Raw genomic sequence first — 72089 nt, forward strand, 5'->3', positions numbered from 1 at the left:
AATATTTTTTAACACAGGGTTTTGCAGCTTTCTGCTGCTAACTTGTGTTCCTGGTGAATAAAGTGTGTTTAAATGCAAAGTGTGTTTAAGACTGCAGTACCGCCTCCTGTCTACAGGGGCAGAGCTGAGCAAAAATATAAACACACTTTATGAAACACAGGTCCCCACAAGGCAATTTTTTAAAAAGTTGTAAAAATTGACACAGATGTTCCTGAAGCCATTATTTATCATTTAGAGGACATTGCCTTGTGGGGACTTGGGTTCAGGTCCCCACAGTGCAATCAAGTCCCCACAGCGTGAGTGTGTTATCACACCCAAGTCCCCACAAGGATAGTAACACAAACCCAGGTGTGTGTGTGCGTGTGTGTGTGTGTGTGTGTGTGTGTGGGTGGGTGTGCGTGTGTGTGTGTGTGTGTGCAAATGCCAGCGTACATATGTGTGTTCTTATGTGTCTTATGAAAGGATTAGTATGGTGTCCTGGAGTGCTTGAGAACGGTGCTCTGAAAGGGTTTTTCGTGACATTTTATTCAAGTTAAGTATGGGGTGTTGCAAGACAGAACTAAATTTCATTCACAAAGTTCTGTGTGAGCCACACAATTGGAATATCAGAGGATGCTTCACATGAAATTAATATGCTTTGAGAGAGTTGTACATGTAAGTTCCATTAACGGTATAGACAGAAATCTACAGGGCAGGCCTCTCAATATATATCAGTACAAGCCCTTTTCTAATTATGGGTCATAATACTGGGTAAGCAGGTGTATTTCAGGTCAAAGGTGAGGTAGTCTTGAATGACTATGCCAAAGTCCTTATGCTGAAACCTAAGCACTGCTACAGAGCTGGACTGAGGTGTACTATCAGCGCTATGTGTGAGACCCTGATACTAGAAAAGCATAGATGTTTGTGGGATATGATCTGGTTGCACTGACAAAGTAGTGTGTGGATGTCAGTCCTGGAATAACAGAAGGTGCCTAATTTGTGGCTGTGATCGCTGTTGCAGTTCTCCGACAATCATTTTTGGGTACCAGGATATATTTTTAAGCAGTACCAAGACCAAGAGCAAGAGAGAAAAGGGCAGTATAGAGATAAAAAAATAGAAGCGAAAGATAGGAAAACAGTGACAAAGTAAGAAATGGAAAAATGACTTACAAGAGTGGGAGATAATGTAACAGGAAATGTAAAGTGGTGAAAGAAACAGACTTAAGTTTTAATGGAGACTAGAAACCTTGACATTCTGAAACCCTGTTGGAGGCAGGGTCCTAAGAAAAACTTTGGACCCCTGATACTAGATTTGTTTATATTTTGCCTACTGACTGAATGGCAGGGTAGAAGTGCCATGACAGAGCTCTGTGTATGTGTGTTGGTCTGTTTGCTGGTTTTTAATTTGAGCCGGTGGTTGCAGATGGGGTCAATTAGCCCTCTATTGATGGGGACCTGAATTTATTTTTAATAATTAGACTTTGACCTAGAACTAGGGAGAGAAATACAGCAAGGGGCGAAAGGAAGAGGAAGAGAAAGATGGAAAAACTGTGGCAAAGCGTGAAAGCAGTGATGAAAGAGAACATGAAGACTGAGATAAAATGCCAAGGAGAGTAGGTTGGTGAAAAAAGAGGCAATGAGGTGAAAACAAGACTAAACAGCCTTGGTATTCAGCAGAGACAATTGAACTGGGCAATTTCCTGACTGTGCTGTTCCAAGACCGCCTAGCACTGCACAGCCCTGATCACAGTGAGTGGTTGTAGGAGGCAGGCTCAGTATATGATGTACACCTATTGGTGAGGCACCCAGCACTGAGTGCAGGCAACCCTTAGTGATAGTTGTGATGGTCCCTGATAACCAAAGCTCTCGAGGAGTAGCTGTGCAGAGTGTGAAGTGGGCACATTACCACTCAGTCAGTGAAACTTACATACAAGAAAGAACCACTCCAGTGTTAGAAAAATACCTCGTATTTACTATACACTAACACTAAAATTACTTTGGTATATCTCCTATCCTGAGATATCAATAAACAATAAGATATACTTCAAAACTGGTAAGTAAAACACATAAAACACACAAGCCTCTATGGGGTGGCCAAAAACGAAGTAAATGGAATGCGAAGTGAGTACCAAACCAAAACTAACACCCAAGAAACTAGGGAACACGGGGAGCACAAAACCACCACAGGTAAGTAACTAAGAGTTGCTAGGCGCCCGTGTGCAGATGTTATACCACGGGTCAGTGTCCATAGCATAACGTGTGGAAGTCGCAGTTGGAGCTTTGCTGTTTCAGGATCCTCCCCAGAGGACCCTGAGGAAACTTTCTGGATCAAGGAATCACAGAGTCATGGAGTCAGTGGATGGAGGACCGCCAAAGTCAGCCTCCTTCAGTAGAATCATTAAGGGCGCTCTTAGTGATTCTACTGAAGGAGGCTGACTTTGGCTACCCGCTGCATCACCTATATTGGCACCACCTCAACACACTGACTTCAGCTTTTTTCTTTCTGTGCCAGTCAGCACAAATTCGTGCAGCAAGCTACCCGGTGTCACTTTTTGGCAGGTTTTTTTCAATGTTTAGTCAATCCCTTTTTTAGTTTGTAGGTTTTTTCCTTATGTCGAAGAAGACTTTTGGGTTCAAACCATGCAGCACCTGTCACCGCACTGTGTCGGTCACTGACCCACACCTGGTTTGCCTCTGGTGCCGGGAGCACGACCATGACTCTAAGTTGTGCTCCGACTGCCGGGCCATGGCTCCGAAAGCTTTGAGGGAGTGGTGCCTAAAGCTACTTGCGGCCTGGTGCTCAGCACCACATCGATCTCCTCGGAGATCTAGTTCACAGTCCCGGTCGGGAGGAACCTCCGGGCACCGTTCTGGGAGTCCTAAGTTTTCGTCTTCCCGCTCGAAGTCATCGAGTCGGTCAGGTAAGAAGCACAAAACACATAGGATGCGACGGAGGAGTCTTGAAGTTCTAGACCTCGTTCCTCTGAACCTGCACCTGTGTCAGCTCCATGCTACCCCACCTTCCCGGGAGCTGGAGTGATCATATTTAGGTGGCCTGATCCTACAAGCGTGCTTTTAGGCCAGGAGATTCAGAGGGGCTACATCGGGTTCCATACCGGCGGCTCCGAACCCGATGACCGCCCATGAATCCAGCGATGGATCCGGACCGACGCCATTGCAACCTTCCCCTGCCTGGCTCTGAGACTCTTGATGCCACTAACGCCCCCTGCAGCAACAGCCCCATTCTTATCCCTGACGATCCAGAGCTGGATCGGCGCCTCTCAACGCCAATAGTGGCCCAGGTAGAAACTTTAGGTCCAAGGTTAGTTCCTCAGCCTTATTCTGCAGAGCTAAGAATGGAAGAAGATTGGGAGGGGTCGCTGGACCATTTACAAGACGAGCCTTATCAAGGCATGGACTGGTACGATGAATTAAGGGACACCAGTGGACTGCATACCTCTTCAGGTTCTGGCCTCCTTTTTCCCCCCTACCGTGGTTATGGAGGAGGGAGCATCATACTCTATGGTGGAGCAAAGGGCAGCTGAGGTCCTTGATCTTCAGCTCCCTTCCGTGGCAGTCAAGACAAATATCTTGACAAAGGTCCTGCTGCTGGGTGTCTCAACCTCAGAACCCTTGTTGCCCTTGATGGAGCAGGGTTTCGCAAAAATGAAACCTGTTCGGATCATGTATCCCCATAATTCGTACTAACAGTAAGTAGACGTAGTAAGTCTAATGTGCAAACACATAAACACAGGGGAATTGCTTTGTGCATGCTTTAAAACTAACCCATAATCACATTGTATTGTAATAATTGTTGTGTTTGCATGAGTAGGCCGCAAGTGCTTCAGTATTTGCATGTCTCATTTTGCTTCTAAAGTAATGATTCATGCCGCTTGTTCGCATATTGCTAATGCTGGGTAACATTAACGAGAACTAGTGGATGGTGGGAGGTAAACAGTGATGGCTATATTACCACATAATTAATAAATGTTCATTTCTATCCACTTTAGTGTACTGAGTGAAGAATCCATTTTATTTTAACTTTGCAATGGTGGGAGGAGGGATTGCTAGGAGCGAGTTTGTTCTCCCATGAGGACAGAAGGCTGTGCTGTGCGATGAAAATTACATAAGGGAGTGAAGGCCAGTGCATGCATCGCCTGCCAACTACTGTACATGAGCGTGGGACCAGAGGTGTCTTCAACAAAAGAACTGTATTTTACTAATCAAGAAATATACATTTGTATCTAATGTGTGAACATGTGAATAAACCCTGGGAAAAATTGTGCAAAAGGAAGTGATGTAGGAAATGTAAAATCATGGTGGTGTGACAGTACCACCTACCCTGCCCACCAATCACAGTGCAAGTTAGAGCGTAAATGCAACATTTTGGGGAATGAACATGTCAATTTAGACTATATGTTTGGGACTTTAGGGGCGGGGTTAGAGTAGTAGGGGAATACTGCTAGGAGAGAGAAGAGGGAGATACGCCGCTGTCCGTCGGTTTTCCTAAGAGGCCTAGCTCTCGCATCTTGTCCTGTACCTGTCCAGATTCTCTGCGATTTTCCTGATTATCCCTTGGGAATCTTGGTCATCCCTTGGGACCAGGGGCGGTCTTCCCATTACCCTTCAGACCGTTAGGTTCGTATGTAGCTTAGGTGTCCTTTAATGTTTCTTAGCATTAATATATCTGTTTTTGAACTTTTGTCTTTCCACCTATCCACTCCATCAACAATGAAATTATATATTTATTTCCCGATGAATCTATTGTCTCTTCATCTATCCTTCCGTTAGGTATTATATCTGTTTGCATAGCCATTTCTATGTGAAAAATGGAGAGTAGCTATGTATAGGCTCAAGGGGATAAAGAAAATAAGGCAAGGATTAAAAATTTGGGATCCAGTTATCAAATGGATATAAGAAATTCCACCGATTTTTTTGTACCTCTGTTGTCTGTATTTTATTAATATTACGTTGGCTTTCTTTTACATTGCTCAATGTATGACTGTTTGTTGAAGTAAAATTCTAAATAAATAAAAAATAATAAAAAAAAAAGGTATTATATCTGTTTGGCTTAATCATTTTTGCTGGACCCTTATGTCTCTTACTCTATCTACTCCTTCATCGCTTATTGTCATTGAATATTGAGTCTGTAATCAATGTATGTGAACACCTTTACATGAGATTTGGTGTTTATCTAATTGTGACCCAAAGCATTATGAGCAATTTTACTTTGAATTAGAGATAAACATATATATTAACCTCACCAAGAGTCTGAAGTTTATTAAACTAATGTTTGGTAAAACTAGTCTTTATCATTGCCATCAACTATTCAACTAATTGATCCATCGATCAAGTAGAAGAAGAGTTGATAAATAAAATTAATTAGTTAAGTAATTATTTAAATGACATAAACGAACATTCAAAACAAATTGACCCCCGGCACAATCAGAGATTTCTGGGTTGAATGTGTATGGGCCATTGAAGTGATTTGTGGTATATTGATCCCTGATTAATGGATATTATTGGCGCCGGATCACCCTTCAATGAGACCTTAACTGATGTCCTACTGGGAACCTGGTCCAAGCCCAGCACAGGGATTCCTGTGAAAAGGAAATCACCCACCATCATCGCCCTGCACCGGGTAACCTGAAATTCCTCACCAACCACCCTACGCTTGAGAGCTTGGTGGTCAAAGCATCTATCTGCTGCAGCATGTTCCCTTCCACACACCCAGACAGGGAATTCAAGAAGCTGGACAGTTGGAGTAAGAAAATGTTTTTTTCGGCCTGCCTTGTATTGCAGTCTGTGAACATCGCATGCCTATTTGGCCATTACTCCCACTCCCTATGGGAATCGGTTGTGCAAGTGCTGCCAGAGGAGGCCCGTGCCATCCTCTCCCAAGAAGTATCAGAAGGGAGAGATGTGGCAAAGTTGGCCATTCATTGTGGTCTCGACACGACTAACTCACGGTGTAGAGCGATTACATCAATGGTAGCGGTTCGAAGCCACGCCTGGTTGATATCTTTTGGCTTTTCAGTGGATGTCCAGGCTTCTCTCATGGAAATGTCCTTTGATGTCACCCTTCACTTCAGAAACAAGGAAGACATGGTGCTGGAGCACTTTAAGGACTAACAGGCTACAGCCAAGTCCTTGGTCTTCTCAGTGGCCACACGTTTCGGATGACCCTAGCACTTAACGGAGCTGCCCACCCCCAGCACCTTGAAGCCCTCAGTAGTTGTTCTTTACCAACACTGATTGATCGTTTGACCATCTGGACCCAAAAAGAGGATTGTCATTCTACTTTGACCGCAATAAAGAGTTCTGGGTGAATGAACAACTCTTTGTGGGTTAAGTTGGCACTGAAAGGCCGGGCGATGTAGAAGCGCACGATGTTTCGATGGATCCTACTCTGCATCAAGTTCTCCTCAAACTGGCAAAGAAGCTGCCTCCTGAAGGTTCTCGAGCTCACTCACCAGAGCTAAAGCTGTGAGCACTGCATTAGCACACAAAGTTCCGATCCTGGATATCTGTCAGTTAGCAACGTGGGCATCCCTGCACATGTTCACTAAATATTATTGCCTGGACAATCAGGCCTGCAGGGGTGGGCACTTCGCCCGCTCGGTCCTGCAGGACTTCCTAGTTTAAATTTGTCCACAGACCCCAGGGGATGGCATTGTATGGGTATCTATTTAAAGGTAAGGAATCTGTGCCTAGAAGTCTCTACTGGATTACCCAGTTACTTACCTTCGGTAGCGCCTTATCTGGTAGAGACAATATCTAGCCTTAGATTCCTTACCAATACACCCATCCTCCCTGCTATGCTAACAGATTTTTAGGGTCTGGGTTGATCCCTTTCAGGGCCTTAGTTTGGACACAAGTGTCATTGCACGTCATGGCTCCGTGCTTCTGGCATGGAAAGTTGTGAAAAAGTAGCTGGAGTCAGCTCGCGTGGGAGGCGCCTATATAGGTACCGTGATGCCACTCCAGTGCAGAAAATGCTGACTACAGACGTGGAGCCGAACAATGCCACCTACTGGTGCGCAGAGGTACTTTCTGGAACGTCTGGATCCAGTCTGACGCCTGGGAAATTTAAATGTAAAGAATCTGTAGCAAGATATAGTCTCTACCAGATAAAGTATTGCCGAAGGTAAGTAACTTGTTCATATGGCCACCCTTCGGTATAGATGCAGGACCTACTTAGTGTAGGAAAGTAGGATCTGCTTCTTATGATTACCCCCACTGTTTGCTTGATGTTAACCTGTTTTTGACTAGTCTGACTGAGATCCTGCTAATCAGGACCCCAGTCAATCTTATTTCTCCTTAAAATGTTATGATTGTACTTAGGTACACTCCAGATTGGATACTGGGGTACCCTTATAAGCCCCTAGTATATAGTACCCATGTACCCAGGGCATAGGTACCCCAGAGGCCTCTCATGGGCTGGAGCATGTATTATGCAACCCATGAGAGGCCATGTAAAATGGAACTACAGGTCTGCCATTGCAGCCTGTGTAAGATGGTGCATGCACCACTTACGATAGATATAGGTTCACTATATCTATAGGTCACTACACTTAAAACATATCAGTCACCCCTATAGCAGGCCTTATCAATCCTGAAGGCAGGGTGCTGGGTTTTATGTGAGAGTGTGCCCCTGCATGAGTTGGGTTGTCTGTGACCCAGTCAGACATATAGGTAGAGGTGCATTATAACCTTGTGGTAAATGCTATCTCGAAAACGGCTGAAACAAAACATGTTGTGTTTGGTATCAAACACCTTGGAATCATACCTCCACAATGGTAACCGGTGTGGGAGGCATGATTTCACCCTCCAGAAGCAGGCTTTGTCGGTCCCTGGTCTTCCCAGTACCAGCCTTCTCGACCCGGACAGCACAAAATGGATGCTGCCGACCAGAGACACATTTCTGCCCTACTGCTGCTGAGCCAAACTCGAGCAGTGAAAGGCAGCACAATAGGCATCTTGTCACAGTGAGGTGTGACCACCTCCCAGACAGGATTTAGTGTATTGGAGCTGGGTGGGTGCACTTCCAAGGTGCCTGAAAGTGTGCACGAGGGTCACATTAGGTGTCCCTATGCATAGTCCAGCTCAAACCAGTTCTGGGAGCCGTTGGCTCCTGCTCTGGCACGAAAATGGACAAAGCACATGGGTGTATCCACCCCCTGTCCTGACCCTCCCCTAGGAGGGTCCACTGAATCTGTCCAACCCTCTCCCGTGAGTACAAAAGGTCTTACCGGGCTGTAGGACCCTAGATTCGACATGGACAAAATTCTGAACAAGAAACCACTGACCTTCAACCATCTGGACACTCTGGACTTTGCTGGACTTTGACTGGCCCCAACTTCATCTCCCTCTCTGCCCAAAGCATCGTCTGCTCCCATGGACCATACAGGCTCTGTGCAGGACCTGTGGAGCATCAAGGACAACTGAAGTATCTCCCTTGGGATGAAGGAGTCACTCCCCTGCATTCGTAGGCACGTAATGCAACTGACCGGTCTGATGATCCTGAGCTCCTGCCGACTCCGAAGAGCCAGCAACACAGGAGGTGGTTTCCTATGTTCCATGAGGTTGAGCTGCCCTCTCACTGAGTTTGAGGCCAGTATCCCTCTTGGGGACAGCATAACCCGAACCCCTGTGCACCGTGTACATTTGCAAGTGCATATGCTTGTTGGTGTTCCCCAACATTGTGCGTTGAACTGTCGATAGCCCCAACCTCTGTGCACAATTTGTACCAAGGACTTTGGCCTCTTCGCAATCTGTGCCCTGCAAGCTGTTGTTTGGTGAAACTGCTAGCGGTCCCCTCGTGATTCCTGTGCCTTCGGCCTGAGGGTCCATTTGAGGGAAAATCATGATTTTCTTGGGCTCCCCTGGTTGCTCCAGGCCTGCCCTGATTCCCCTTGCTGTGGTGAGTCCTCTGGTCCTTGCTGGGCCAGACCGTAACCTTTCTTGACCTTCTTCATGGGTTGCCGTTGCCAAGGCTTGTTGGTGCTGCCCCCAGACACCGACCCCTCAGCACTCGACATCCTTCATGGGGCAGCTCGTATTTGGCTCCTGGTTGTCCTCAACATCTCCTGGTCCCTGCAGCTGTAAAGTCAAGGTCTCCTTCTTCGCACCTGAAGCACCGACATAAGTGGGCATTCGTCTACCGAGCCCCTGGTCACTCCTGAGTGACTCCGACTCTGTCCCTTCTGCTTTCAGGTTCCTTCCATCAGGAATCCACCTGTGGATTCCACCAGATACTTTACTTCTTTCCAGCAGTGGCATTTCCTTGAAGACTCCCATTGAAAATGATGGTGGTTTCTGATGCCACTTTAGACCTATGCACCCAGCTTCCCTGGTATAGGTAACTCTGGTACTTTGGTATCCCCGGGTGGGTTGGCTCTTCAACCTTCTATGTTCCAAATGGTTTCCTCGTTATCCACTGGGAAGGGTCCTTTAACTTTAAAATTGCAACCACAACTCTCCCATTGCATTGTACATAGCACTCGGTCGTGTTCTCAGACTGCACCCATCCTCCGTGCGGCCCCTACTTACTCACCTTGGGTGGTTCCTTGGGGTCCCAGTGATTCTACACATTCTAGACACTGTCTTGACTCGAGTGGTGGTGCTTACACCACTATTTTAGTATATGGTTTGGTCTCCCACAGGAGCCCACTGTGTATTACTGCTACTTACAATTGTTTCTGTGCTAAAGTATTGTGTGCTTTGTGTTTATCTGTGTGTAGCAGATACTGTGAGGTATTTAAGGTGTTATAATAATAAATATATATTCTTATAACTACTGTGTGGTTCTCCTTTTATTTAACCAATACAATAAGATTTAATTCTGGTAAAGCAAGCTGCTTAACATTCCTTCAAGACTAAGCCTGAAGGCTGCTCTCCCCAGCTACTACTTGGATAGCTTTCTAAGGTTATCTTTGACCTCTTAAATCACTATAAGGGTTGTTTGGACTGGTGCAAGGATCCCACTTTAATTAGTGGACATCATATACCAGGCCAACTTCTCATACTTAGCTGGAACCTAAGTGTCTCAGAACATCATTGTTAGAATATTGTCTGACATAAATGTTGTGTTCTAAATATCCTACACAAAAATCTACATTCAGTGGGGTGATATTTTTGTAAATGAGATTTAGAATGTGATGTTAGTTTCAGACAATATTTCTCTCTACAATGTTCTGACATTCAACCTTGATGCTAACATGTTACAGCATCAATCTCCCCATGGCATTTTAACACATTCCATGGGCGTCGGTGTCAAAGGCCCACATGAAATATGTACCACCTTAAGCCAGCCCTGAATTTATAGCCACCAGCATCCTGGATTCATAGTGTCACTTTTAACATTGAAAGTATAGGCTCAGGAAATGGGCAGTTATTTAAAATATCAGGACTGTTGAAGGTGTCACCTTGACAGGTATGCTTTGGCTCTACTGCATCATAAATTGCTTCTCTAATGTGCTGTACATTACTGCACCACAAGTAGCTTGAAACAGCATGTGGCAGGTACCGTAGTTATGCAGCGTATATATCAAGAAACATGAATTCAAAGAGACATAGAAAATACCAGTAGAAAAACATAACCACTTCAGTAGAAATATTATTAGGGCTCAATAAATGTGACATTGCCATAAAACACAAGCACAAGGTCTTAAAGCCTAAATTGCAATATCTTTTAAATGTATTCCAATATATGATCAGAGGTAGGGTGTAACGGTTTGAAATATGTATTCACATGGATCCATTTTGCTAAGTGAAGCTATCACAATTGGCACATATTTAGATCTCAGAAGGCTGATTGCCAATTGCCTGTGGTGGCTGAGAAATTCTTTTAGCGAGCCCTATGGAGGCTGATACCTAAAAATAAAAATTACCTGCTGTCAAGAGGTTTTTTTCAACCAAAACTGCTCCTGCCAACATAGTGGGAGCAACCTCTGTGGAAAAAGAAAATTGTGTGACTGCAGCGACCAGGTGGTACTTTTTAGATCTGGCCTGAGACAGCGCATAAGCTGTCTCTTCTGAGACATTTTGGTTACCTAATCGGCTTGGAGCCCGCCCACTGCTTATCATTTGTTGGCTTCATTGTCATTCTGATTTGCTGGCTCCTAAGTGGTCAGCAGGTATGGTTTAACTTTCTCTTCATTCTTTTCTCCCTTCTGTGGAGCACGGACCAAGTGCTGATTGCTTCTTTATGATTAGTGTCCTTCCACTGCTGGCATTAGAATTGAGGTACTTTACATAATGACGGGGCTGCGTCAAAACACCCTTTTTTTGGTTTCCTCTCTACTCATTTGGCTCAACATTGCTAAAAAACATTGCCAAAGCTAATAGTTTCTAAAGGCTAGACCTATTGACTTTGCCATTATTTATTTGCTTTCCAAAGACAGTCCCCCAAAGAGGTTCCAGTGGATTGTCTTTGGAAAATTAAAAAAGAAGGAGCCTTGTCAGACAGGGTTTCCTCCCACCATGAGTAGGCCATTACTATATTTATGTCTGACCCCTTACGCTGACATGAAAAATGCCAGTGGAAATGAACCTGAAAGGCCCCCAGTAAATAGGTGAGTTGTCCTATTTTATTAACACTGATAGTCCAACGGTGGTCAGTGTTATGCCACGGTAAAGCTGGTGGTGGCCTTGTTGCTAGGGAAACCCTTATCCATGATCTCTACATGAGATGGGAAAAAAAAGTTTGTGGTCAGGCCCCATTACAGACAATTTTAAAATTAACCCCCCCAAGTCATTACTGGTCTATGGAAACTGTAGAATTGTAAAGTACCAAATAAAGGGTTATATAAATTATGAAATTAGATACTTAGCCAAATTTGAATAATTACTGTTCTACGCCAGATAAATGCAGCTCTGAAAAGCAATAAAACAAGCACAAATGTACATTATTATTATCCCTTTATTCATATTTTTAACAACAAACAAACTTTGATGCCACACCAGAATAAATAATGGATGATTTTGACTAAAATATTGGAGCAACAGATAATTTTGTCATTAGTCACATGCCACTTCAAGCTTTTTTTGTGTTGTCTTAATAGTTTGAAGTTATGAGAGGAACAACAGTGGGTGCTGCACTTCATTTGAGATGTACTGGCAGAGCCTTATGTAACATAACATGTATTTCCAGCATGCATGTTTACCAACAGGTATCTCGGCTCTGAATAGAGGTCTATTGTTACCCGTCTGAATGGTATTAATTTTTTTTTACAGTGATATACATATTGCGAACTTGACCCGAAGGCATCAGAGCGCTTCACATGAGCACCAGTTGCGTTACAGGCAGACACATTATTTTTCTATGAACGGGGAGATTAAGTGATTTGTCCAGAATTGCAAGATGTTGAGCTAACCATGCCGAAACTCGAACCCAGATCCCCAGGTTCGAGGGTGACTGCTCTAGCCGTTAGGCTACATCCTCTCCCTAATTTACCAATCTCATGAGGATGAAGGTCTTAAAGGACCCTCCTGGATTCTCATATGTCGCCATGGGGTCAAACACAGAGCCTTGTTGTGAATGCACTGGTCCATTGAGTTATCAGTCCAGCTGACGATGGATAGCATTCATCAGCATGTTACACATTTGTAACTTTTAATTTAAATTACATCAGCAGTCTGTCTTCGGGTGTGTCCACTGGCTCCTGATACACAACCGTGCTCATTTCAAACTCCTCATGCACATATTCAAGGTGGCAGTGGCGTAACGATAATTGTGGGGGCCCCTCCGGACTCTATCAGGAGCTCTGCGGCTGAAGTGCTGTGCTGAGGGGGCCCCGTGGAGCATGGGAGCCCCCTGCACTGCGGGAGCTGCAGGGACCTGTGTTACGCCCCTGCCAGGTGGTACAGAACTTAGACCCCACCTACCTGAACAGTTATATCTCTTTCCACCAACCATCCAGACACCTCTGCTCCACAGGACTCCTACTTGTAAACATCCCACACACACACAGAACCAGATCAGGAGGACGGGTGTGCTCTAACTCCGTTCCTAAAGCGTGGAACGACCTCCCACTCCACATCAGAGCCTCCTCCTCTCTTCTTCAATTCTGCAAGAGGCTGAAGACCTGGCTTTTCAATTAACCACCCTAGCCCAGGCTGGGCTAGGGACACACACCTGCTCAGCGCCTGCTTACCTTTGCGGGTCATAGTGCGCTTTGCAAATCGACATAGAATAACATGATGGGTAGCATTCGTAAGCATGCTATGCATTTGTAGATTTTAATGTAAAGTACTACAGTGGTTCGTCCTAGTGGTGAGTCAGAGGAATAGTCCATAATATTCTGCAGTGAACTGTGGGTCTAAAATCATGGTGATACATTTGTAAAGGCATTGCAGATATTTTGTCAGAACAATCAAGATACTCCTGAGTGCCACTGGAATTGTGGGAAACAGCACCACATATCTCGGTTTTTACAGCAGTGTGTAGGAAAAGAAACATGTTTGAGAAAATATTTTGAAATGGAAAAGTCATAAAAAGGGCTTTGATAAAATATTTTGTTTAGCCTTTGCCAAGCAACAAACAGCTCACAGGGTGTCATCTCATAGGAAATTGTATTGGGACATTTGTATAACACTTTGTGACCCTGCTGAAGCCGTGGAGCATTTGACACACCAGGAGTGGGCTGGTTGCATGAACAGTTCTCATTTTACCTCGAAGATACCAGATTGCTGTGAACCAAAATCGGCTATTTGATATTTCACTTGGATTTTTCTGGTTAAATAGAACCCTGGTCAAATCTTTATTTTTCTCGAAGGCCAAAATGAAGCTTTAGTCAACAATTTGGCCACTATTTAAATTTAAGTGATTTGAGGAAAACCTGAGATTTGGGGCAGAAATTATAAATTCAGAAGAGATCCTGCTCGTGGAATTTCCTTCCCAGTAATAACTTGCGTCTTATATAGCTCTTCATACTATAGTTCTGATATTTGGAAGCACTGTATATTACAGCTGCTCTGACCATCCAATGCAATGGTACTTAATTTCTGGACCTTGGAAGGATGAGCCATGATGTCCACCAGATCACAGCAGAAGCCAGTGACCTGTGTTAACTCACTCTGCCATCTTGCAAAAGGGAAATGACCTGGGGAAGAAATTACCTCTGTGGATGCTCAACCATTTTAGCTCCTCTCACAGAAATATGAGGATTATGCCTCACAACCAATTTCTAAATCACACTTTTAACTACATGGAGTCACCTCATCAGAACAGCATTCGGGGGCTCTTTGGAGCATAGAAGGATAGCCAGTCCAGGAGGGCCACCAGCAACTTTTGAGACTGATCAACACCAATGGACTGAGATGCCAAGACATGGCAGCAATTCTGGACTAAAACAAGCCCAGTATTAGCAGGATGGAAATGAGAATTAGCTTTAAAAAGGAAAGTGTTTCCAACAGCTTAGATTGAATGCAGGTCTGTGAAACATTAGACAGATCTACATGAGCAATTCAAGGTGCAAATTGTGAGGATCTAATTGAGCAAAATTCAGGACTTAACTTCATGTTTATGTGTAAATTTAATAATTTATTCCGATTATAGCGACTTATCAACCTCTAAGTTTATTTCAAAGGAACACAGTAAAAATTAAGCTTATTTCTTTGATTAAGCAAATGAGTAAGACCATCTTCAAGGAAAAAGTTACATATTGGTCCTTTTAAAATTTGAGCACAATATTCGCCAACAGAAGCATATGAAACAGAAACAGAAGCAATCGCTCTTTCTAGACCTCTATAGGGAGGATGCCCTTCTATCAGTGATTTTCTTGGTATATTTTGCTATGAGAAGCACAAATATGAAATGCTTACTAACTAGACAGAGGGAATGGGGTCAGATTTAGAAGCTCTAGATGGTATCTCCCTCCAATTACCAGGCATCCTGGATCACCTGGCAGGGAATCAGGGAAAGTATGAGGGACTTGGAATTACCAGGTCTAACTTGGCATGTGATCCCTGATTCTGTGTCGGTTCCATGGATATTTTCAGTCCGCTTTCAGCAGGAGCAAAATGAGCGAGGAACACACATGGTGTTACTGGGAATGCACAGAGTAAACTTGGGAGCCTGAGGAGGTATATGAAGGGACTTCCAAGAAGGCAGTGGTCTCACTCTTTCTATCATACAAGAACATCGTCAAGGAAAAAGTTATTTTGGCCCTTTTAAAATTTGAGTACAATATTCGGCAGCAGAATCGTATGAAACAGAAGCAATCGCTCTTTCTAAACCTGTATAGGGAGACAGTCCTTCTATCAGTAATTAACTTAGTATATTTTGTTATGGGAAGCACGAATATGAGATGCTTGCTGAGTAGACAAGGGGGTATGGGGTATGGACCTTCAATTACAAGGCATCCTGGATCACCTGGCAGAGAATCAGGGAGAGAATGAGGGACTTGGAATGACCAGGTCTAACTTGGCATGTGATCCCTGATTCTGCGTCGGTTCCGTGGATATTTTCTGTCAGTAGCAAAATGAGTGTAAGAACACACGTGGTCTTACTGGGAAGCACAGGGTAAATCCGAAAACATGAGGAGGTATCCACCCCAGAGATACCGCTCTACCAGACTTGGAAGGGGCTTTCAAGAAGGCAGTGGTCTCACTTTCTCTATAAAACAAATGTTTGATTTCTCTTCTCCGATCTTGATTATATTTTCTTCCCACTGATCCTTCCTTGATGTCTGTTTTTCCTGGGATTCTTGGTATCAAAATCCAGGTCTGCATAAAAGATGTCACCCTGTGTAAAAAATATTCACAATAATTTTTATTATTACATAAACAAAGAGCTAATGTATTAAAAAAAAGTGCACTGAGAGCCCTCAACAAACACTCTAGATAACTTACCTGTCATTAATCACTTTTTTGGCAGGTGTGATATTTAAGCATATACATCGATCACTAAAGACAACACTATGCCTCCCAGACTGGAGAAAGAACACTGTCATAACAGAGAGATATCCTTATTAAGTACCAGTTCAGGTACTATATTCTCTATGATGGTAAAAATGCCACATCGCTGCCCTTCATCGCCATCCCCCAGCATTATGCCCCTACTGGGCACCTTCTTTCTCTCATCCCGTTTCGGCTCCATTCCGAAAAGGTCATCATTCAGAAAGGCTCACTAACAAGAGTCTTTAGTACATCACAGGATATGAGGTCACCTTGAAACCTGCCCCACCACAAGGCTGCTTAAGTATGTATCCTCTTCGGTTGTGGCAAGCTGCATATAGTGTGTATACCACAAGTTTCTGCTATACACATCTATGGATTAGAAGCTGGTGGTGTTTATGAGTTTAATAAAATAGCCCTGTCCCTTTATTCCCAGCCTTCTGCAGCCCCTCTGTTCCCTGTTTATAAAATAGGGAACATTACAAATAAAAATGGATGCTAAAGCTGTTCATCAGTACTGCTGTGCCATCAGTGGAAGTTGCTGAGCAACCGATCCAGTATTTCCCTGTAGCTTTGATTTGCCATTGAGAACCTTCCACCAGCAGAGCGGTTCCTCTTTAGGGTGGAGAAGCATTGCCCCTCTTGGTCCGAGCGCAGCAGCAAACAAAAATTAAAATGGTAATGGTCCTTACCATTGAAGTGCACCTCTTTGTGTATGAGGGTGAAACTAGGGCCATTCCGACTAGCAGACAGGTCATAGTTGCCTAAAGTGCTCATGTCAGATGGCCAGCTGTCTTGCCACAGCTAGCCCAACATGCGCACTCAGACCGCAGTAAGTGTGAGCTGTATAACAGCAGGGCAGACTGCAGACATATGCTTCTAGTCTGAAAAGGAGTGCTATGTTAGTCTGCTTTCACCAATCACGGCGCTACTCTCATGTTGAAAAATGCATGAGAGCAGCTCCAGCAGTGGTTAGGTTCGTTGGCTCTTCCTATCTTCAAATTACAATGAAGTTTGACCGTGTCCTGTTTTGTTATAAATATCAATGTTGCATGCTGTGTGCATGGTAGCAAGTTCCTGCTAGGAATGCACTTTTCAGTCCATGCTGCGTAGGAACTTTTTTGGGCCTTCACATTGTGGTGCCCATTTTCATGGCACTGCTGTGGGAACGTAAAAGAAAAAAGCCCGCCAGACAGGAGGAACCTACTAATCTGCCTGGTGGACTAACCACAGCTTTGACGGTGCGGTGCGGTGGTGTGGTGTGGTGTGGCAGACCCGGCGCCGCACTGCCAAAGTCATAATCAGGCCCTTTGTCTTTTTCTCTTGCCTTCTGGTATCTGCAGTCTCACAATTATAATGGAAAATCTGTGAAGTTACAGAACGGAAAGGACAATGAGTACTATATGTGCCATAGATCCTAATGCAGACATGGGAACTCTACAACTGGGTTTGATAATAAAATACAGACAATGGGGTCGATTCCAATCCTGTATTTTTTTTTCTTTTCCGTACGACCTGTATCCGTAAATTTTTCCGTACGAATTGTACAAGTACCGTCCGACCCATGAAGTACGATTCGTGTGGGAAAAATACATACGGATCTGCCCTATCTGTACGAATCATATCGGGAAAAGTTGTACGAGACAGACCTGGACACTTCTCCGTACGAATCCTAAAAATACAGTCCGACCGTACAAGTACGATCCGGACCGGCTTTCCGTTTTACGAATTGTACGGAAAACGTCCCATACACGGGGAATGACTTTATCCGCTACAAAGCGAACTTTGTACGACTCTTATCCCGGGAAAAGTTTTTCCCGGGGTGCGAGTCGTACAGGGGTACGAGTCGTACAGGCCCCCCCATGCATATGTACGCACCTTACAACAACATCGCGTATGTACGCACTGTACATACGCAATGTCGGTGTACGCACTGTACATACGCAATGTCGGTGTACGCACTGTACATATGCAATGTCGGTGTACGCACCGTACATACGCAATGTCGGTGTAAGCACCATACATACGCGATGTCGGTGTACGCACCGTACATACGCAATGTTGTTGTACGCACCAATGTTGTTGTACGCACCGTACATAGGAATGTTGTATGCACCAATGTTGTTGTACGCACCGTACATACGCAATGTCGGTGTACGCACTGTACATACGCAATGTCAGTGTACGCACCGTACATACGCAATGTTGTTGTACGCACCAATGTTGTTGTATGCACCGTACATACGCAATGTTGGTGTACGCACTGTACATACGCAATGTCGGTGTACGCACCGTACAAACGCAATGTCGATGTAAGCACCCTACATACACAACGCATGGGGGTGTGTGCCTGTACGAGTCGTACCCCTGTACCGTACTGAACCACGGACACTGTAAAACAGCACAAGGAGGGTCTATTCGACTCGCACAACACCACAAAACACGTCTACAGTGCACAAAAAAGGGAAATGACTGACCTGGCCACATCCAAACAGGCAAACAGAGGGGCAAACTCACAACCACCCCTTATAAAAACCCACCAAAAATTCAAACTGAGGCCCACCCACAAATGGACCAATAAAAAGTGCCCACACACACAAACCATGAGCCTTTGCAACAGACTCGCTGCAGCTAGAGAGCACACACCAACAGCTGCACCCATCCACCTTAACATATACACCTTCACACAACCTCCTTCACACATACCCCCTCTTCACATTCAGACCCACACATTCACATTCAGACCCACACACCCACAACCATCCACACCCTCACCCCACACCATGCCCACAGACAAGAATCCAAAGTTCACAAGGGAGGAGCTGGAGATCCTTGTCAATGAAGTCATCAGAGTTGAGCCACAGCTGTTTGGAACATAGGTCAGACAGACCAGCATAGCCGAAAAATCACGCCTGTGGCAGAGGATCGTAGATAGGGTGAATGCTGTTGCACCCATCAGAAGGACCAGGACTGAATGCCAAGCCAGGTGGTACGATCTGCGGAGGGCGGTCAAGCGAAAAATGAATGATGACTACGCCCAGAGCAACATCACTGGAGGTGGTGGGCCCCGCAGACCAGTACATTTCCATCCCTGGGAGGAGAAGGTGATGGCCCTGCTTCCGCCAGTGGGAGTACATGGACTTCAAGGAGTTCCAGAGCCTGGTGAGTACACAAACAACTTATGTAACATGGGGGTAATGGCATCTACACCCCAACTACACCAAATGCACGCAACTACCCCCAAGCCCTCACCGGCCAGAACCACAGTCAAAAACAACGCTGATGCTAATAACATGTGTATGCCCCATTGAGAAAGCAAGGCCATGCTATGTCCCATGCTACACGAAGCACCAACACAAGAATGGATATCCGGTATGCTGGGAGGGTGGGTGTCACAAAACGCATTTTTGAACTCCAAATCAGACACAATTGCCCTCATCCCGTATGGCCCAGGTACATACCCATGCACCATGCGCAATGCACAGGGATTGGGAAAGTACTGACAAGATAGCTGACACTTTGCCCGGGTGTAGGCAGCACAAGGCCCTCCTGTGACCAGTGCAAACACAAACACCAAGACAACAAGGTCAGATATCTAGGACAGGAACTCACACTCACTGTCATGGCAGCATGCTCCATGGGGGGACAGCTACATAACCTGGGAGCCCCAGTGCCAAATCACACTACACACACCAGCAGGCCCTGCCACACACACCCCTTACACAAGCAGACACCCCCGGGACAGGCAATGGATTTACCCACTGTCACAATGGACATGTAACACAACAAGACCAATACATAGCCGAAGAAGCATCCAAGCAAAAAATCTACATGTCAAAGACTCAGGAGAACATATCAATCTGTCCCCCGCAACATACCCATCCACAAGTGAACATTGAGGAGAATGCTAGGCACATACAGCTACCTGGAGGAACAGTGTCAACTTGAATGTGTATGAAACATGGATGTTGCATGAAACAGCATTAACATTGTCTGTCTCTCACACACAGGGCAACGTGATGAATCTCCCCCCAACAATGGGGGTGAAGAATCACAGTCCCAGGCTCGGGAGGAACCTGATCCCACCGGCAGCGACGCCTCTCAACACTCCGCGGATGACTCCGACCGACCTGGACCCTCTACTGTCCAAGCCCCTGCAGCACCTGGTTCAGAGACATCTGTGCCAAACACCACCCCCATTCCTGCCACATCCCAGGAGACAGCGAGGAGCTCTGCCCGCAGTGAACAGCTGAGCCAGTCTGACCAGGAGGGACAAGGTGCGGCGGGCACCCAGGAGGAGGCAGACAACACCGCCACTGCCATCCCTCAGGGGTCCCGTAGACCCGATGTGCCCACAACAGCAGCCCAGGCACGTGTGGGCAGGGGTGGTTGGAGTGGAGGCAGGCGGAGGCGAGAACCTGACCAGCCAGCTGAAGGGACCGGTATGTCACACATACACAACATCATGGACGCATACCGGCGTGACACCATGGAGTTCAGCCAGGTAGTGGTGACCCTCACAGAGATGAAGAACCAGCAGGCCGAGCAACACGCCAGTCAACAAGAACACCAAGGACGGATGGAGGCAAGACTGGTTGAGCTCCTGGCGGTGCAAAGGGACATAAGCCATTCACTCCGTCGGATCGCCGACATTATGGGCAACCCTCCCTGTGCCACCAGGCGAAGACCACCACCAGCCACAGGGAGGGAGGAGGAGGATTCGTCCGACGGAGCGTCCCAAGCATCGTCAAGGCCTGCATCTGAGGGTCACCCGAGAAAGGTGGGTCGTCCACGGAAAAGACCATGAGAGGCAGCGGACCATCCACATCTCCCAGGTCACCTGGCCTGGCACCTGGCCTTCATGTGCGACAGCATCACCTCATTGACTGACATCATCTGCCACATGGACTTGCTGGTCACAGTCTGACCAATGATGCCAAACACTGTGGCCTGGACTCTGATGACTTCAAATGCCAAGGATCCCATCACCCCCTGTGAACTTTGGATTCTATGGTCCCTGTATTGCACCTTTTTCTGTGCACAAATCACGCCCCAGACCTATAATAAAAAAAAAAATAATTGTAATTTTATGTTGCAGTCATTTAGCATGAGTCCACAACATACGTGTGGGGATATGTCAAAGTATGCCTGAGTGTGGAACTAACTCCAGCCATCCATACACTTGGATCTGAATCCGGTCGAGGACACACATGGGTCACAATGTATCACCAAATACAGACATGGAGCCCCATACTCACCCGTGATGGGCTCAAGCTGCTGAGGGGGGCTTGCAATACTGCTCAGACAGACCAATTTGGCAGAGTATCATGAAGGTGTAGAGGTCATGGGTCATGTTGAGGTGCCCGGGGAGGGAGTCCCAGGTCTGTTTGGCGAGGTGGGAGAACTATCCCCTGCATGCAGTTTTTCTGTGGATGTGATGAATGGTAGCCAGGGCAAGGTGGGCTGCACGGAGTTGGGGTGTTGGATGACAGACGTCCAAGGTCGGTTTTGGGTCTGGGGTTGTGGACTGCCTCCTGAGTGTGGTTGAGGAGTCTGAAGCTGATCCTGCAGCAGACAGTGAGCCATTGTAGCTATCTCAGGTGGACGGTGATGTGGCTGGGGCGGGGGATGTTGAAGATGAGGTGTGCGGATGCACCCTGGATGTGGACAAGTTCTCCTGCAGTTTTGCTGTTGTTCCTCCGTAGAGGGCGGTGCTGTAGTTGACCCGGCTGGTGTTGTGGACCTGGGGATGGTCTGTCTTGCCTTGAAGTGGATCTATCTGTGGATCATTTGCAGCATGCGGAGGGTGTTGCAGCATGAGGCACAGATGGTGTTGAGTTGCATGGTAATTATGAGCGATGAGTCCATGATGAACACCAGCTTGCGTGCGTGGCCACTGGGTGCTGGTGCGGTGCCCAGGCCGGTGGGACACAAGGAGGTGACCCAGCTGTAAGGGGACAATCCTCAGATGATGACCTCAGTCCTGTCCAAGTCAAGCCTCAGGTGGCTGATGTTCAGCCATTCGTCAACGGATCTCATGCCTTCTTGAAGGTTGGATCTGGCAATGGCTGGGTCTTTGGTGAGGTTGCGGAGCAGCTGGGTGTCAATGGCATACGAGATGATGATGAGGTTGTGTGCGCATGTGATGGTGGAGAGGGGGGTCATGTAGACATTGAAGATCGTCACGCTGAGAGATGAGCCCTGGGGCATGGGCCACATGACCCCAGTGTACTACATGCTGCAGGGTGGAGGCTGACTCCCTGGGCCTTGCTGGTGAGCTACTTGTTGATTTAATCCTGGGCCCTCCTCTGGATACCAGTGTTGGAGATGTGTGAGCTGAAAGTGTGGTAGCACATGGTGTAGAATGCCGTTGAGAGGTCAAGGGGGGTGGTCTCACCATTCTTGAGCAGGGCAAAGTTGTCGTTGGTGGTGCCAATGATGACGGTTGCAGTGTTGTGATTACTGTGGAAGATGGTCTGGTGCCGGTTGCCAGTGTTGTGATTACTGTGGAAGATGGTCTGGTGCCGGTTGCCTGGAGCTGTTTGCGTGGAGGAAGTTTGTGAGTTGCTTGTTGAGTGTCTTTCTGATGAAATTTGCTGGGTAGGGAAGCAGGGTGATGTTCCAGGAGATCCTGCGGTACTGCCGTCCGTTGTTTAAGAAGGGCCTGGGTCTCTGCATGCCTCCAGCTCCCATGGAATGTGGCAAACTCAAAGGAGACATTCATGACGCGCTGGACGTGGGCTTCAAGGATGGGGAATGATGTGGTTGAGATGTTGTGTGGGAAGGGGCCTGATGGAGAGCCAGAGTGGATGGTGCACATGAGCCAGGTGGTGTATTTGCTGCTGACGGGAGTCCAGAACCTGAGGGGGGTTTGTCCTGCGGATAATAGTGCTGTCTGCCTCTGTGTGCCAAGGCTGTCGTGTATGGCCATGAGCTTGCAGTGGTAGAAAGTTGCATGGGATGTGATCTGCCTTGCAAGGGTGGGGTGTCTTTTGGATGGAGATCTGCTGTCAGTTCACTCACAATGCTGATGAGCTCCTTGATGTCTTGTGTTTTGGTGCCTCGGCCCTATCTGAAGGATCTCCACTTGTCCTTGCTGATGATATGGTGATGGCTGTGTGTGGCGTTTTCCAGGGCTGTAAGGTAAATGATGGTTCTTTGTGTTGCAAGGTTTGCACAAGAGTCCGGCTAGATCTGTATGAGTCCAGTAGGTCTGCCTTGTCCCAGGTGGCTTAACTGTTGTTGTGCTTCCCAGGAAAGTCCGTCAATGTGGCAAGATTTTTGGATCAGTTGCTGATCCAGTGTGTGAGGTTGCAGGGTGTGGCGGTGGTGTTGGTTCGAGTGTCCCACACAGCTTGTCTGTGGTTACTTACATCAAGCATCTTTGGGGGATCGGTAGTGGGGTGTGGGGCAGTGTGTTGCTTGTCGGAGACGTGGCTGCAAATGTTGATGGACCAATGATGGATGGTGGTGTGGTTCTCCTCCAGCAAGAAGTTACTGGCCCCCAGCCACATGTAGCCTGTGGAGGTGAGGGCGTGCGTGCAGATGTACGTGTTGATGGCTTAGCAGAATTGTGGATGTAGGCCTGGAGATCTGTAGATGACTGTTACTCTGAGGGTTGCCAGGGGGTTGGTGCAAAACCGGATTTGTGACTCTGAGGGTGTACTTGGGAATAAATTGCAATTCATCCTCCGGGATTGTTGGTGCCGTCCCTGCGGGTGATCTTGTATCCGTCTGAGATGGCAATGAAGAAGTTGTGTGCTGAGGATGCTTTTGTCCAGGTTACTGTCATGAAGGTGATGTGTGGGGCTGTTGTGTTGAGGAGGTAACAGAGTCCAATGGCGTGCTGGTGGACGGAGCGGGTGTGGAGTAGGAGGCACCTGACCTGGTTGTTCTGACAGGGTCTGGTAGGCGGGGCAGCGCTGTGTAGGCAGTTGGAGTTACACACTCAGCATGCGAAGGTGTTGTGTGTGCGCTTAGGGGTTGCCTGATAGCAGGCGGTTGATTGCCTGGAGGACATTGCTTGGAGGGTGGCTGCAGCATGAGCCTGTTGTGTGATGTGGGTCATGCAAAGACCAGAGGGTTGTGCACTGTGCACGTTGCAGGCGCAGACGGTCCTGCCTTTGGCACAGCGTTGGCACAACAGTGGCACAGACAAGCTGCTGGCTGCATTTAGAATGGGTGGAGGGGGAAGGGAGGAGCATTTTGGAGGCGTGTGGGTTGCAGAATCAGGGCACTCGGTGGGGCGGTGCCGCTGGTGAGGCAGCAGCAGGCGGAAGGGGTGAGAAACTAGGCAAAAAGTAGCACACAAAGACAAGGAGGTCAGAAAGGCACAGTGCAACAGGTGTATATAAAGGAAGGAGTGTCAGGTTACTCATGGGTCACTCCAAGAAAATGTATGAACAATCAGCAAAAATGACGGCCACAGGATCAGGCAACAAAATGCGGAGCTGCGCACAGGAGACACACCATCAGCAGGCGTTCACGTCCCGTTGTGGGGAGCAACCTGCACAAATACATACACAACCAGGTACTTCATGCACAATACATATTATTAGCCATGAAGAACTGCATGCATGTTGCCGAAGTACACATACACCCATATGCTCAATCTTTGACAATTATGCCATAGATGACGCATGCAAACTGGCAAGAGATCTGCAGAGACAGAGATGAGGCAATTTGGATTGTGCTGAACACCTTTATTCCACAAACACACACAAAGGGAAATGCATCCATATGAGCAGACTCACAGGTCAGTTGACATAACATGTGGGACATACGCTGGACCCCCCCTTCACAACACGGATGATGTAAATCCCAATGAACTGGCACACAAGTTAAGGGGATGAGCCAAACACATCCTGCTGCACACGGAGAGGCTGCAATTCCCCATAGAGCCTGTTGTTGTGAGGTCCCACACTATGTCCACCCGTAGCATCTGCAATGTTTCAGAGGCAAGGTTTACACACATTGATGCCTTCATCAGACTCCACACTCCACTACAGATGACTGACAAGAAGGATGACTATCATGTCATGGGAGTGATGCTACATGTGATATGCTCCATGGTGAGAAGACATGTATGCATGGTACCACAACATGCACAGAAGCAGTCCCCACACATTCCCAACCCGTACCACCACCAAAAAGCCTTGCTGCAATCCTTACCCAAACTGACATTTCAACATGTCCGTGCATGGAACGCTGATTCAGCACACGTTGCAATCCTCATGAGGAATAGCAGGAGGACAACGATGACACGAGCATACAACAGGCGCAAAAACCTAGGAATGACAGACACACAAGAAGTCACCTAAAAAAATTCTCGCCGCACACATGGTCATTTACGAAACATGAACAATGTTGGACACATGCAAATTTCAAAGAAAGTCTCTCCGCAAAACTGTGTGGCATGACATCATCACTGGAGTGACGCATCAGAACATACATCAAAGTCACTTTGCATTCAGTCAGCTGGACACACACATTGCAACACATGCCACTCAATGCTACAAGCTTGTACACTCATACCCAGTGACTCACCATTATGAGAAGAAGTTGCGTATGAGCTGACTCCGGATATCATCCTCCTCCTCCTCATCACTAGCCTTGTGACCAAGCCCTTGATCCTCCACGGGTGGATGTTCCTGCTCATCCGGATCCAGGATGAGTGGCACTGCGTTCTGGACTGCCATGTTGTGCAGCATGCAGCACACGAGGAAGATTTGGCAGACCTTCTCCGGTGCATATGGGAGGGACCCGCCTGTCTTGTCAAGGCACCGGAATCGGCTCTTCAGGAGTCCAAACGTCCTCTCAATCACTCGCCTGGTCTGCCCGTGTGCATTGTTGTACCGGTGATCTGCAGCTGTTCTTGGGTTGCGGAGAGGTGTCAGCAGCCATGGCATGTTGGGATATCCAGAGTCCCCTACATGGAAACATCATGTAAATAAGTGGGTCAGGAGATGCCGTAAGAGCCAAAGATACCACAACACACAGGACAAACAGAGTATACCCACCAACAAGACATGCTTGTTCGTTGTGCAGCCGCAGCATCATTTGTGGCACCCTGCTACGCCTCATGATGTAGGCATCGTGTGCTGATCCTGGAAAACGTGCACAGACATGGGAAATCAGCATGTCATCAAGACACACCACAAGGGCATTTATTGAGTGGTAATGTTTTCTATTGCGATAGGCTTGCTCCTGTGCCTGTGGTGGTAACAAAGCCACATGTGTCCCATCAATGGACCCAATTACATGGGGCATCCCTCCCAGGGCATAGAAATCACCCTTGACATCTGTCAACTCTCAGGAGTTGGAAATTTGATGAATTCATCAAGGTGCTCCAACATGGCTGCCAAAACATCACGCAGGACACGGCTGAACATTGTCTGTGACATCCCACCAACATCAGCTATGGTCAATTGAAACGTACCTGTGGCAAAAAAATGTAGGGCTGCCATCACCTTCATCTTGGGGGTCAGCGCAGTAGGATACCTGTGTCGCGGTTGGAGGTGTGATGCCAGCTTGTTTGTCAAGTCCTCAATCAACTGTCGAGTGAATCTGTAACGGCAGATGCAGGCACGTTCCCTCATGGCAGCCAAGTCTGGCATTGGTCTTGGGACAGGCGGTGCCCTGCAAGACATTGTTTGGAAGAATGAAGATTGAGAGTCAGCCAACATCAATGTCACTGAACATAGCACATGCTAAACTGCTACTACACATCAGGTAACTATGGAGTCTGGTGTGTGCAATACATCCAGGACACATATGCCAGCTTGCTGGCACTCCTACGAAAAGCCAGATACACCTGTTGATTGTCAAGTCTACATGACATGCCCTGAAATGAGCTGGGGGCCAGTCTGAGTGAACAGGCAGAGATATCACCGGAGTGACACACATCCACATAGCTGCATTGGAAGGATGTCATCTCATCCAGACAGCTGACTGCAAGGCACACGCACAGGTCACATGGAATGTCAAATGTACATATCAAACACATTGCGATGAAGGGGTACACGTGACAACAGAAAAACACAGGTATTGAGACAACGCAGACATGTATGCCTGGGAAAATATGATGTCCGATGCACACAGACCCTACAGCCGTGGGAATCCACATGTGGCATGGTGTGCGTAGATGTGTACCATGCCCATCTCCACACAGACCCATGTTGGATGCACCAACAGCAGATGCAGTTGACGGGACACTGACAGCAAGCTCATGGGAACACATGACACACACCTGACATAGTCACAAAGGGGCACGCTGATCGTGACATGTCAGTTGATAGAGTGTCCCTGTCCCTGGCATCAGGAGACAGGTGTGGGTGTTGATGACTGTGCCATCCCACTGCTGCTGTGCATGACACATTTGTACTACAGACACACATGTGGCAAGTGGCAAGGTGATGTGTGCCACATAGTGCCCCATCACACATGACATGTGTCCACAGGTCATCACACATCAATTGTGCAACTAGATGAGATGACCTGTGCAATATCACTGGCTGCCACACCTAGGGCCTGAACATGAAAGTATGAAATGACAAGTACTTGATGGACATCCTTGTGCGACTCGTAGCCCTCCATTCTTGGCATGTGTACGCCTGTATTACCACTGTAAGCGTGTGAAACGCACCGTACACCCGCATTCAATGCGTGTGTACGCTTCGTATCATTATTGTACTGGTGCCGTACCTGTACGTGTGAAACGCACCGTACCCCCCCTTCATTGCGTGTGTACGCCTCGTATCCCAAATGTACTGGTGCCGTAGGGTACGTGTGAAATGCACTGTACAACTGGTGCCGTAGGGGTACGTGTGAAACGCACCATACAACTAGTGCCGTAGGGGTACGTGTGAAACGCACCGTACACCCGCAATCATTGCGTGTGTACGCTTCGTTTCACTATTGTACTGGTGTCGTAGGGGTACGTGTGAAACGCACCGTACAACTAATGCCGTAGGGGTATGTGTGAAACGCACCATACAACTGGTGCCTGTAGGGGTACGTGTGAAACGCACCGTACAACTAGTGCCGTAGGGGTGCGTGTGAAACGCACCGTACACCCGCAATCATTGCGTGTGTACGCTTCGTTTCACTATTGTACTGGTGCCATAGGGGTACGTGTGAAACGCACAGTACAACTAGTGCCGTAGGGGTACATGTGAAACACACCGTGCACCCGCAATCATTGCGTGTGTACGCTTCGTTTCACTATTGCACTGGTGCCGTAGGGGTACGTGTGAAACGCACTGTACCTGTGTGTGGATTTCAACATTACATAGGGGACACATAAGGGACAAGTATTAGGCCCTAAATGCATGCTGGTTGTCATGGATACAGAGTTTTCAGTTGAAATGTGTCCATCAGGTGTCCTGGAACAGTCAGTTGGCCACAAAATACAATGTTGCAAAGTGGTTGTTGACTTGACATGATGCTCAAAATTTGAACGATGCGAATGCGTGTCATTGGTGTATGTTTAAAGGGATTGGAGTAAACGTACGATGAGAATGAGTCTGACCAATCACTATGTACTCCTCAAAATGAATGCCCCTCAGCAAGACAGATATAAGGCAGCCAGAACCCATGAGAGGGTACTTGCCTGCACAACTTTCGAGTCGACCACACTGCTGTTGTCTCTGCTTCCTCTGGGCCATGTCACGTACTGTGGAGAGGGCCCAGCCATTCACCCTGGAGGAGAATGAGGCGTTGCTGGCCTGCCTCCTCCCACAGTACACCAAGCTGTATGGGAGACCAGGGGAGCAGGTGAGTGCTGACTCCACTACCTTTGCCTATGCACCTGTTGTGTGACTGTCAATATTGTGTCCAGGTGGGACAGACATACAATGTTGTTTAGAGTGGGTCCCAGGGGGGGGACATGCTGATGTCTCTCATGCAGAGCATGATGTAGTTCCTGTGTGCACTCCTTACTTGCATTGTGCTTCCTGTGACTTTCACTGCATAGTGCATGACACATTCAGCCTAGCAAATCCTTGGTGGCTTTTTTTCCTATTGTCCTGGGGTGATTCAGTGGTCCCCCCGGTGTGACAGGTGACTGTACCCACAGATATGTATGAGTTGAGTGGACCTGTGGTGAGAGTTTCCAAATGATGTGTACGACCTCATGGACATTAATGTGTGTGAATGTTCATGTGGGTGAGTGTCTATGTGAAGTGTTGCACCACAGCTGCATGGAGGAGGCAACAGATCTACCCATCTGATGTGACAAGTAAGCTGTGCTGTGTGTGTCTGACTTGCAGAGCTAGCACGACACCTGTGACACCCCACTGGCAAGTGGCACATGTGCAGAGTGAGGGTTGTATCCGCTGTTGTCTATGACAGGCAAGTGATCTGTGCCTGGGTGTGTCTGTCTAGTCTGCTGAGGGTGTGTCAGTGGAGTGGGACATGTGACTGCTTGGCACGTGCTGTCCATCAGCCTGCTGTTGCACGTGCTGCACAGTGTGTGGCATGATCAGTGAGTGTGTCGCACCCCTCATGCCACCTGTTGACTTTCAATGCCATGTAGTGCATTGGGGCTTGCACACAGGCCGATTTCTTATTGTGAATGATGCAATTCCTGTCAGCATCCTATGCCCTGTTCAACATTTCAAAGATGTTCAAATGTGTGTCTCTGGGACATGGAGCAGGTGTATTGATGTTGTGTCACTTTGTCATCCTGACAGGTAACTGCCTACGAGAAGGGGAAGATCTGGCGGGACATCGTCAGGGCCGTGAGATCTGCGGGGGATCGTAGTCGGCAACTGCCACAGGTCCACAAAAGGTGGCAGGACATCCGGTGCTGGACCCGGCGGATCGCCTGGGTCCAGCTGGGGATCGACACTCCTCGCCCCCACGGCGGGTGCCGACGCCTGACCCCCCACATGACCCGTGTCCTGGCGGTGGTCTTCCCTGACCTCGATAAGCAGCTACAGGAGAGACTGCAGCAAGGAGGGGGTAGATACATGGCTGTTTGTTGTGTTATGTGTCACCAGCTTTTGGAAGTGCTCTGTAGCCTGGATACACTCCCAGAGTTTATATGTGCAGTGCATTTTCTGTTCCCCAATGTCACCTGGTGCTCTTTTTCATCCCTTCCCCTCCTTGACATGTGTCCCCTGGTCTGTGTGTAATCACATTTGCACATGGTCATCTAGGGTGCCAGTAAATCTAAGTGCACATTGCTTTCTGCATCATGTGGGAGGGTGGTCTGTGACTTGTGTTGGTGCCTTGCCTGTGCCATGACCAGTTCACTATGTTGGGGGTCCATATTTGTTGGCACTGATGATGATTCTCAACATAGGAGTGTGAGGTTTCACCTGAACACCCTTGCACCATGCATGACCAATGTTGTGGCCTCAGACATGATGTGCATGAGTGGGAGATTTGCATAGTGCCATGACGGTTGCTCATGGTACAGTCAGCTCATGCCAGGAACACGGAGCAGTGGGCCCACTACAGTCCCCTGAGACACCCTGGCCTCCTAATCATGTGTGTCATCCAACACTGTGCACATTCTCTGTGGGTTCAGCATAGGTCTGCCTCTGTGGCATTGATCCCTGGCCTAGTTTGTATTTTTCAAATGTGTGCTACATGTGTCCACTGGACAGGGATACACCATTTTGCTTGTGCATACTCACACTGGGCAGTGCCTGTGTGGCTATTCACAACAATCTGTTGATGGTTGTTTGTCACAAATATGTATTGCCAGCCCCAGGAGGTGATGTTGTGTAAATGTAGCAATTTTTGCTGCACAGTTTTTGTAACCCTGAATAAGAGGTGTCACTTCTTGATGTGTATCAATCACATTGACTCAGGTATAGGTGGTTGTGCGGGAGAGGTCTACATGGGCAGCCCTGATTTTTCCTTGCCAGGTCTGACCTGTGTGTGAGAACTGGCTGTACAAAGAATCACCGTGCAGTGCCCCTGTGATGCTGGCCAGTGCTTAATGTTCGTGCTTTGCAGCCTGTGTCAGTTTTTTCAAAACATGATTCCTGCTCATACATGTTTGGCACCTGTGTGTGGTTCAGATGCAACACAGTTTGGACTTTGTGTGCTGACAGCTGTGTGGACATTCTGCCTTGCCATGAGGGTGTCTTCACAGTACAGCTATGCTTTTTTACAACCCAATTGCAGGCCCAGTAGCTTATGCATTGTCCTGGGTGTGGACATGTGTGCCACTCCAGATGACAGGCAGTAGGTCATATGTGTAGCCAACCGTGTAATCAGGTGACGGATGGCCATGTGACAACTGACATAATTCAAGTTGTTACTCTAAAAAAATTGTACCTTGGCATTCACAGCACTTGTCAACAGTTCTTCATGTTTTAAATGTGGTAATTTGATGATTTGTGTTAAGAACACTGATGTGCCTGCATGAAAGATGTCTCCCAAGGAAGTGTACACCAAACGACATTTCCACTTTCATGGAACACGCTGGCACCTTTTCAAAGAAGCCACTGTTAGAACTAAATAGTGTTGCAGATTCTCCATATACATGTTCCCACAGTGGTCTTGATTTTGTGAGACTCCTTTGTTGTTGGTGATACAAACTAACGAGTCTCAAGACATCAAGACCTCCGTGGGCCCATGTATATGTACTTTCTGCAAGAACCATTTATTTCTAACAGTGGCTTCTTAGAAAAGGTGCCAGCTTCTTCAATGACAGTGTAAATGTAGTTTTGTGTGCACTGCCTTGTGAGACATATTTCATGCAGACACATGAGTGTTCTTTTCACGAAATGGCGAATTGGCACATTCAACACATGTCGATTGTGTAAAGTATTGTGAGTCCCAAGGTACCAACATTTTTTCGTTTTGTGTTCCAAAGTACTTACAGGTCTCTGAATGTGGTGACACCTTGAGTATTGAGGTGTGTTAGTTTACCTTGGGTGCACCACTACTGTTTCTTTCAGGGTAAACAAGAGGTGGCATGACTTCATTGTATTGCTGTGCTCACCGGTTCACAGACACTAGGTTCTCAGTGTATTTCTCATTCAAGTTGTGGCCTGGTGTGTTATTTTTTTCCTTGTGTCCAAGTGGCATAGTGGGTGTACAAACTGGGCAGTACAGGGCTTACATATGTGCGGAGTAATCTAGCTGTTACTCATGATGCATTGCCTGGTATGCACTGTGACCAATTGTTTTTGTGCTCATGTGTCAGATGTATACAGGTGACTGATGCATTTCGGTTTCTTCTCCTTGCCCACAGAATCATCATCCGCAACAGAGGGAGACACCTGCACGGACCTGGAGGAGGGACCCAGCGACAGTGCCACCAGTGCTGTAGAGTCAGAAGGAGCCAGTGGCACGGAGGGCGAGGGGAGTCAGTCCGAGGACCTGTCTGGAGGCGATACCAGCTACGACGCCGACGGGTCCGACGCTGACCTCCTCAAGGAGGCGGAGGCTGCAACACCACCTGGCAGCATCCCCACGTCTGTCCCTGCCTCCTCCGTTACCATCTCCGCCCTCCCAGTTGCTCCCGCCCCTTCTGTCCGTGCAGAGGCCCAACATGTCTCCTTCTGCCCAGGCACCGCACCCCCTGCCCCTGTCACCCCTGCTGCCCTCAGTAAAGAGTCTGTGGACATACTGCGGCAGTTGCAGGTTGGGCAGGCATCGGTGCTGAATGTCCTCCATGGACACACTAAACTGCTCACACAGATGGTGTCGTTCATGGAGGGCATGTCAGCAACGATGTCTGACCAATGCAGGATTCTGTGGTCCATGGACTCTTCCCTGACGGCAGCGGTTACTCTCCTGCAGTGCTCTGTCCCCCCCTACCCCAGACCCATCCACACTTCCCTCTCCCATGCCTGTCCAACGCACACCCAGACAGTCACGGGCACGCACCCCACCAGACACAGCCAGTACACCCCCAAGCAAGGCAAAGCGCACACCTCCTGGCACGCACACTCAGGGGGATGTAGGCACACCCACGGGGTCTGGGGACAGACGACAGATGACATACACGCAGCCACAGTCGCAGTCCGCAGTCCTCACAACCCTGTCCATCCAAAACCACTCCCCTTGGCTCCCCTGCCAAACGCTCACCCAAGCAGCTCTTCATGGGTGAACTGGACCTCGCCCCCACTGAGCCACCACCCCACAAGCGGGCGAGGAAGTCCCCGGGCACAGGAGTTGAGTCCCCCACCATGTCGACCCCCTCCCCCAAGAGCGCTGCACCCCATCCCTCACCCACTACACCCTCCGTTGACCCTGGGGAATCCTCAGGTGCAGGGGTTAGGCTGGACAACCTAGCAGCAGTGTGCAGCGTCAAGCTCGCCTTCACCTTTGGTGCTGCCCCACCCCCTGTGGTGGAGATGTCCACCCCTGCACCCACCACACCTACCCTTCCCCCTCCTGTCCCTGCGGTGCCTGGTACTGCCACAGATGATGCCCCCCCCCCGGTCAACAAACCTTGAGGTTCCTTTGTGCAGGCAAGCTAGGGGTAGACGCGGTCCTCTACGTCCCCCCTTGGACTTGAAATATGGACTGGCCATTGGCCTCTGTACATAGTCTATTTATTTTTTTTTGGTGCTGAACAAAGCCTTTTGTTTTACTTTCAACACTATTGCTTTTCAGGTACTTGATGTTGGTGATGAGGCTCCTGGAGTTGGTGTTCTGGTAATGTGTTAGGGTTCTGAGAAATGTTTTTGTATGATGGTCATGAGGTGGACCATGGTATCTGTGTGCCATCACAATGTGTCTGCAAAGAATCATTGGTAGTGTGTGTTCATTTTGTTTCGAGACATTGTCCCAAGGAGTGTTCCTTCCTCTGTGGCACCTGACATCTTCCCTGCAAACAGTTGCACTATTGTTGTGCTGACCTGTGTCAACATTTCCTTTGTTGGTGACGGATCCCTTCAACAATGGCCATGCCTGCCCACCGATGTCTCCTGCTGAATCGTCTATGCCATCCTTGCTAGTCACTGTACTTGTGCTTTGAAAATGTAGCAATGCCTTCAGGGACAAATTCCCCCTTTTCAGCACTATGCATGTGTGTAATCACGGCCTACCACACAAATGGTACTTGTTATTCAGGGTATTTGGGCACCTGACTCACAATTGTGGGCATTGTATCTAGGGGAATTCCACCCTATTCCTTCCATGAGAGACAACATCTTGGTGGCTGGACCAGCACCTGGACATTCCTATCACTCCTGGGATGTGTGTGACACTGTGTGTTCCCTTTGGCTATCTTAGTTTTGTACGCAGTTACATGACTATACAGTTTTGTGGCATGATATCAGGGTGTGTATTGTGCTGCATCCGCCATGGGTGGGTGTGCATGTGTTATATGTCCTCACACCCACATGTGGTGCATCATGCAGTGTGTGAAAGACATCCATCCTCTTGGGAGTGGGACACTGCTGTCAGTGATGTGTTGTTATAGCACTATCATCATAGTCCAAAGTTAGGGATGCGTCCATACCACCATGTAGGTGTGGTCATCAAATAATGATGTACACCCCCCTATATCTCTGTCCACTGCTGGGAGACCTCTGCACCCACCCCTCATATTGCAGGCCACTGCTGGTAGTCATATGCACCCAGCCCCATATCTCTGTACACTGCTGGGAGTCCTCTGCACCCACCCCCATGTCTCTGTCCACTACTGGGAGTCCTCTGCACCCACCCCTCATATTGCAGGCCACTGCTGGGAGTCCTCTGCACCCACCCCCATATCTCTGTCCACTGCTGGGAGTCCTCTGCACCCACCCCCATATCTCTGTCCACTGCTGGGAGTCCTCTGCACCCACCCCCATATCTCTGTCCACTGCTGGGAGTCCTCTGCACCCACCCCTCATGTTGCAGGCCACTGCTGGTAGTCATATGCACCCACCCCATATCTCTGTCCACTGCTGGAAGTCCTCTGCACCCACCCCCATATCTCTGTCCACTGCTGGGAGTCCTCTGCACCCACCCCTCATATTGCAGGCCACTGCTGGGAGTCCTCTGCACCCACTCCCATATCTCTGTCCACTGCTGAGAGTCCTCTGCACCCACCCCTCATGTTGCAGGCCACTGCTGGTAGTCATATGCACCCACCCCCATATCTCTGTCCACTGCTGGGAGTCCTCTGCACCCACCCCCATATCTCTGTCCACTGCTGGGAGTCCTCTGCACCCACCCCCATGTCTCTGTCCACTGCTGGGAGTCCTCTGCAACCACCCCCATGTCTCTGTCCACTGCTGGGAGTCCTCTGCACCCACCCCCATGTCTCTGCCCACTGCTGGGAGTCCTCTGCACCCACCCCCATATCTCTGTCCACTGCTGGGAGTCCTCTGCACCCACCCCTCATATTGCAGGCCACTGCTGGTAGTCATATGCACCCACCCCCATGTCTCTGTCCACTGCTGGGAGTCCTCTGCACCCACCCCTCATATTGCAGGCCACTGCTGGTAGTCATATGCACCCATCCCCATATCTCTGTCCACTGCTGGGAGTCCTCTGCACCCACCCCCATGTCTGTGTCCACTGCTGGGAGTGCTCTGCACCCACCCCTCATATTGCAGGCCACTGCTGGTAGTCATATGCACCCACCCACATATCTCTGTCCACTGCTGGAAGTCCTCTGCACCCACCCCCATGTCTCTGTCCAGTGCTGGGAGTCCTCTGCACCCACCCCCATGTCTCTGTCCACTGCTGGGAGTCCTCTGCAACCACCCCTCATATTGCAGGCCACTGGTGGGAGTCCTCTGCACCCCCCCCCATGTCACTGTCCACTGCTGGGAGTCCTCTGCACCCACCCCCATGTCTCTGTCCACTGCTGGGAGTCCTCTGCACTCACCCCTCATATTGCAGGCCACTGCTGGTAGTCATATGCACCCACCCCCATATCTCTGTCCACTGCTGGAGTCCTCTGCACCCACCCCCATGTCTCTGTCCACTGCTGGGAGTCCTCTGCACCCACCCCTCATATTGCAGCCCACTGCTGGTAGTCATATGCACCCACCCCCATGTCTCTGTCCACTGCTGGTATTCATCTGCACCCACCCCTATATGTGTGGCCACTGCTGGTATTGATCTGCAGCCACCCCCATATGGCTGGCCACTGCTGGGAATCCTCTGCACCCACCCACCCCCTTGGAGCAGTACACTGCCGGCCTGGACCTACACACACACCAATATGAAGGTAACATGCAGGGCCAGTCCGTAAGCCCACATTCCTGGCGTGTGTACGCCTCATATCCCAAATGTACTGGTGCCGTAGGAGTACGTGTGAAACGCACCGTACCCATGCATTCATTGCGTGTGTACGGTCCGTATCACTGTTCTACTGGTGCTGTAGGGGTACGTGTGAAACGCACCGTACCCACGCATTCATTGCGTGTGTATGGTCCATATCACTGTTCTACTGGTGCCGTAGTAGTACATGTGCAACGTACCGTACCCACCCATTCATTGCGTGTGTACGGTCCGTATCACTGTTCTACTGGTGCCGTAGGAGTACGTGTGAAACACACCGTACCCACGCATTCATTGCGTGTGTACGGTCCGTATCACTGTTCTACTGGTGCCGTAGGGGTATGTGTGAAACGCACCGTACCCACGCATTCATTGCGTGTGTACGTTCCGTATCACTGTTCTACTGGTGCCGTAGGGGTACATGTGAAACGCACCGTACCCATGCATTCATTGCGTGTGTACGGTCCGTATCACTGTTGTACTGGTGCCATAGGAGTACGGGTGCAACGCACCATACCCACGCATTCATTGCGTGTGTACGGTCCGTATCACTGTTCTACTGGTGCCGTAGGGGTACGTGTGAAACGCACCGTACCCACGCATTCATTGCGTGTGTACGGTCCATATCACTATTCTAATGGTGCCGTAGGGGTACGTGTGCTCACTCTTCTAATGGTGCCGTAGGGGTACGTGTGCAACGCACTGTACACGTCCACTTCCATTGTTGCGGTACGCAGGGGCTGCTGGACACGCCCCCCCAAGTGACCAGACCCTGGTGGTAATGTATGGGCTTCATATTATAGGTTTGGCTTTGGGTATGGGGTATGTTTCCTGCCCCTCACCGCCACCCTGGCCTCTGGGTGTTGTTCTCACCTTCTGCGGCGTGTGCGTCGGGTCCGGTGCACCAGGTCATAGGCTAATAGGACCGGGATGACACGTATGATGGGGTTCATGGCGTGTACATCGCGTACCGGGGCTGCGTTGCGTAGCGGTTCGCGGAGGACTCTGCTTTTCCGGCTGTGTTTGGCTCCCGTAAGAAAAGAGCCGTACAGAGTGCAGTAGGGACGAATCGTACTTGCTGGGCCAGAGACCGCTGCTTAAATACGTCCGGACGTCGCGTACAAGCTCTTCCGGATCAGAATCATTGTTTTTTTTACCCGTATGGTCTTTTATACGATTCGTACGGAAAAAGGCTTTCGGTACGAATCGTACTTCCTAGGTTGTAAGAAAAGTTTACCGGGTACGAGTCGTACAGAGAAAACGCTCCGTACAGCGATTCGTACTGCCTTTTTCCAGGATTGGAATGGGACCCAATATTGGGTAGGAGTCGGCTGTGCCTACACAAATAATCTGTACCAACTGCCCCTCACTTTGTACATCCCTGAACCACAGCACCCAGCGCTCACCCAAAGCACAGCACCCAGTGCTCACATGAAGCATGGCATCTAGCGCTCACCCAAAGCACAGCACCCAGTGCTCACGTGCATCACAGGACTCAGTGCTCTCATGAGGCACATCAAACTGTGTTTCAAAGAGAAACATCAACTAGTGCTCTGCTTGAGGGCATCATTAGTGCATCTCCTATACACATCACTTTCTGCTGTTCTGTCGTACATTGCACTGTGCCTCCAAGCTCAAATCAGGCTGGGCCTTGCTGAGTTTCATCACTGTGTGCCTCCTTTTGCACAGCATTATAGAGGACTCTTGGTTTATGTGCAGTAACACCTGTATGCTTGTTAAACTTTGCACTTGGATGCATGTATTTCTGTTGGACCCTATGAAAATGTAATCTGAAGATGTGTTTGTGTGCACTTGTGTTATTATATTGTGTGCTTCTACATGAATGCGTAAAAGAAAAAACATAACTATTGGCTTTGACATTACTAGTTATAAGAAATCTTTCTGAGTGGATATTGGACTTATTGACCGTTACTATTACGTCATTCTGTTTTTGTGTTCCAAACCTACTTTCACCACTTTGGGCCTGATTCTGATGCGGTTAGGAAGGCCTCCTAACGGCATTTGCTCCTTCCAAATCGGATCGGGAGCGTGTCTTCCCAACCGAGGGCCCAATTATGATGCAGTTAGGAACATATGCTCCCATTGAAGTCAATGGGAGTCCAACCAAATCGTATCTGGAAGCATCCGGATGCATCGTACTCCGCCGGTCGGACTCTCCCGATCCGAGTGGGTCGGAAACCATTTCCAACCCGCATCAAAATCGGGTCCTTTGTGTGAATTTTAAAAAACAAATCTTGTAGAAGTCATATTTACTTGACTCATCTTACCTGTGTGCCTTCTGTTTGTGCCCCAGTTGCCACAGACTGGCTCTGACAGGTTCCTGAAATAGAAAAACAATTTTGCTTCTAACAGGTTTTTTTACTGTGTCCTGAGACAATTTATGTGTTTTCAATGTTGATGAGATATGCACATTGGTGGCAACATTAACCATCAAGTTATTGTTCATTGAGTCTGTTATAACTTGCATTTTTCCTGGTTTTCTTTATAGCATATCAAACTGAAATTGAATAGAGAATAACACAGTTCTCCATGGGCTGTGTGTAAAAATGTTGACCATGAAAATGCCATTTGACCAAAATATGGTTGTTAAAATATCAACAAAATGTCTATTTTATACACATCTAATTTAAATGGCTAAAACAGTGACTTCCAAAATATTGTGGTCCAAAAATGACGTTGTATGGGTAAGTATATTTATTTTATTGCAATTAACATTATTGTAATTTAAAGTTACGTTGATTTATATGTTTAGAAAGTAACATATTTAATGTATGTGTATGTGTGTATAGATATATATATATATAAAAATATATATAAATACATATATTTGGCACGTCCTTCCATGATGCCGCAGATGGCAAGTGGCCACCTGCGGGAGGTGCGTGTGGTGTTGGGTGTGGCCCCCGGCTTTGTAAATCCACAATTCTCCAACCAAGAGAATAAACGTGCACTCAAAATAGTTTGATTTGCTTTATTGGATGAAATCCAGCCCCAGCTACGTGTTTCAGACTACAGCCTTGCTCTAGCACTGAGTGGCTGTGCTGTGCTACCAATACCCTGTGCATGAACAAGACTGTAGTGCCGAAACGCGTCTATACATATTAATATCAATTTATTAACTTTAAGATAGTCATGCATGTAACTTTCCGAATAGTTTATCAAGAGATATAAAAAGCACATTTTCAATTTATATTAATGAATAAACTACAATATAAATCAATATAATTATTAATATTTTTTAAAAAATAATATAGAACATATTTTACATTTACTAAACCATTTGGAATAATTTTTGTCAATTGTAAACACAATTTTTTTTAATTTTTTTTTAAACAAAAAAAATAATAATAATTCAAAAACAAAACACCATGGAAAAAATAATTGAAAGATATCAAATAATTTTCAAAAGATGTACTTTAAATTAAAAATAACTTTAAAAACTCCAGGATGAAATAACATTTATCGCTCCCAATTCTGATCCAAAATCATTAATAAATAAACACGTAAAATAACTCAAATACAATATTCTAACTACAATCTCACTTGCATTGGGGAAATTGCATAAAACACAAATGCCTGCATTTTGTGGTGGCGGGGGACAGATTTACTGTTCTAATTTCAGCCTAACAATAATTGGTGAAAGTGCATGCAATAGGTATGAGGGATTGTCACTTTTACTATTATAACACAAGTCTAACAAACATGGACTAGAAACATACCTTCGGGGGTAGCTGTACTATTCTAAATACAGGAAAACAATCGTTGAGGAAAGTGAATTAATTTGGGTGGGACACATTTACTGATGTAAATTCAATCAGAATATTATTGGAGAAAGTGCATACATTGGTGGGGTCATGTTTAATATTGTAACTCCAGACAAAAAAACATTTGGGAAAGTGTATACTTGCAGGTGGTCAGATTTACAATTCTATCTCCAGTCAAATAAGCGCTGGTAATAGTGTAACATTTGGCGGTCAGATTAACTACCAATCTAGCTTCAGTCTATCAAACATTTGGGAAAATGCATACATTGTGGCGGGGAGAGGTCCAAGTTACTGTTCTAAATCAAATCTAGTAAACATTGGGGAAAATGAATACACTAGAGAGGGAGAATTGAATTACAACTATATCTCCAATCTGACAAACACTGAAGAAAGTGCATACGAAGGAGACCTTCAGATATACTAATTTAGTTAACAAATATTAGAGTAAGTGTATGTTCGGGAGGGTGTCAAATTTACTATTCTGACTCTAAGTCCAATGACAGTTTAGGAAAGTGGGTACTTTTAGTGTAAGAAGGGGTGAGATTTACTACTCTAACACCAGTTTAACAAACATTTGGGATAGTGCACATATTGTGGTGTCAGATTCACCAGACTCAAATAATAACAGTACATGTAAAATATTTTTTCATAAGTTTAAATAAAAGCTTACATTTATATTTAAAACAATTATTAAAATAACTAACAAACATATTTGAATTGTAAAAACACTTTCCAAATTATTAAATACATCATTTTTTAAATGAACACTATCCCTCAAACGTCCCGAAAACACACACTTGTAAAAGAAAGGTGATAAAGTCTCATATGATAATGTAAAAATAAAATACAAATATAAAGTTTCACATATTTCAATTTGAATGAATTCTATTTTAATAATATGTTTATATTATACATGATATAATTATTAAATATTATAATATAGTAATCAAATATTTTAAAACATTTTCCACAAATGTACTAAATATACCAAAAATGTAATTAAATGAAAAAACTGTGATACATTTAAGAATTATTTTTAAATGAAATATAATTCAATACGTTAAAAATATCAACATAAAACATAAAAACATTTTCAGTTAAAAATTAACATAATTAGTAGATTAATCCTCTCACATAAAATGAAAGGCATTTTAAATTAAAAGACTATCAACCTAATCCTCAAATAAACCCCACATTCCAAAATAACAACATATTTCAAAATTAGGAATTATATGAAGAAACTAAAAAAATGGTCAGACATTAAAATGTGACAGTAATTATTATATACTTTATAATAACACTACACACCCAAACCTTAATACATCCCACAGCCCTTAAAATTATAAAATAGTTTTCTAAAAGCATTACATCCCACCGCCCTGAAAATAAAAAGATAATTGTCTAAAAGCTTATAAACACTTTTATAATGTGATATTAATCAAAAGGTAATGTCCATTTAATACCAATTTACTATGTTTTATTTAAAAGATTTCCTACTAAATCAACCCATAAACTCCATTTCCTGCAATTAAAATGTATTATATAATTAAAATATGCATTAAACATGTAAATAAATAAGTGAATTAATAATTAACATTTTAATCAATAACCATAAAGTAATAGACAATTAAAAATAAATTCTCTCAAATCACGAAAAAACTCATGAAACCAAAAAAATGATGATGCATTAAAATATTATTTTAATAATAATTAATATAATTTTCACATTAAAATAATTAATAAAGTAAAAGCATAAAATGCAATAAAACAGCATCACAAAATGATATTACTGGCAACAATATTTTAAAAAATAATAGTATTGTAAAAAAAAAATTAAATGGTCTTCAATATTTTTGTCCACAATATTTTTGTAGTCACAGTACTTTTATCATTCATTATACTTGACAGAAGCCGTACAAAATTAAATTATAAAGGTTAGAGAAGCATAAGGTGAGGAGGCAGCAAATTAGACCATTTTTAATCCATTTGTTTTTCATTAAACTCAGGGGAAAGCCAATGGCTCTACGTGCGTTGCATAAGCCTATTGAGGTAAAAGGCCTCAATACCCAGAAAGGGCCTCATTACTAGGTTCATTTTTATTCTGATGAGGCGAGTAACAGCTGTTATTTACACCTGCAGAAGGATGAGATCTGAGAGAACACTGCAGTTCTGTTTTAATTCACCCAGAGATTTTCACTGGTGAAAACAACCAACATTTCTGGATGAAACTCTGTAGCAAGGTGTGGAATTTCTGTAGGAATTAGCATTTCTAGGTCTGATTTCCCTGGTAACTCAGCTTTGCAGTTTTGTAGTAACTGTCCCCTTAATGTTTACTGTTACCCCTGGTATTGGTAACTCCGGAGAGTGGACTTAATAGGAGGATTCCCAGGGCATTCATAATGAGGCCTAACAAGAGTCCCCTAAGATTTCACTACTATTTAAAATCCCCAAGCAAACTGTGAATGTTTTAAATACAACAGCATAGTTTTTGAGCATAAAGTTTCTACAAATTTACGCTACAGAGGACTACTGTATTTTTTTATTCAATTTAGTTGTCAATTTCAAATCTATCTTAAAGAAGCTAGAGAAGAATATATAGTGGAAGTTAAATATGCAAGGGCGATTTGTCTCAAGGTTAAGTATTGATTGTGATGATATACATAGAAAAGGAGGTACCATTTATTCAAAGATTGATCTTGGGGTTATCAATGGCTGTTTACTGCAGTGGTGTTGGTGAGGGTGAGGTCCATTACCTTTATCTGTAGTTTGGTAAAGCCTGTAGAAGGTCACTGACAAAGTCAGCAGCAAGAGGAGGATCCCAGACACCAGGGGAGCAGCGCATTGACTGACATCAGTATTGGAGAGAGCTGGGAAGGATAAAGAAATTATGTTACGTAAAATTTTCCTCAATGTGCAAATGCATGACGCAGTCACCTACGAAGTTCCTGACGGATTAGCAGGGTGATTGTTGATAGGGTTGGGCAAATTATTTTTACCCATGCGTAGTCTTGCAAAAATCCAAATTATTGGGGTTTGCTTGTTTTGCATTTTTCCTGCGTTTCTAATGTGTACTACTGTGTTTTTTTTCTTGAAAAAGAAAATGTTTTGTTGGAACTGTAAAATTAGATATGTGCAGTGGCTTCATGCTATGGGCGAGCCGTTTTTACCTCTTGGCATTAGAAACTGAACATGCAATATAATGATGTACTATATTGTCTGCCTTTGTACATGAGTTACAGTATTTACATGGACACCTACCACACATGGTACATGTAAAATACATTATTATCTAGGAAAAGAGGGGCCCCTTCTAGAACAAAGGAGTAGGGCACTATAAAGTGAATCAAAAGGGATATCCTTTGGAACAAATAATGAGCTTGCAGTAAGATCTAATATAGTGAGTAATCTTACCATGCATATCCTAGTTTAAACCCAGTTGTTTCATTCATTCATCTCAAACTAAGGAGGATTGTATTGCGTGCCAACAGGAACACAAAGAAACACAGTTATAAACTAATAAAAATCTGGTTTGATTGATACATTTATTAATTCTACACAATACATTAAAAACGCAAAATTTGTTTAGTACAGACAGTAAATAGACACGAATCAATAATAAATCACAATAAAAATGAGCAACTTAAGTTCATCGCAATCAATTAAAAACAAACAATTTTAAAAAAACCGAACAAATAAGAGTCACTAGCTAAGACAAACACAATATGTCATCAAAAGTATAACACATCTGTCAAAACCCTATGTGGGACGTAGAACCTGGTACTTTTGTGCTTAGTACTCGTTGACTGTCGTCCCGGTGAACAGATTAGTGTAACAAGATAAGCATCGACGCGTTTCGATGGCTTGATTATTACATTTTAACAAACTAATAAAGTATATGTAAATGAAGAAGCAAAAGGTCCAATACATTTTTTTTTAAATGTTAAGTAAATGGGAAGGATTTTCTAATTGGAGGTAAAAAATTAAGTTGGTGTCCTGCGCTTGATTTGTGGGAGCAGTGCAAATGCATCAAACTGAATATAGTATGGACAATGAGTGGCCTCAGTTGAATATAGAAAAGCCCCAACCGGCACAATAAAATTAAAAATATTGATTGTTTATCTTTGTGTATTAGATCAAATGTTCATCATTATTTACCTATTTGTTTAATGAATGCTTGTTTCAGTTTTTTTGTCTTGTTTTGATGTTCAAATCACCCAAATTGCTTAAGCCAAGGTCACTGTCTACCAGAAATGACTCAGTGAGATCCCCAGATACCAATAATGATTCAGTGAGGATCCCTGATACCAGTAGTGGTTCAGTGGGGTTCACGGACTCCAGTAATGAGTGGGGATTCCCAGAAGTAAAAAGGTTAAGAACCACTGCTCTAAACATTCAGCATTACAAGTAAAAGCGACATTCAAAAATGACGAATAAGTGATAAATAAATCAAGTGAGCATCAAGTTGTGAGTGTGTGGTTGACCTATGGGCATGGGCCCTAAGTTATTGAGAAGGTCGCCTAGTTTAGCAACAGAATCTGGGAGAAGCAACAGCCCATGTTTGACCTTGAAGGGCTCCAGATAATAATACGAAAAAGATAACATCTCTGGTAATAAATTAATGTCAACTGGGTCATCAGCAAGTTTTTCCTGTGGAGCACTAAACACAGTTCTAGAAATTGAGTCAGAGATTTTTTTCATGAATAAGGATGTAAAAATCTACCTCTGTGGGCTGCACTTCTCGTCACCACGCTCTGAGATGAATTGAACTGGACATTACAGGACACCTCTCCTCTGGTCCAGTTTTCCAGGGAGATGGAGATATGACTTATAAAGGTGAAGTCCCCATTTATGTCTCTGGTCAATCTTGTCTGCCCTTCACCTGGGCTCCTAGAGATGTCCCAGGACACCCAGACTGGTCCGGAAACATCCCTGACCACACAGGCCAGAGGGACAGGGCTGCGAAGCATATACTGCTGTAGTGGGGCGGTCACAAGCTCCACCGATGTCCTTTCTGTGTAACTGTCTGAAAAGGGGACAAAGAAAACCATTGATTACTACATATTATCTGGTGCAAAAGGCAAGGCAAAATGTAAAATTACACAGAATGTAGTTAATGAAATAAACAAGCAATGGATATTGAGATACCTTTGGAGGTATAGTTGATTGCATTTTTCAACAAACGCTGCGGGAAAGTTAGAGTTTGACAGACAGAGTACTCATTCACAAACATAATGGACTACCCTGTCCTTCAAAAAGACAGACCACCCGACCTATTTAGGGTTGGGAAGACTGTCATCATTCTGTCGATGGTTCTCTTTTTGGCTGCTTTCATTGAACACTTTTTCTGATTCCCCAAGGAGTAGGGTGCATCAGAGGAAGGGCATTACACTGCCCGCCCTATTTTGGATGGATTGTGTGAGGTACATTTTTTGTGTCCGAAAAAATAAACAATGACCTCACACTCAGAGAAAAACCTCACTGGGTGTGGGGGTTATTCGTTTTCTGTTTTTGAATAACAAACTCCAAATTTTGGGGTTTATTTTTGGAAAACAGAAGTTTGTAAAAGTTTGGAAGACAGTCCTCAAAACAGAGGGCAGTCATCCACCGAACATTGTGTACCTTGTTAGGAACAGCCATTCTGTCAAAGTACAGGGATCACTGATCCGGGCTAGTGGTGAATTCTGTTCTTGATAAACCATAGTTTGTTAGGGAGGCAGACGTAATGTGCTCCTTCACCCAGATGTACAGAGTACCAGCTAGTAAACTCTAAAATATAGATCTGGCCCTCTGTCTCAATCCTTCTCTGGGTGAGCCCCAAATTTCAAATTCCCTTTCCCCTCAGCTTTGCTGACGGTCTTGCAAATAGCTTTCTATTCAGCCATTAACTTTACTTTTTTAGTCTTGTAAGACCTTCATGCAGTGCTTTAGTACCATGCTGGTCCTAAACTACTGGTGAGGGAGAGGGGAGGGCCTTGTAGCTGTGAGGTTGGACCACTACTGCAAAATGCACAATGAAATGTACCTCACAGAAAATAATTATACAATGTTTGCCAATGAATATAAAAGCAGTTAATCAGTTAATCTACAGAGTAGTTATCAATTATATATAGAGAGATTTTTTTATTTAACATATACACATTTTCTACAGGCTTACCATATCATATGTCACTGAGAACATCAGTCATACAAATTAGCAAATTGATTCAAAGGCTTTTTGATGAGTTAAAAGTAGTGTGAGCTGTTACCCAACTTTGGCAAGCATTGTATGATCATCTTAGTGAGGTACTTTTAATTGTGCACCTTAGTACCGTGCTAACCTCTTCTGTTTCCTCAACTCCCCTCAATTCACATTTGCTTGCTTCCAATGCATCCTTTCCAACCCACTGCTGTTCTGATATGAGTTTTAAGAATGCCTTTTGCTCCACGCCCCTTCCTCCCCAATGTTGCACATGGTTTCTGGGCTCGATGTTAGCCATATTGTAGTTACTTTTGTATTTGTCCTTGAAATCCTACTACCCACTTTGTTTAAGTCATATTTATATCTGCATTTGTTTACCAATGTTTAATGTATTGTGCAGTGCAAGCCTGTTTCCATTGTGGGCCTGTTTCATTCTAAACAATAAGATAACCAAATATAAGTATTCGGCTGGGAGAGGTCAGCTTGTTTCATGGGTCACAGTGAATTAGCATCAATTCTTTGAAGATTACAGTTCAAACTGAGACCAGGGGACTGTTTCACACCTTGACATATCACTTTTATTGTGATTTAACATTTGCAGAAGCAGCAAATATCACAAAGGCCACATAAAGAGGCATCTTTCCAATGTAACAATAAGTACAGAATTGAAGACAGATAAGGTTGGGGGTGGATAAGACTGTGTTAAATTTGCTCTCTGAAGGTGTCAAGCTGTCTTGAAGGTATTATCATTTCAAAGAAAAGAAAAGAACCTGATTGCAAAAATAAAACCCTTGCACTCTTAGAACATGTAGTCCCTGCTTGTGAACCTCTCAAAACACAGTTGACATCAAGCAACATCTCATAAGTCTAACAATTTCTTAGGAAACACTTATTCTCATTATCACTGCGACAGCATCCTTCAGTTGTCTCCCAAGCAACACAAATATACTGGAAAGACCTATTTTTATTGTGAGCGGAACACAACCAGACTACCAGATGCCCTGCTGGACGTCCAGACTCACACTGCACCATTGTTAGAGGAGGCGGGAAATCAGTGGTATAGAGTACAAGCGCCTTGACACCCTCGGGTGATTGTTTGCACTCTATAAGTCGCCATTTCATTTCATTCCTACAGCGTGGGACACAGCCAAACTAACAGGGGCCGTGCTGGACTTTCAGGCCCACAGTGCATCATTGGAGGAGGAGGCAGGACATCTGCGCTATAAAGCACACATTTAAATCCCAGATGAACACTGGGCCAAGACAGGCCAATTTGAGCCTACCAGAGACGGGAAGAGACAGGGCTGAGCCACCCCTCTGAGATCTTGGATTTTGGATTTTTCATCTAATATTTCATTTACATTTTCTTAGAAGTTTTTGTAAGGTCAACATGGGTAAGAGAAAGTCTACAAGTCTTACCGGTGGTAAGGACTGTGCAGCTACTTCTTCGATAGCTAAACATTTGACAGAAGTGATGGGAATAATGAACAGTGAAATTGCCAGTGTCACGGAGGGACTCGAGGTAGCACAGAGTGCGTGTATGATGCCCTTAAATCTCCATCCACTAATAAGACTCTAGTTGTGTAACAAAAGCAAGTTGATGTTATTGAAGTACCTTTAAACAATCCTTGTGTCTCAAATGCACCTATGTCTATCACCAGTATTACTCCCTCCTCAATAATCCACTAGCCACCAGCAAAAACGCAAAAAGAAGTTGCAAGAGTTACGCAGCTATAAATTAAACAGGTGACACATGTGAGTGGTGCGGTTAATTGTAAGTGCAGAGGACGTTTGGGCTTTATAAGAAAGGAGGACATTTCTACTTTGCTATATGAGAAATTAAAAACCGTTCTAGTATCTTTGGAGGGATCCATAATGAATCTCTTTGATCTAGTAAATACTAGATTAAAGTGTTTTGAAACTTCCTTATTCAAATAGGTGGAGTGTATTAACAGCTCTAAAGGTAATCCCATAATTGACATGACAAATTTTAAAAATAGAGATCAGATGGAGAGGGTGAGCAGGAAAGATCACATGGTCGAGAATGCAGGGTGCGAGGTACCGTAGTGTATAAACTTGCATCTAAATTTCCTTTAGAAGCACCTGTTGGTCTGACTCCTGCTCATTCTCCTCCAGCATTTGTGGCGCTGCCATTGCCATTAACCTCTGAGGCTACACCTTATTTGTAGTGTTAAATAATGTCCCTCCCAGGAAATATCCATTACAACGCAGTCATTACATCGCACTGCTTTTACAACACAACTGTTACAATACAACCGCCTTTACATCACATGCCATTACAATGCTACAACGCATGCCATTAAAACGCATACCATTACAACGCATGCCATTACAACGCATTATAAGGTAAGTAAAGGAGATTATTTTAGTTTCAGGGTGGGTATGGGTTTTGGGGTAGATGGGAATAGTAATTTTTACCCCTACAATACCCAACACTTTCCCTACTGTTGCAGTGACTGGAGTGGGAATAGTAATTTGTACCCCTACACTATCCAACACTTACCCTACTGTTGCACTCACTGGAGTGGGAATAGTAATTGTACCCCTACACTATCCAACACTCACGCTACTGTTGTCCTAAAAGTATTATGTGTTGTAATGGTATGCGTTGTAAAGGTATGTGTTGCAATGGAATGCGTTGTAATGGTAGTTTTAAAAATGCATTGTGATGATATGCGTTGTAAAATCATGCGTTGTAATGGATGTTGCGATGTAAAAACTGCGTTGTAATTGTTTGCGTTGTAATGTCATACATTCTCCTCCCCACTATCTCAACTAGCCTGAGAATTGGTATGAATTGAAAAACAAGACTGTACATTGGTTATCTAAAGGGTTAGGATGTACACCTCGTCTCTTTGATGTTATATTTATGTTGAGAGTGTTACCTTGCATGAGGTTGAGAAATACAACCTGTCCCAGTGACTGTGTGGTAGAGAACTTTAGAAGTCCTACTTTCGCAGGTCATATTATGTCCTGATTGAATCCCTCTGCTTGACATTGTAGCATGATTAAAGTTGTTTTGTTGGGTTATTTTAACAAACCCGCTGATTATAGAAAACTGGGACCAGTGCCTTCTCTGGTGAAGATGGCCGTAGTTATGGAACAAGTATACAATGTTGATTCCTGCAATAGATTTACTCCTCCTGATCTTATTAAAAAACTTGATTGACAAAGTGGGTCGAAGACCAGGAAAGCAAGGATCTGATTGAAAATGTGGGGAAGATTGATATTCGCCATTGAGGCCAAAGATGACAGCGCCTTAAATTAATATTTCTGTGGGGTTTTTTTAAGGAATTAACTGCTCCTTCAGTTGAGGCATAGATCCCAGCTTTGGAGTGAATTAGGTATTTTAGCAGCATTTATCAACAGTCACCAGAGGTGAATCTCGCCATTGTTCCATTTAAGAATTTAGGTACAGTTCCATCTCATTTGAGTTGACTAATGCGTGCTCTGCTGTTAAAAAGAGCAAACTTGGTAAAGCCCAAGGCTTAGACGGTTTCTTGATGGATATGTAAAAAGAGAATATGGATGTTTGCAGTCCCATTTAAGTAGTGTTTTAAAAGTGCTAGCAGACAGCGATTTTCCATCTACGTGGCCGCAGTCCTTCATAATCCCAATCTTTGAAAAAGTGAACAGAGCGGATCCAAAATGCTACCGACCTATCTCTTTATTAGATTCTACAGGAAAGTTGATAGAGAGAATATTATTGGAAAGAGTGGAATATTGGGAGGAGAAAAATTCTAATCTGTAGGGTACTCAATCTGGTTTCAATAAAGGATTGGGTACAGTACCAGTGTTTACATTTGTATATTTTAATCAGTAAGTACTCTGTACACAGGAAGTGGTTTGTTCATCTGGGCTTTATGGACATTTGCTGTGCATTTGACTTTGTTAACTACACAGTTATGGGCCATTGTGAATTCTTTAGGCCCGCTGTTATTTCAAATGTATACCAAACGATAGCTGAGTTCCATTTTTGTCCTAATGGTAAGTGTACAGATGCCTTTAGGATCAAAATGGGAGTTAAATAGTGGTGTGTGCTTGCTTGCTTTTTATTTACACTTTCTATTAATGATCTAGAGAAGTTATTGGTTGATGTTTGTTCCAATATGCTACAGATTGCTGCTCGTCCAATACCGGATGCGCAGTTTTAATGGTGAGAACAGCAAGTTGCCTACAGAAATGAATTAATTCCTTTGTGCTTATCATGCACCAACTGGGCAGTAAAACAAATGTAAATATACCCTTTACAATGATTTGTGAACAGGGGGTTGCAAAGTCACAACCTCATACCTTTTGTGCTGACCAGATTACCAAAGTATGCACTTTTCCGTACTTGGGGATCCAAATTGATTCTCTTGGTAAGCGGATCCATTTGAGGAGCATCAGGAATCAGCAGTTTTGAAATAATAAAGGAAGTGTTTAGGTTTGTCGCAAAACTGAGCTCCAAACCCCTCAGGGAGATGTGCAGTATTTAAAGGAACACGTCTCTTTCTATTGCTCGTTTTGACGCTGGTCTATCAGGCTGAGTAGATTGTGCTGCTAGAACATTAAATGCCTTCTGAAGAAGGCCACTGGCCGTCCCACACAGATGCTCAACTTACCTTTGTCACAGGGAACTGGGTTCAGCCTTTTCAGAGGACATGATTCAACTACATCTGTTACTCGTGAGGCATTTAATATGGTCCAAACCAGAGGCTACCTTCTATAGGACTCTATTTCGTGAGTATTACTCAGTAATTGCAGTAAGAATGACCCCACATTTTCAGGGTCGGGGGCGAGAAAAGGAAGACCCAGCTAAGTCAGCATTCTCCCAAACTATTACCACATGAAACAAACGTAGCTTACTAGTAGCTCAATATTAGAGACTTTATGCTCCTGATTTCTGGACTAGACCTTATTTCTCTAACCGCCTTTTGTGTCGCTCTAACCAGGACCATTGGACTACTCTTAGAAATTGATGTGATGACCTCAACTCCCCCTGCCACGTTCCACAGGGGGCCATGCTTCATCATTGGTCATCCTGCACTCCCCAAAGAATCCTCTTTTGGTGGGCGGGTCCTAAAATACATTGAGGGTACTTGCAGAAATAAGGGGTGAAGGATCCAGGTAAGGAAGTAAACATAAAAGTCCATATAATTTGCCCCAATAAAATATCCCTTTTATTAGTGGGGTGGTGAAGAGATAGTTTAAACTTACTATGCTATGTAATAGGAGAATCTTATTACTCCTACATCCAGCAGGTCGACATGTTTCAGCCCTATCCAATGACATGTGTAGGTCCGGGGCTTTCGTCTGGACCGGGATCCCTATTTTGCCCTAAATTAAGTCCCTGACTTCAATCATACATGAGCAACACTCAATCAATACCCTTGTAATGTTTCAGCTGGTAAGAGAAGTAATTGCTTCTCATTCAGTGTTCATGGGGTGCTGTCCATGTATATACAAAACAAAAGATAATATAAATCCAAAAAATCAAAATATTGAAATAAACTCACAGTAATTAAAAGACAGGCACATGGAACATACAAGAACATAAACAAACAGGGTGACTGTGCTCCTCAAAGTAGCATTCTGTGTCAACTGTGTGTACACTGCAATCATAGTAAGCCAACATTTTTCACATAACCAAAGGTGGTATCCACTGCAAACCACACTGTGATTAAATGTGCATGTATATACCATACACACATGCTCATTCATCATCTTACCATCACCGAGGAAGCTCCAGGCCTCATGGAGGAGTGAACAAATAGAGCCTTATATGCCTTCTGTGGGAGAATATGTATCATAAGCAATACTCCACAATTAAACTAACAGGGTGCCTGGCAAGGGGAATTCACTTGCTTCTTCAAAGGTCTCTCCCTGCGTCTTACACCTACTAAGCATTCCTTTTTCCTCCAAGCAAAAACCGGTAGTGTTGTTTGAGGGCTTTAGGAGTACACGCGTGGTGCATGTAATAGACGGTTCGTTATTCATAAATCTCAATGAGTCATGGGAATCTTTCTCCTAAAGGGGAGGCTTGTGCGTGGTGCCTGCATATTGTGAGTGGCAATCCTGGAGAAAATGGACCACAGGTTGCGGAGCCGTGGGTATGCTACGCCGGTATGTTTAATTAAAGAACTCTTGATACGGACAACATATCAGGTAAAAAGCAGACTATGTTAAATAGTAATTATCATGTATACAAATGTTTCTAAGGGGATCTCATTCCTTTATTCATCTAATTGATTACATGCCGATTAGTCCCAGAACTGCTTGGATAAATTATTCAATTTAAAAATTGTGGATTTAACAAACTTAGTAATATAACATTAACAAATCTATGATCATGTCCTTGTGCGAGAGATAGCGATTCAAAAAGATCTGTTGAGCATAGTGAATATGGTTGTCAACTACAGTAAATTTCTCTACTTGGACCCATCAGTTTGTTTAATTTGACGTGCTCAACAAACACCAATATCCTATGCAATAGGCATTTAAAACTCAGCCAGACCAAAGATACAGACCTTCTATGAGCGATTAAAATTATAATTAAGGCTCCCGGTTTTCCGTTTAAACGGATTTTTACACATAAATACAGACGGAAAAATATTTTTTTTCCGTCTGTATTTATAAATAGAAGTGGGAAAATACAACCAAATTGGATTCCGAGAATTGTTCGGCAATCCGTGCTCCAGCCCAGGGTTGGCTGCCATGCCCCTCTTCCCGATTGTGGTGTATGCCTGCCCACATTAACACCTGCTGGGCCATTAATCTCCGGCAGGCACCTGGTTAACACTTAAATGGTCTTTTAAAGATCCATGAAGTACTCGAGTGCAGCTGCGATAAGCTCATGTTTGTGTGTGCCTGGGAAGCTCTCTCAGCCTGGGCTGACACACAAGGGATGTGGGGGGGGGAAGAGGGGTGCTGAAGCCCTTTGAGCACACTCAAAAATGAGGTGCCCAGGTCTGTGCCCAGCAGCCTTGAAGAGGAACGCCAATTTCACCAGGTCATTCATTTGCGCACCTTGAGGCAAAGCCTGTGCCCTACAATCGTGGCTGGTGGCTCCAGGGGCAATCTGCTGCTACCCACATAGTAACTCCCCGGGCAGCTGCCTCATAGTGCCTTACAGCAGCATTGCTCTGGAAGCGCAGTGCTGACAGGCACGCGTGTTTGCTGCCAGCATTGCACACTTTCACTGATGCCAGTAGTGAGCAGTGGTGCACACAATTACGTGTTCTCTCCTAATTCAGGGTTTAAATGACATTAAAGTTACGTAAATGTGCCCTCTTGGGTTCATGGGTGCAGAGGTCGAAGCTGCTGATATGAGGGGGCCCCCTCTGCTTGGCTCAAGGGGCCCTTGCACTAGTGACAGGCCCCTCACCTTGTGAATGTTCAGCCTTTGTTTTCTGAATGCAGAGACAACCAACGGTGTCAAACGTGAAGGCAATGAACTGAAAGCACCTTTCAGCACATCTAACCTGGGCCAAAGTGGGAACACATGTTGTGTTAGTGCTCTGTGCCCCAGAGGGCAGGTGCTCTCCATGCTCGTGTGCAAGTAGCTAAGGAATTCAGAGGCGAAACTACAGTCACGTCGTGTCCTCTGCAGGCCACCGTAGTTGGCAGAGGCGCAACTAACGCCAAATTTCGGGGCGGGGAGGGGGCTAATTTCAGGTCACTGAAAGTGCACAGGTGCACTTGTCTAAATTCTAAATGTGTTTACATGTAATAATCATGGCTAATGGCAGTGTTTTCAATATTGTAAAACAGCAGCAGCTCACTAATACTGTAAGTAATCTGTGGCAAAGTTTTCCGATGACTGTATTGTGTTTACTTAATTTGGCGCATATATACATGTAGCTAAACCTATAACAACCGTGTGCACTGTCTATTTAAATAAATGTGGAAAAATACTAGCTGCAACGTCTTATTTTGCTTGCGACAAAAATAAATACAAATATATACAAATATGGATAAATACAGACGGAAATGTTAAAAAAATAAATACCATAAAACCATAAAACCGGGAGCCCTAATTATAATTGTCCATATTCAAGTCGCCCATACAAACAGGACACTCACTTGACAACATGGAGCCAGGGTATGTCGTTGTTTAGGCCTCGTATTTTTGGTTTCAAATGATACATCCAGTGTTGTTCCCTATTAAAAAGTTCCTGAGCAATATTGTGGTTTTGTCTAAGATTTGTTTTTTTAAGACTACCCATTCTTGGTACTTATCTGAGTGTTTTTGTTCCATATAGTGTGTAGTCATACGTGTAGTACTTTTCTTACGTCTGATATTACTCCGGTGTTCACCTATCCTGATTCGTATCTTCCATGTCTTCATGCCTATATATCTTATTGAACAGGGGCATGTTATCATATAGATGGCATTTTCACTATTGCAGTTTGCGTGGTGCCGCACCACCCATGAATGCTGCGTGGCGATATCTAATTCCTGATAGGCCTTGGAAAATGGACAAAATGAACAATGTCCTCAATGGAAATCTCCCTGCGCTGGGGGAAGGTCCCAGGATGTATTTGGTCCTGGTGTTGTTAATGCTGGTGGCCTATTACATGAGTGGGCAAGCGTGTCGCTCAAGTTGGTGCTCCTTTTGAAAGGGAAGAGAGGGACTGACCAGTTGTTTTCTGGTTTTGTAAAATTTTCAGTTTTTTGTGGCAATTATCTTAACTAAATTAGAAATAATATTACATGTAGTTCCACATGTAGCTCTGTTTCTTCTCCACAGTATGTTTCTAATAAAGATTACCTATTTTTCTTTTTTTTGCATGTTTTTTCACTTGTTGGATAATGGATCAAGGGTATTTGCGGACCAAACATTTTTCAGGGGATATGCTCAGTGAAAAACGTTTGGGTTGCAAATACCCAGAAATAGATAGACTTATATGTGTAACCACGTTTACTTCTATTTCTAATTTAGTTAAGCGAGAGAGAAACAATAGACTGGGACATGGTATCCAGTCCGACATACCAGGTTTAAACCATCATGCCTAAAGCAGGTATGCAGGTATACCACTTGATTGTGCAGATGTGGCAACTTTAAATTCATTCTAAAACTATTCATTATCTCTGAGTTAGCCATTAGAATGATGATAATTCTGATACACTTGATGTATGTTAGATTACCACACACTAAACACTATGGCCATTATTGCAAGTAAGGCTAAAAAGTGTGAGGTTTTTACCACAGGTGGTAAACACAACTACCCTGGGGCATGGTATTTACCATGTATATTAAATGCCACCTAGCTTTCAAATGAGGTATAGGATGTGGAATCAGTATATAACACACAGTATTCCGCATTTTTAACTCTTTATGGGCCTTTTTGACCTGCCTGAATCTATTTGTGGAAAACCGCGAGGGTGCGATAATTATCATCAACTCATAGTAATGATCACAGTGCAAACAAGCATTTGTAATAAAGCTTAATCATTATAAAAAACCAAGGCGTCTATTGTGTGTAAAGCGTTCTGAGGCTTAAGGGTGAAATTCCACATTTCTACTCAGGTAGATGTTCTCCGGTAGGTCAGTTATATTCCCATTTTTATGAGTGTAGCCCAAAGGAGATTTTGAGAAATACACGCCGGTATACACAGACCAAAGGAGTACTCTCCATGTGTCTGAGGAATTGGAAAAAGGGTAACACAATCGTCGTAACAGGATTTCTGACGTTTACAGGAAGATTGGGGACCTTCATACTTTTGATATGACTGATGAGTGAGGACTCTTTTATTGGATGAGATTGAACACGACAATTGAAATACTTTGCGATGATCTGTGAAATAACCCTAATGAAGTCAATTTGGTTTATGTACCGATGATGAAACTCGAGTTGGCTACAAGATTGACTGGAATGAATACTGAATTCCAGGAGTGACAACTCTATGTGGAGATGGAACAATACAAAGACAAAGGAATACCACTACAGAATTAGAACTTGTTTGTACTGACATTTGATTGTTGTGATGTTCAGAGGTCTTATAATCTAAAAATTAACATAAGAGTTCTGGGTAAGAGTTCAAAATGTACATTGTGGAGCAGGCCCTCCAAAGTAATGCTTGTAACGGTATGACATTATTTGAAAAGGGACTACCAAATCAAGTCCTACAAATGAAGTTAATATAAATGTGTTGCTTTCAAACACTGGGCAGATTGAGAAAATTAAAATTAAAATGCAGGCGACAATGTGGCTTGTTTGAAAAGGACAAAAATGTAACAATGACTTGGGAATTAGGGCGTCTGGACCTATTGGCTGTGAGTCACCCCATATTATGTGCTAGCTGTAATAACCGAGTCAGTGATTATGCCCATGAAAAATGCTGAACCCTCTCCCCTTTGGTTTCCGTCCCTAACCCTCCAATATGGGAAGAGCTGCCTGGAATGCCACTTTCATCTGCCGGTGGGAAGCAACAACAGTGATAAAATCTCCACCATCATAGCTTGGCCCAGGGCCGGCTTTAGTACTGGTGGCGCCCGGTGTGACAATCATTTTTGGCGCCCCCACACCCCATGACCGCGTCTTTGGATTCTCTCACTACCGCCAGACAAAAGTGCCCCTCTTCTCTCAAACCATGCGTTATTACTAAACACAGCACCCCCCCCCCCCCCAAGGTCAGCGCCCCCCCTCCACAGGTCAGCGTCCAGTGCTTCTGCACCAGTTGCACTGACATAAAGCCGGCCCTGTCTGGACTAGAGAGAGCCAGTGAGATCAATCATGCCACAAAGCCCTCATAATGCACAAGAAGCAGAGGGCAGGGAGGCGGGGGGGGGGGCTCCCACAGCACCAACACACCGATAAGGATGCTCTTAATCTAAACACATCCACACTCTGCCACCCTTTTCAGATACAGCAGCTATGGCTACCATAAAAAAAATGCAGTAAGTTCAAACAACAGAGACAGGGCACTTTGGATGCTACTGGACTCTATGGAAATACTTTAAAAGTTTACTCTGTAAACCAAACTAACGATTTTATTTATTCGTGAGTATAAATAATCTTGACTTGTTTTTGAACAGCACCACAGGCTGAGTGTCACCTGCTTTTAGTTGTAAATTGACAAGCAGTAAAAGTTCATACATGTTTGCATTAAAATAATTAGCAGCTGTTCGTCAACACAAGTTGTTTGATGCTCGTCAGTCTGTGTGCTGATGCTGCTGGAAGAAACACTTCAATGGCCTTTTGGTGATCTTTGACCCTGTGACGTTCAAGGTTGTCTGGGGGTGCGGCAGCTCGTGCAGCCCCCCTAGTTCTAGGGCCCCTGCCTGTACCCACCCAATGCACGGTGGGAGCTTGGACGTTCCACCGCGGAAGGCAAGCAGGAAGCAGGACTTGTCTCTCTTCCTGTTCATTTTGTCTCCATGGACGACAATATGCAAAGAAATGTGTAATATATTCGAATGCGTTTTCCAATTAAGTACACACTTCATTTAAAGCGCTCTGAAACCCCGGGTCTGGTGTGTGTGTGTGTATATATATATATATATATAATGTTCAGGTATTCATGTGTTTTGAAAGGATGTGAAACAATTCCATATTTGTCACATGGTGTTTCAGTTTTTTCCATTAAAACTATAGTAATTATACCATCATTCATTAATTTCAATCCACTTACTTTGATTTATCAGCGAACACAAAAGTGTTCCTCTTGAAATTACAAGTTATCTTACCTCCCACGATGAGTGTGGCTCCGCTGGCAAACTTCAGCCTGTTCAATACTGGATACGCGCAGTTATAGGCGCCGCTCTCATTCCGCTGCGTGCTGTAGATTTCCAGGGTCGCGCGGCGGAGTTCAGCTCTACAGTGATATTTTCCTTCCCTCTTGTTATCATGACAGTTCACAATAAATGTGACAGGCTCCTCTGCTCCCCTCCAGAACCAGCGCACTTTACTTCCTACGTCTTCGTTATCTGCAGTTAGAAAGCAGGAGATCTTGGCGGTTTCATTGACGGTAACGAACCGGTACCGCTCCGTCTGATACAGGCACAGATGGACCCCCAAGACTGTGAGAAGAAAGCAGAACATATAATGTTAATATTGGTGCCCTCAATATCCTTCCCGCAAAACGGCCACGCACATCCATTCCATAGGTCCAAACCTATCCACTGCTTTCATTGTGGGGATAACTGCACAGATTTCCATCGATGCTGTAAAATTAGGCACTGATATCTCCAAATTACAAGATTGTGTTGGTGCTGATGCAATTTTCCAGTGACATTAACAACAACACTTGTGAGCAACGACTGGTGAGAAATGTCACTTTTTTGCCTTGGTTAGTGTCAAGCAGAAAAAGGTCACGCAAGTTTGCACAAGTGCGTTTTTTTAAAATCTGGAAATGTTAATGAGATATATGTCATTCCACTCAGTATCTCTGTAGCTAGAATTTAACATTTCTTAAGCCATTCTGGTCCATCTCTTTCCCCAATCCCTATTGTATACAGTTCATTTCAGCACATGAAGCAGACGGATGCACAGCATCTATCGCTTTATAGATGCCCATAAACATATTGAAACATACTTTTCAATCCTACCTCTTCATCTAACAGATAGGAAACAAATAACACATTAACAATGATTTGAAAACAAATATAAAACGAAAATTGTAATTTTTAGTATGAATCAACAGAGCAATGTTAGCTTTCAATCCTCATCCATGCTCCTGGTCCATCTGTTATCCTTGCATTCGTGAATGTAAAGTTTACCATTGGAAAGGAAGATGCAATATCTGAACCACTTCTCGGCTTGTCTAGTGTCCATCCTGCTCCTTGTACAGCTGCTCAGGTCGCACCCACCACAAGTGAAGCATCAGTCGCAAATCAGGAGGGAAACCCTCTGCATGAGATAAAAAGTAGTGAACCACAGGGGAAGGAAATACATTACTGCCATCAAGACCCTCAGAGTGCGCATGCATTGAAAAATGCTACTGGGGCGAAACGCGTGTCACATTTTGTATTCTGTAAGACTTATAAAGGTTACCAGTAAAAACGAACAAAAGATATTGAAACTGAACTCTTGTATCAGTTCCAATAGTATTCTTTATCTTCTAGACCAGACAGCCATGACAGGAGATGATTCTATACTATGTATTTTTTCTGATGCAAAAAAATCCCAGTGCACATGTGGTATTCAAAGAAAGAAGGAGTCTTATTTAATTCACCCTGCTGCGATCAATGTAGAAAAACTCATGCTTATTAATGGATTAAAAATGAAGTTCTACATCTTCAATATATGCATTCATATCAGATCAAAATTCATATACAGATTCTCTCCGAGTTATTCCAATTTATCACATTTTTTTTAAAGAAAAAAAGACCAACTTCAATGGCTTATCATGTGAACTAATTTATATTCTTTGTTTTATATATATGTATGTATATATATCTTTTCCCACTCCTGATTTGCTGCCTTAACACAGGCACCAACACGGCTGGACTTGGTTTCAAAAGTTTTATTTTACAGAAGGCTCTGATGCATTTCGTCCGTTTGCACCACCTTGCTTACACAGCGTAGACGCCATTTTACATGTTACATTTGATACTGTCATGGATACCACTCACAAAGGCATGGACATAGTAAAAACACTCTGAATTCCTATTTACATCTCAGAGAAAAAGTGCGCTGTGCAAAATATAATAAGGTAAAATTTAAATTAATTTTATTATACAAAATCTTGTTTGTTTACATATTTACCACATATGTATTTAGGAAGAATTTGATACATTTACATAAACAAGATTTCAAAATCAGTGTGTTTTTGAAAATTCATCCCAATTTGCTTATTATCCAAGGTTGGTCATTACGGTCTAGTGCCCTAATCCCAAATTGCCATCGAAATCTGGGACCTGATTCACACCCTCTCGCCCGATGTCGCCTTCTTCACGGAAACCTGGACCACCGCCACCTCCGGACCCGACTTCGCCACGGCCATCCCGGACAGCTACAAGATCCAGAGAAAGGACCGCCCGCACCGCCCAGGAAAAGGACTCGCCATCGCACACAAGACCCCCCTCCGACTCTTCACATCCAGCATGAGTGACCCCCACTCCAACACAGAACACCTCCATTTTCAGATCCAGAGCAGCCCAGAACCATTCTACGCGGCACCCTCATCTACAGACCGCCAGGACCTCGCACCTAGCCCGCAACTACCATCGCTGAGCTTGCCGCACCCCACGCCATCACCTCCACGGACTACATTCTGCACAGGGACCTGAACTTCCACCTCGACAACAACAACGACCCCAACTCCATCACTCTCCTCGACAACCTTGACAACTTAGGACTGAAGCAGCTTGTCAACACGCCCACCCACAGAGCGGGTCACACCCTCGACCCCCATCTTCGCGGGAGGATCAAACATCCATTTCAGCCCATTTGGACAGACCACCACTGTGTCCATTTCACCTTCCACACCGCCACCGCACCCAAGCCCGCCCCGCGCCCGCTATGACAGAACTGGAGCAAGGTCACAGAGGACCACCTCAACACCACCCTCCTCCAGGACCCCCCCCCAGCGCCACGACTGACACCAAATCCGCAGCTAGGGAAATTCACCACTGGGTCTCCTGCTGCGCCGACAAGCTGGCACCCCTCCGCCAACCCGCAAAACAACGCCCTCTGAAGTCCTCCTTGTTTCACCACAGAACTTCAAGAAGCCAGACGCTCCTGCAGACGCCTTGAGAAAACCTGGCGAAACCAGAAAACCACGGAAGTACTGAACAACCACAAGAGCGCCCTGAAGGAATACCACTAGAGCAGAAGAGACACTATATGGACCTTCCTAAGAGACAAAGTTCAGACCAACGCGAGCAACGTCAAGGAACTGTTCAACGTCATTCAGCAGTTTGCAAAACCCACCTGCGAAGCCACGGACGTCACACCCTCCCAGGAACTCTGCGACAAGCTCAGCTCCTACTTCCATCTGAAGATCAAGGCCCTCTATGACAACTTCAGTGAACCAACACCGGACAACACGCCCCTACCTGCCGCTGCTGATAAGCCTACCGTCACGGCCTAGGACCCCGCGACCGTTGAACACATCACTGCGACCATGAAGAAAACATACTCAGGAGCCCCTGCCTACCGCACATCTTCCACAGGGCCGCCGCGGCCGCCGCTGCCACCGCACCCGAACTAGGATGGACGATCAACACCTCCCTCAGATCCGGCATCTGACAGACGACTGGAAACGGGCGGAGGTGAAACCCCTCCTCAAGAAACCAACGGCCAACCCAACGGACCTGAAATACTACCGGCCCCTCTCTCTCCTCCCCTTCACAGCCAAAGTCACCAAGAGACTATGTGAACGCCCAGCTGACAGCCTTCATCGAAGAGAACTCCATAATAGACACCTCCCAGGCTGGTTTCCGCAGCAACCACAGCACCGAGACCGCCCTCCTCGCCGCCACTGACTACATCCGCATGCTACTAGACCAGGGACGCACCTCCGCCCTCATCCTTCTAGACCCCTCTGCAGCCTTTGACACCGTCTCACATCACATGCTCGCAGCCAGACTCCACGACGCTGGGATACAAGGAGCTGCCCTCGACTGGATTCAATCCTTCTTCTCCGGCAGAACCCAGAGGATCAGACTCCCTCCCTTCCTCTCCGAACCCACTGACATCAACTGCGGAGTACCCCAAGGATCATCGCACAGCCCGATGCTCTTCAACATCTACATGGCCCCCTTTGCTGCCATCGTCAGACAGCATGGTCTCAGCATAGTATCCGATGCCGACGACACCCAGTTCATCCTCTCACTCACGAAGAATCCCGAAGACATCAGACTCTGCTTCCAGGAAGGAATGAAGAACATGGCAGCCTGGATGAAAGACAGCTGCTTGAAGCTCAAATTCAGAAAAGACCGAGGTCCTTATCCTCGGACCCTGCACCTCCGCCTGGGACAACACCTGGTGGCCCTCCGCCCTCGGGAACCCACCCACCCCGACAGACCACGCTCGGAACCTCGGCATCATCCTTGACTACTCCCTCTCCATGACCCACCAGATCAACGCCGTCGCTTCCACCAGTTTCAACTGCCTTTGCATCCTCCGTAAGACCTTCAAATGGATCCCCCCGACTGCAGAAAGAACGTCACCCACACACTCATAACCAGCACACTGGACTACATCAACGCCCTCTACACCAGAATCAACAAAACTCTTCTACACAAACTCCAAACCATCCAGAACGCCGCAGCCAGACTCGTCCTCGGGACACTGCGTCATGAGCACATGACCCAACACCTACGAGGCCTCCACTGGCTCCCCATCAAGAAGAGGATCACCTTCAAACTCCTCACCCACGCCTACAAATCCCTCAACAACATAGGACCCAAATACCTCAACGACAGACTATCCTTCAATGTACCCAAGAGGAACCTCTGCTCCGCCGACCTCACCGTGGCAGAGGTCCCCCACATCCGTAGAAACAGATCCGGCGGGAGAGCTTTCACCTACATCACAGCCAAGACCTGGAACGAGCTCCCTGTGAACATCAGACGCTCCCCGACCCTGCACACGTTCAGGAAGGGCCTCAAGACCTGGCTCTTCGACTGACCCGGAGCCGCTCCCCCCCCCCCTCCAGAGGCTTGAGACCCTCACGGGTAAGTAGTGCCCTCCACAAACCCCTAATTGATTGATTGATTGAATATGATGAGGACAATCGAAAGTTAGTTGGTATTGGACATCATGTCCCAAATGGGAAAATTGCATAAATCATAGATAGATGTGGTTAAACTTAATTCATCAAAATCAAACTTGAATATATTAGATTAATTTAATCCCACAGGTGGGTAACATATCAAAATCATGTTCGAGAACAAACATTCTTTTTCCTGTGTCTTACACTAATTGCAAGGCCTACTCAATCTTCAACGTCCAATAAATCATTATACAGGACCACCTTCATTATTATATACACTGGACCATCAAAAAAGTCAATATTAACATCCATAGACATAAAGACATAGGAGTCATCATATGCAATGTCATATATTTTGCATAAAAAGCCACCTATATCTATAAAAAAAGGGTGGATTACAGACATGGTCCTGTAGCAAATGATCAATATACTGGGATGTGGTCTCAAATAACTCTCCAATAGCTGAAATTATCAGTCAGCCGGGGGGGGGGGGGGGGTTCTGTGCATTCTTATGTATGGGGATTACCGGATGCTCCACTCTGACCAACTGATATTCCTCATGTGATATTAATTTCACCCCTCTCCATCTTGATAGCTCACCATGAAATTTGTCTTTGATTATTTTTATGTTAGTTTGGGTGACCTTACAATAGCATTCCTTGTCACTAAGTTGTCGCTTAGCTTCAACTAGATACATATCTAGGGGCCGCAAAACAATATTGCCCCCTTTGTTTGATTGGCGTACTACCATATCTTTCCTGGCTTTTACTTTGTTAATCACCTGATGATACCTGCGTGATTGTGTCATTCTCTCACACCTAAATTTATGACTTGATTCTAAAGATAACCCTTTAAGATCTGTAATGGCCAGTTCTGAAAAAATGTCCAAAGTATCTCTGGGCATCATTGGCAAAAGTACAGATTTAGGGTCGAAAGATGTGAATACACTGCCATAGATGTCCACCCCTAGTGTATCAGCTACTCCAACAGTGGAACTTGCTGGGCTTTCACCTTCAATTTCTCTCACCACTTGATTCAATAGTTGCAATAGTTCCATATCTGCTACCACTATGTTGCTTGTTAATTTGCTTTGCTGAATAGCACTGGGTGGCCCAATTGCTTTAGTGGCAAAGTACTTTTGAAGTTTTAATCACCTTATAATCCTGAAAATAATCAATTTGAGTCTGACCATAATTAAAATTGGTCGGTGTACAGTACATAAGTCCCAAAGACAGAGTTGTTTCCTCTTTCTTAGCTAATTCAATATCCATGATGTTTGTTACAGTCTGGTAGCTCTCCATATCCGTCATTTATTCTGGCGTGTCTGTCTTGCTTTCACCACTTGGTTGGATGCCCCAGCGTCATTTTTTTCTTTGCTTCTTCCCTTTCCATTATTTCTTTCCTTTGGAGGCGTGAGCTTAGGTTCAATGTCCGATCTAACCTTAAAAAAACGAAGCTCCTCTACTACTGTCGGAATGTCTCTATATATCTATATATTGCTGCAGACTTCGCCTGTAGTATTCCCAGTCTTCCAAGGGGAACAAACAAATAAGGACCCGTACTTGTTGGTGCAAAAAATATTTATTGGAGCCCTCACACCACCGCCATGACGCGTTTCAGCCTGAAGAGGCCTTGATCACATGACAGGCATGCGAATTACCTTCACAATTTAAAGTGCTAGTGCCTGAACATGTGACAAAAAACATCAACATAGACATAAAAGAGTCATTGCAAAACCATGATTTTGAATATATATAAATTGTCATTCTTTATGATTGAGATAGGTAAAAACAGGAATCTCTAAATATTTATAAATAGCTATAAATATTTAAAAAAGGCAATACATATATAAGTATAAATGCGTTTAAAAAGAGCCAGATTATAAAACACTGAATATCGACAAGTGAGTGCACGGCATAATACATAAATAAAACCAAGTCATGATTCAGTCAACGTAGGTCCATGACTTTAAGTGACCTAAACTGTGTGTTCACAAGTTTGCAGGTCATTTGCTTATACCTATGTGAAATGTTAGACAATTCAGCCCAAGTGGGCCTTCAATATACTGATATGTCTATGGAAAAAGTGCTTGTGCTAGATAAGTGCCACCATAATAAACCTAAATGGTTCATAAAGTGCATAAGTGAAAAAATATATGTAAAGACTAAAATACTAGAAAGGTTCAGTAGATGAAATTACAAAACAGTTACAAGGAAAAGAATCAAAGGCAGGTAAAGAAGTCTTCACTAGAGTTATGGCCCTGTGGCGTTTTAGTATCCAGCTCTATAATATACTGGGTTTCTAGTTTGCATAATAAGGCTTCCCGGTTGCTACCCCTCCGAGCGCTGGGAGTGCATCCACAACAAAGTATTTCAGCTGTTCCAAATTATTGTTGTGGAAGTCCTTAAAGTGTCTCGCTACCGGGTACATTGCATCAGAGTTAGTAATTGCCCTAATGTGCTGGACTATTCTTTTGTGGACCTGCAGCTTTGTACTCTATACATACTGCAGGCAACACGAGCACTCCAGCACGTACACTGCATATTCTGTTGTGCGGTAAAGCATTTTTGTTATAGGCACGGGTTCTGCCTTGAATGGGGTTTTATAGGTAATTTTATTAGGCCCAAATATGCACGCCCGACACTAAGTACATTTTAAAAACCCTTTTCTAGAGTTTAACCAAGTTTTAATAGGTCTTATCTCTGTGCTACTGCTAACCAGGGTATCACTCATCTATCTTGTTTTCCTAAAGGTGACGTTAGGATTTTTTGGCATTTTATCTCCAAGGACAGGATCACTTAGGACCAGGGGCCAATTGTTATTCAGAATCCTACGTAATGTCTGGTGTTGACTGTTGAATGTTAGGATTAATCTGGTGGGTTGGTCTGACTGATCATTAGTCTTTTTACTGGAGCTAGCTTGATTGCTCAACAAATCAGATCTGTGGAGTCTTCTTGTTTTTCTGATTGCATTGTGGTTTCAACATAACCCCTGGCCAGGAATCTGTATTTACTATCATATTGTGCCTTTTCACAGTCACTGGCCCTACTGCAAATACGCCTAATTATCAACATTTCCCCAAAGGGAATGCTGTGAATGATATGTCTGGGATGGTGGCTGGTGGCATGCAATAGTCTGTTACCTGCTGTTGGCTTTCTGTGCAATTTGGTTTCTAACCTGTCATTGGCTACAAAGAACTCAACGTCCAGAATACATACTGACTGTTTACTAATGTGTGCTGTAAAGTGCAAATTTAGGCTATTTACATTAATTTGTTCAATGAAATGGAGGGCACTCTCCTTGCCTCTCCAAATCACAAACAAATCATCAATGTACCTGCACCATATTAAAACATGATTTCTCAGAACATCACCATATTTAACCTCAAGGACTTGTTCCTCCCATAGTCCCATATGGAGGCAGGCATAACTGGGCAAAAAACATGCCCCCATTGCTACGCGTCTGGTCTGGTAAAAGATCTCATTCTGGAAAAAAAAGTAGTTCTTTTCCAAACATATGGTGATCATGTTTACCAGCATTTTCCTTCCTTCCTCTGGATCATATATATATATATATATTCACTGAAAAATTCACAGGTTTCAGGGACATTATAGTTAGTTGGACATTTCACTCGTACAAAACCAGAGAATTTCGGCCGTTATAGTTAGTAGAGCTAATTATAACTTGTGCCTCCATTGAGGGGGTGCGAGTTATAATTAGCTGCTGATGACGTCACATATTACATCACTCATGACATGGTCAGTGACATCACTGATGACATCACTGATGACATCTCAAATGACATCACTGATGAAATCATCCAGTGTATGTGTGTTTCTTTATAGTGTAAATATGTTTTATATATATATATGCCAAGGTGTATTGAAGAATGAGTGGGTGTATAAGTGTCTGAATGGATGATTTAGTAGGTGTGTGACTGATTGTATAACTGACTGATTAAGCGTATCTTACTGAATGCATGGGTTAGTGAATCAACTGTAAATGTCTGTATCAGTCTGTCAGTTGGTGTATAAGCGAGTGCATGGGTTGGTGAGTAGCTGTATGACTGTCTATGTGGGTTATTGATTGGTTGTTTGATTAACAGTATGGGTGCCTGAGTGTCTGTATGAGTGATAGGGGGGGTGGGTGACTCTGTGCATAGATGTGTGAGTGGGTGATTCACTGGGTGTATAGGTTAAACAGTGCATCTGTGAAGGACTGTATAGGTGGGTGAGTGTGTGTGTATGGATGTGGTGGTGAGTAAATGGATGTGTCAGTGGTACATGTGTGAGTAACTACATATGTGAAAGGCAGTATATGTGAGTGTTGGAGTATATAAATTACTATATGTGAGAGTGAGTGATTGTGAGAGTGGCTGTATGGATGAGTGTGTGTTTGTATCAGTGATTGTATAAGAGAGTAAGTATGTTAGTATTTGTATAAATAAGTGAGGTGATCTGTGTATAACTATGGGTGAGTAAATGGGTGTGATTGATTATTTGCAATAGCTGACTAGGTGTGTGAGTAACTGGATGAGTGGTGGTGTGTGAGTGTCTGTATAGGTGTTTGAGTGCATATGATAGTATTGTATTGATGAGTGACTGCATGTATTAGTGACTGTATGAGTGGATGTGTGTGTAGACCTAGGAATCAGTGTCTGCGTATGTAGTAACTGGTATTGGTGTGTCTATGGTTTAAAAAATTCTAGTCCGTATTTTAGAGTGGGGGTATCAAAGGTTATAGTAGGGTGTGAGGAGGTGCATCAGATTATCACATGGCTGATGTCATCAGTGATGTCAGCAGTGATGTCATTTGAGATGTCATCAGTGATGTCACTGACCATGTCATGAGTGATGTATTATGTGATGTCATCAGCAGTGCATTGCGGGGGCGCGAGTTATAGTCAGCTCTCCTAACTATAACGGCCGAATTTCTCTGGTTTTGTACGAGTGAAATGTCTAACTAACTATAACGTCCCTGAAACCTGTGTTTTTTTCAGTGAATTTCTGAAGTTTTTTAAATGCTAATTTCTAACTATAATGTTCCAGAAACCTATGGTTTTTTCGGTGAATTTCTATGGTTTTTTAAATGCTAATTTCTAACTATAACGTGCCGGAAACCTATGTATTTTTCTGTAAATTTCAATGGTTTTTTAAATGCTAATTCCTAACTATAACATCCCTATTAAGTCCCCTTGAATCCTGAAGGTCCCTGGTGGCCAAGTAGCCCAACAGGTAAATCCAGTAAGCGCCACAGAGCTGCGTTGCAGAGAGGTGTTCTGAGGTCATGCTCCTTTTTACACCATGCTGCAAACACGGCTTCTGGTGCACTGCTGCTCAGAGGATGAAGTCCACTTGTGTCCTAAGGGCCTTGGACCAACTCTCTGCAACGCAGCTCCCTGGCGCATACTGGAGGTACGTGGTGGGCTAGTTGGCCCCCAGGGACCCTCAGTATTCAAGGGGAATTAGTTCCCCAACTTAAAGCACGCCAGGGGGTGTGTTTGCTGAGTGCTGTAGGAAGGGGTGGGGCCTCTGGTGCAATGCCGCCATTTTTTGTTTGTTTTTCAGAAGAGGGGCTGTGTGGCCCCCCTTCTTTTCCATTTTTTGTGGCCCTGGGGACCCCATCCCCCAGGGCCTGACCCCTATTTTAAAAAAAATAAAACGGGAAGGGGGCTGCATGACACCCCCTCCCGAGGACAATTTCGGCCCCGGGGACCCCATCCCCTGGGGCATGGCCATATATATATATTTCTTTTTACAATCCTTTAGTGAGGGAGGCTGCGTGGCCCCCCTCCTGAGGCTTCTATTTGCCCCAGGGACCCCATCCCCCGGGGCTCTGCCTCCTTTTTTAAAATTATATTTTTTTTATTGAGGGAGGGGGCCGCATGGCCACCCTCCTGAGCCACTTCTGGCCATGGGGACCCCATCCCTCGGGGCTGGCCCTATCCGTTAGGGACCGTGGGGGAGCCCCAATGCCCCCACGGTCCCGCTGGCACTCCGCCTCCTGTGGGAGCTGGCATTGCTTTTCCACAAGGGGAGCTGCTGACATGCAGCTCCCCTTGAGAAAAGCAATCCTGCTTTGAGAAAGGCTTTCCTGCTCTCGCTTCAATGAAGCAAAGCAGCGTTTGCAATGACAGGGAGGGAGCCGCACGGCTCCCGCCCTGTCATTGCAAACAGCAGTGTCCCGGGGGTAGGCACCCTGGCACACTGCAGGAGCCAGCCCTGGGGAGGTAGTGGTCCCCGGGGCTGGGGTCTGCTACTGACCCCCAAATTTAAATAAGTATGTGCCCCGGGGAGGTGGTGGTCCCCGGGGTATGTGGGGGGGTCTTGGCCCCCCACACATCGAATTTAAAAAAAACAAGAGCACCAGGGAGGTGGCTGTCCCTGAGGCTGCGGGGGGCGCATGCCCCCTCGCATTCATTTAGCAAAAAGCCCCGGGGAGATGGAGGTCCCCGGGGCTGCGGGGGGGGCATGTGCCCCCACACATAATTACCATAGCCTCAGGGAGGTGGCGATCCCCAGGGCTGTAGGGGCCCCTGCGGGCCCCCACTATTATTTTTTAACAGTGTCCCCGGGACCTGACCCACCTGGGGGCCTCATTAAAATGAAGCGCGGGAGCCCACACTACATTTTTTTATATAATGTCTGCCGTATTCGCGACCCCAACGCGAATTCCGTCGAAATTATAAAAACAAAATGCTTTTTTTGGCCCTGGGGGTCCTAGTGGGACCCCCTGAGCAGGCCTAGGGGGTCAGGGTGTTTATACCCTGCCTCCTTTTCTTGTTTTTTATATTTGTTTTACTGTTTTCTTGTGACTCGGTTCTACTGAGTCACAAGATGGCTGCCAACACTTTTGGGTTTGGAGTATTGGCAGCCAATCAGAATTGAGCTCGTGCTTGGGAGGATTCGATATTTTTTCTTTTTCTAATTTCTCAGGAACTACTGAACGGATTTACAACATTTGAAAAAAAGGGCTCTTTCAATGGAAATTAACATGGGGAAAAAGCGTTTTGGAACCCCCATTTTTTCTCGGGCCCTGCTTGACAAATCACCCTGACACTTCCAAGATAGGAGCAGAGTAGATTGGGCCATTTAAAGTTTTCGCGAAGATTCGTCAACCAGCGCCAAAGATATTGAGAAAAGAAAAAACGCTATTTGAATAGAAACGAGATCCTAGCTTTAACTACCTACTGGCGACCACCAGTAGGTTATATATATATATATATATATATATATATATATATATATATATATATATATATATCAATGAAATACCCTTTCAGGCATAGAGTGACGAATAAATTATGCAAAAAAGAAGCAGAGAACTCTGGGTAGTTCTCAAGTTTAGGTGGAAAGCAGCTCCTGTATGGAGCACTCTCAACACCAGCGACACTCTAGATCTGCTCACCTCAAATGTCTGTTTTTCTATCAAAATCTGTAAGCATAGGATTAGCACAGTGCCCACCACGCCGAGATAGAAAAGGACAAAGTCTTTTGCCATTTGTAGAGCAAAGTCTTTAAGCATAGGACTAGCACAGTGCTGTCCTTGCCGAGCTGTAAAATGACAAAAGCCAATTACCACTCCAGGCACAGTATTACAGCTTTGAATAGGTAAAATACCAATCCAGCCAACCTGAAATGAGTAAAAGCAACCCCTGACACAGTGTTTCGCTCTAATTAGAGCTCTTCAGAGAGGTATAGCTTTGGCCAGACACAAGGGAGCACCCAGTAAAAGTCAATGAAATACCCTTTCAGGCATAGAGTGACGAATAAATTATGCAAAAAAGAAGCAGAGAACTCTGGGTAGTTCTCAAGTTTAGGTGGAAAGCAGCTCCTGTATGGAGCACTCTCAACACCAGCGACACTCTAGATCTGCTCACCTCAAATGTCTGTTTTTCTATCAAAATCTGTAAGCATAGGATTAGCACAGTGCCCACCACGCCGAGATAGAAAAGGACAAAGTCTTTTGCCATTTGTAGAGCAAAGTCTTTAAGCATAGGACTAGCACAGTGCTGTCCTTGCCGAGCTGTAAAATGACAAAAGCCAATTACCACTCCAGGCACAGTATTACAGCTTTGAATAGGTAAAATACCAATCAAGCCAACCTGAAATGAGTAAGCTAACAGTCTTACTTATGACAAAAGTATGGCACACCTGAAGCCATCTGGATTGGAATATAGTGGTAACACTGAAAACATTTAATTTACAAAGGAACAAACTGAGGGGGTTCATTTTGCCATAGCAATTATGATTAGTGCTGCACAAAGACAAATTAGGGCACATTTTGACTTCTCAAATTCTCTTCTATTTCATAAAAATATTCTGACCTGCAGACTGAAACATACACTTTTAATACAAGCAGCAGACTTCCGTGGTGAGCAGTAGCTTTACTACAGTGATCTAATGAGCAACTGGAGTGCTAACATTCAGAATTTATGGCAAATGTGTGACATATCTGAATACCTTCTTGATGGAATCAAATTAAAAAACTGAAAGCATTTCCTACTGAGGAGACTGCAGTAAATGAGGAAATAAGGAAACTTCATAACAAATAAATCTCCAAGATGGCCACCAGAGACAAAAGAGCCCAAATGCAGAACAAATATCACCCAGATGTAGCCCACATGTAGCCCAATGACAGAAGTGTGCAAAACACTTATTTTTTATGTATTTGCAGTTTTATATAGTGCAGACTTGTCAGGTATTGGAGTGCTTTACATGAGCATTGGTTACATCACACAAGATCAAATTCATTTTGGTTGTAGACATGGGGAGATTAAGTGATTTGACCAGAATCACAGAGTGTTGAGCTGAAGCAGAAACTCCAACCTGGTTCCCCAGTTGCAAAGTCTGCAGCTCTGGAAGTAACACCACATCCTCTCCCCTAGGTGCAACATTTAATCAATTGGTCAACTGGATAAACAAACATAAAGATTACAAATAATTTGAAAGTTCTTTGTCGCTATTTGAAAACTCCGAAAATATGTCCTCATTTTAGTTTTTTAGAGCACTAACCATAATTTTGATGCAAATAAGACCCTCTCATATATGTAATTTCTAAAGGAAATACTCTAGGTATTACAGTTTTGATTACATCAAGATAACGTCAGGCGTTCCACACTTTTGTAATGAATGTAGAATGTTAGCAATCTAATTTTTCATTGGGATACTGTTGAGAGGCAGAGGCCAGGGGCACGGACTCTGAAAATTGAAGGCAGGTAGGAGAGTGCAGAGGCAACAATTTGACCACACTGGGCAGGCAGGAAGGGCAGTGGCAGCACAACAGACTATGGAGGGCAGTGGAAAGGGGGGCAGGGGCAACAAACCAACAATACAGGACTGGCAAGAAAGGCTGTGGCAATATAATAAACCATTGTGGGCAGAAGGAAGAG

At 44.9% G+C, this 72089-nt stretch overlaps 1 protein-coding gene across 1 annotated transcript; it reads right to left on the reverse strand.

Annotated features, from left to right (window-relative positions):
- Nucleotides 1-11886: 11886 nt before the first annotated feature.
- On the reverse strand, nt 11887-58873 carry LOC146772940 (uncharacterized). Its single transcript, XM_085638251.1, has 6 exons — nt 58758-58873; nt 57726-58058; nt 44575-44877; nt 42608-42721; nt 38358-38410; nt 11887-15727 (listed from the first exon to the last, which is right to left on the reverse strand). Exons 1-6 carry the CDS (start codon nt 58810-58812, stop codon nt 15638-15640), a joined length of 948 nt encoding a protein of 315 aa, XP_085494377.1. The 5' UTR covers nt 58813-58873; the 3' UTR covers nt 11887-15637.
- Between the last annotated feature and the right edge of the window lie 13216 nt (nt 58874-72089).

The sequence above is a fragment of the Triturus cristatus genome, chromosome 12 (assembly GCF_964204655.1).
Source record: "Triturus cristatus chromosome 12, aTriCri1.1, whole genome shotgun sequence".
Lineage (NCBI taxonomy): Eukaryota > Metazoa > Chordata > Amphibia > Caudata > Salamandridae > Triturus > Triturus cristatus.

Coding starts and splice junctions, on each gene's coding strand:
- LOC146772940 (XM_085638251.1), bottom strand. CDS start 58,812: ATGGACACTAGACAAGCCGAGAAGTGGTTCAGATATTGCATCTTCCTT. Junction 38,411..42,607: donor TTACCAAACTACAGATAAAG/GTAATGGACCTC, acceptor TTTCTATTTCAG/GAACCTGTCAGAGCCAGTCT. Junction 15,728..38,357: donor CACAAACAGAAGGCACACAG/GTAAGATGAGTC, acceptor TTTTTTACACAG/GGTGACATCTTTTATGCAGA.